The sequence below is a fragment of the Mercurialis annua genome, linkage group LG4, assembly GCF_937616625.2.
Source record: "Mercurialis annua linkage group LG4, ddMerAnnu1.2, whole genome shotgun sequence".
In the NCBI taxonomy this organism is placed as follows: Eukaryota; Viridiplantae; Streptophyta; class Magnoliopsida; order Malpighiales; family Euphorbiaceae; genus Mercurialis; species Mercurialis annua.
In genome coordinates this window covers 13645192-13717280 of record NC_065573.1, presented here as the reverse complement: position 1 = coordinate 13717280, position 72089 = coordinate 13645192, and the positions used below count along the sequence as shown (strand labels likewise).

The 72089-nt window shown below is 36.3% G+C and overlaps 4 protein-coding genes across 4 annotated transcripts; 3 read left to right on the top strand and 1 right to left on the bottom strand.

Annotated features, from left to right (window-relative positions):
* Positions 1-40819: 40819 nt before the first annotated feature.
* On the top strand, positions 40820-47263 carry LOC126678144 (eukaryotic translation initiation factor 2 subunit gamma-like). Its single transcript, XM_050373033.2, has 7 exons — positions 40820-41025; positions 41100-41274; positions 41350-41452; positions 41532-41759; positions 42483-42701; positions 45482-45742; positions 46783-47263. Exons 1-7 carry the CDS (start codon positions 40920-40922, stop codon positions 47083-47085), a joined length of 1395 nt encoding a protein of 464 aa, XP_050228990.1. The 5' UTR covers positions 40820-40919; the 3' UTR covers positions 47086-47263.
* A 1157-nt stretch (positions 47264-48420) lies between these two features.
* On the top strand, positions 48421-50562 carry LOC126678146 (ACT domain-containing protein ACR11). The gene is made up of 9 exons (XM_050373035.2): positions 48421-48583; positions 48659-48821; positions 48902-48996; positions 49067-49151; positions 49232-49291; positions 49379-49434; positions 49903-50008; positions 50096-50164; positions 50248-50562. The coding sequence occupies exons 1-9, from the start codon at positions 48450-48452 to the stop codon at positions 50308-50310; spliced, it is 831 nt and encodes a 276-aa protein (XP_050228992.1). The 5' UTR covers positions 48421-48449; the 3' UTR covers positions 50311-50562.
* A 149-nt stretch (positions 50563-50711) lies between these two features.
* On the top strand, positions 50712-53494 carry LOC126678143 ((R)-mandelonitrile lyase-like). Its single transcript, XM_050373032.2, has 3 exons — positions 50712-51511; positions 51733-53245; positions 53321-53494. The coding sequence occupies exons 1-3, from the start codon at positions 51397-51399 to the stop codon at positions 53364-53366; spliced, it is 1674 nt and encodes a 557-aa protein (XP_050228989.1). The 5' UTR covers positions 50712-51396; the 3' UTR covers positions 53367-53494.
* A 112-nt stretch (positions 53495-53606) lies between these two features.
* On the bottom strand, positions 53607-55055 carry LOC126678145 (probable pectinesterase 67). Its single transcript, XM_050373034.2, has 3 exons — positions 54650-55055; positions 53966-54580; positions 53607-53882 (listed from the first exon to the last, which is right to left on the bottom strand). The coding sequence occupies exons 1-3, from the start codon at positions 54940-54942 to the stop codon at positions 53729-53731; spliced, it is 1062 nt and encodes a 353-aa protein (XP_050228991.1). The 5' UTR covers positions 54943-55055; the 3' UTR covers positions 53607-53728.
* Between the last annotated feature and the right edge of the window lie 17034 nt (positions 55056-72089).

Here is a 72089-nt window from a genome sequence, read left to right as displayed (position 1 = left end):
ATATAAATTAAAATAAATTTAAAACTCTCAAGTTCAGGGGTTAAGAATGATAATTTAATAAGTTTAGAGGTGTGATAGATTAAGCAAAAAATTTAGAGGTCAAATAGGTAAATTAGTATAAATTCAGGGGTCAAAACGAAGTATTAAGCGTTATATATTTTGTGATGAGGCAGATGAGTTGGCAGCCCGGTCAAAGGTCTTTTGCCACATCAGTGCGTTTGAGACTCAATCTCCGTTTCAGAGGTTAAGAAGAATTATTTAACAAGTTCAGAGATTCAATGGGTCACACGTTAAATTTAAAGGTTAGATGGATAAAAGGATACAAGTTCAGGTGTTAAACTATGTATTAAGCCCAAAATTGACTTCCAAATTAACCAAATAGTATAGAAGTCAAAATATAACATGTAACACCATAAACACTAGGCGTGGGCATGGACTGGTTAACTGGTCCATGGGGGTAATTTGTAAATCCGTTAATAGTAGTACAGTTTTTAAAATTAAAAAACTAAACCTAAAATTTTAAACGGTAAACCATTAAATCGGTTAACCATTTAAAACGGTTTGATTTTTTAGTTTTACGGTTTTTAACCATATAACCATTAGAAATATTAAATATAAAAAGATAAAATTTATAGGTAAAATTTTAAATATAGCCTAATAATTATACTTGAATATAGAATTTTTTTTGTGTTTATAATTTATATATGTATAGATTATAAAATATATTCTATCTTAATTATTAAAATATGTATATATATATATATATATATATATATATATATATTATTTATAAACCGGTTAACCAGTTAATCGCGGTTTTTAAAACTCCAAAACCTAAACCTAAACCATTAATCATAAAAATTAAAAATTAAAACCAAAATCTAGACTCTTGGATCGCGATTAACCTTCCGGTTCGGTTTTGATTATTGATTAACTTGAGACGTTAATCTAATGGGGTTAAACGAGAATCGATATAGAAATGATATCTGATTCGTAAACGAGTTAGAAACCGTTTATCGGAATATACGCGTGTGAAGCACGACGATTAATAAGAGTAATGTGTCGTGTCTCGTCTCTAGAGTCAATCTTAGAATAGGATTCTAATATGAGTCAAATGTTTTGAAATCATTTTAGATCCGGCGAGGCAAGAAGCAGCTGGACCAGGAGCTCGAGAAGCTTGACGTTTCTGAACCCTGACGTGTTTCTAGATAAGCGTTTTCTGTGAGTTTATGCAACTTACTTTTAAAGTATTTACATAAGCAAATATTTTATATTGCTTTACATTTGAATCGAATGCTTTCAATGCAATATTTTGACATGAAATACATATATGATTGGTTTGAAACCAGTATTGATCCGATGGAACGTGCTACCTATTGGGCGATAATAGGATTGAGTGATCACCAGTTTTAATCTGATACAGCTGTAATTTTGATTATGAATATGAATTTTGAGTTGGATATATAAATGCGATACGAGCGAGAACTCGGTTAAAGTAACCTGAGCCCCGTATCTAGTGGGTTGGACCCACAACTTTGGGATTAAAAAAATTGGTCGCGATCGACGTGGTAGAGTGTGAACACTCCCGGGTCGGACCATTTGGATCAGTATTATTTGATGAGATATTTTTGGCATGTTCGAGGATTAGGGTTTCAATCGGATCTTGTACTTGGCTGCATATGATTTGAATACTATTGCATTGTTTTATGTTTTACTGGAATACTTATTAGTAAATGTATGAACTCACTCAGTATATTCCCATATACTGACCCCTCACAGTTTTACTCTCAGGTGAAAGACGTTTTTGAAGCAACGGACTTCTATCCTAATTCCAGAAGTCTGTATTTTTGAAAGTATGTAAAGAAACAGTACTTTACTCTTAGAGCTGCAGTAGATAGATGTTTATATGTTAGTTTATATTAAACGGTTTTCTGTAAATATAACTTTAATGTTTTAACGTTTTAAAGTTATCAATGTTTTATACTTGCTGCGTTACTAATGTTTGTGCTACCAGAGGATAAGTATACCTGGCATGTTCTTGGCATGACACGTGTATGAGTATCGCCGGTCTCGGCCCATGAGATTGGGTCGTGACAACAGTGCTGCAAACTTGGAGGATTAAAACGTAATAAGGCGTAAATAGCATATAAAAATCCAAAGAGATTGTAGTCTAGTCCAGAAATTGGACTAATTGCAATGTCTTAGAAGTTTATGGGCCAATTTGCAAGTTTTATGGATTGAAATAAACAATACCCAAACTCATAGGGTCTCAGGAGTCGTTTTTAATACTTTCGGCACCAAATAACACTTTTAGACATAGTTATACCCTAATTAATAATTTAATACGAAATTAACATAGTAAATATCTAATTAAGAGTTTTAACCTTACCCATCTTATCACTTTAACAATCCTAACTCTATCATTCCATACACTTTCACACTCCTGACATAACCAAACCTCTAGGTAACCCTAGGTCCCTAACCACGAAATTTACTGTCACGGCCCAATTTCATGAATCGTGACCGGCGCTAGGGTATGGGTATGGTCGTACCAAAACCCGTAGCAAGCCTTGCGGAAAACAATTAAATATTTAAACCTGCAGAAAACTGCTCTGGGGCAACCGAGACTCCAACCTAAGTCTAGCAATTTATATTACAGTTTTAATATAAATAACTTAATTATCCAAAAATGCTCAACAACATGCCTTAAATATAATATTAAAGTAATCCAGAGTAAACATGCTAATAATAAATAATCGATCAAATCGATAATCGCAGAGTGTAATATCAATGTAATATATAAACTAGTTCTACTGCGGTCTAAGAGTTCGAAAACAGTAACTAGTTTAAATAACATAAAAATCTCCGAAGAATCAAAAGAATCAGAGTGGACCAGCTTTCAAATCATAAACCTGGAAAATTTGGGAAAACAACGGGGTCAGATATACTGAGATGAGTTCGCAATACTGTTTACATTTATTAAGTTTAAAACCCTTAAATCAAAACAGTTTATACTAATATAGTATGATTATGGAAAACAGTATTGAAAAGATCCCAGCGTAAGTATGACATAGCATACTGATAAACCCAGAGTGGACGGGAACAAATCCTCGTCATAAATATATACCAGTGTAAGCAAGACTTTAGTCTTCCGTTTCCCAGAGTACTCACCGGTGCACACAGTCTCGATACAAGCCTATCGAGTAGCTCGTTTCAATCCAGATCCATAATCCGTAAAAACAGTTCAAAAGCATTTATAATATCAAAATACGATGTGTTATTTAATAAAGCGGTAAATAGCACTACAAACTCACGGCTTGCTTATCCACGTGATCTTGGCAAACAGCTAACCCTGCGTAGACTCCGAAGCACGAGCAGTCGACGGGTCTAAAATAATAAATAGGTTAATATCCGTACGACCCCTAACTCTAAGATCACTAGACACCACGTAGGACTAGCACAATTAAATAACCAGATAAATCATAGAGAACACAATTCTCAAATAAATTGTAATGCCGTAATTAATTCAAGACTATCGAATGAGACCTGCTAACATGAACAGGTCTCGGACGAGACCTGTGGGTCTCGAACGAGACCTGCTTCAAAAACGCAGGTCTCGTACGAGACCAGATCTTGGTTCAACGAGACCTGGTCCAACCAATTCTGGTTGGACCAAAACCCAACCCATACCTTTTTTTTTATATATATATTTTCGAAACCCGGACTTCAATTAACCCTTTTCAAAACCCGGACTAGAATTAACCCATTTTTGAATTCAATCACAAAACAAGTTTAAATTGCGTAAACTACTAAAATGTTGTCGGAACTCGCAACTTGAACTTTAAAATTTTACGGGATATTACATTTACACCACACACACACACAAATTTCCGGTCCTAAAACACTAATACGTGTTAATTCTCCAAGAACGCAACACTCGTATCGTATACGAAGCTGGATTCTGCATCCATTTTGCAAGCAAACGACCCAAGGACTCAAACCGGTAATTCTGAGGACCCTCTTAATTCTTTTTTTTTTGATTTTCCATTAGATTGTATGCCATAATCATCATATTTGCTAGAATTGCATGATTTAGGGTGTATGATAGTATTACTTACCAATTTGCCATAAACTTGGCATTCTAGGATTAATTATTCAATTGCTAAATTGCCACAAAATCGATAAATAAGTATGTTAATGACTGATTTAATATGTTCAAATCTCAAAACCCGGTTAAGTAGAGCCCTTAGGATGCATGTTTGGTGTGTTTTTGATTCTATTTTACCATGAAAATGCTATTTTCGAAGTTGCTGAAACTCCATATTTTTTTGTTTAAATCAGCTTTAAACACTCTATAAATACCATATTTGAATTCCTTGTTCGATTTTTTGCGATTTTGACTACTTTTGCATGAGAAACGGAGTTGAAACGAGTGAGAACGAAGCAAAACAAAACAACCCCTGAACCTGCCATCGCGCCGCCGCCGCCCCTAAAACCGGCGGCGCCGCCAGAACAAAGTAGTGGCTCCATGTTCGTCGTTCGTCAGCCTTCCCAAAACACCTCTCAAATCTTCCAGACTTCGATCTGAACTTCCAAACGCGTTTCTGAGCTCATCCAAACTCCGAATCAGGCCCGGTTTGAACCCAGACGTAGCTAATTTAGTGTAGCTCAATATTCTGCAAAGTAACGGGCAAGACCCAATGTAAAACGGACTCAGAAGTCCAGTAATGTAACATGGTGTATAAATCGGGCCCACGAGCCCAAGGCCCAGCAAACCAGCAACTTCCAGAGCCGATTTTGGGCTAACCTAAACTCGTAATCGATACCGGATCAAACCAGTATAATCGTATCGACGAGACGCACAACTCTCGTGATCTGACCGAGAGCCCATTCTGACCAGATCGATGGTCCAAACCTGCGCGAATGCTAGACACTCAAAAAATCAACGAGGTTTAAAGGTATCTTTAACCTTGAATGTATACCAACTGTAAATGGGCCAGTTTGCAATGTTTCTTGTTTTCCAAAAGCCCATTAAATTAACCGGTTAAAGGATTAATCACATAAATTAGCCAAATAATGTAATTCCAGCCAATCAATTAGACATCTTAGGACTAATACCAAAAAGTAGAAACAGTTGTATAGGTTTTTCAAGATCACCTAATAAAATCAATCAATCAAACTTTTACATCCGATTTAGGCTTTGTGCATGTAAAATATCCAGACCAGCCAGACTTATGCTATTTGCTAGAAAACTCTAAGGTTAGATGTATGTTTAGGAGGAGCTGCTACTTGCCTCAAATGCCAGTCCAGATGGAGTCATGAGCGGGTCAAACGTGTTTACTGCTTTCATCCCTGTTTATTTTCAACTTTCATATCCAATGAACTGCATATACTCTTGAGATGAGAATAAAACAAATATATACAGTAAACAAATCTGGTAACAGATAAGCCAAGCACAAGAGTCTCAGGGAGGTCCACGAACCGTAGTCTTTGGTCTGATGCACGATAATCTTACCGGAGGCGAGTACGTTTATCTAGTCGATTTATAGGGATTTCCTAGTTGAACTAGGTGGCGACTCCATTTTTTAAATCATTTCCAGATCGAGAAGTCGGCCATAAGCCTTAAGCGAGGGGCCCCCGAACCCTGCTCCGCTCACACTGGGGGCAGGTCATAGATTTATCAGTCATATTAGTGCCGGTAATTCTGAGAACCCTCTTAATTAATCTCTTTGATTTGCCATGAATTTGTATGTCATAATTGTCATAATTGCTGTAATAATGTGAATTAGGATGTATGTTTAGCTTATTGTTGATTTTTGCCATAAAGTTGTCATGCTAGACTTAATATTTTGATTGCCAAATTGCCATGATTCATTGATAGACATGTTAATTTACTGTAATTAATCATTTTTATGCTCAAATCCAGAAACTCAATTGATTTAAAGCCCTTAGAATGCATGTCTCTAGGTGTTTTCACCGTTTTTGCCATGAAAAATACATAAAAGTAGATACTGCCAGTCAATAACTTTTTGTTCAAATTAGCTTCAAAAACTCTATAAATGCTATATTTGAATTACTTGTTCGATTTTATGCGGTTTTGATTACTTTTGCATTCAAACGGAGCTGAAACGAGCGAGAACCAAGCAAAACAAAAATCTCGGAACTGATGTCTCGAACCGCCATTGCCCCTGCAACCGGCGGCGCCGCGACTATGACCTTCCGGCGCCGGCAGTCACACCGGCGCCATGTTCGTCGTTCGTCAGCCTTCCCAAAACACCTCCCAGTTCTTGCAAACTTTGATCCGAACTTCCAAACGCGTTTTCGGGCTCATCTGGACTCCGAATCATGCCTCGTTTGAACCCAGACGTAGTTAATTTAGTGCACATCAATATTACACAATGTAACGGTCCAGACAGTAAAACGGACTCAGAAGTCTAGTAATGTAACATAGTGTATAAACCGGACCAACGAGCCCGAGGCCCAGCAAACCAACAACTTCCAGAGCTAATTTCGAGCTAACCCAAACTCAAAATCGACTTCGGATCAAACCAATAGAACCATATCAACGAGACACACAACTCTCATGATCTGATCAGACCGATGGTCAAAACCTGCGTGAGTGTCAGACACGACAATGTCACGAGGTTTAAAAGTATCTTTAATCTTGCATGTATACCAACGTTTGTATAGGTTTTTCAAGAATGTAGTCACGGTTGTAGGACTAAGCCAAAAATCTAGTAACGGTTGTATAGGTTTTTCAAGTCTCGCCTAATAAAATCAATCAACCAAAGGTTTACGTCCGGTTTAGGCTTTTTGCATGTAAAATATCCAGATCAACCAGACTTTTGAATATTTGCTAGAAACCTCTAAGGTTAGATGTATGCTTAGGCGTATAATCTACTTGCCTCAAATGCCAGTTCGGATCGAGTCATATGCGGGTTAAACCTGTTTACACGCTTTCATACATGTTTATTTACAGCTTTCATATCCCATGAACTGCATATACTATTGAGATGAGATAAATGTGAATATGTCAAGTAAATAAAGCATTAACAGATAAGTCAAGCACAAGAATTTCGGGGAGGTCCACGAAATCTAGTCTTTGGTCTGATGCACGATAATCTTACCGGAGGGAGTTAGGTTATCTAGTCTGTTAAAAGGCATTTTCTAGTTGAACTAGGTGGCGACTCCATTTTTCAAACCATTTCCAGATCGAGAAGTCAGCCATAAGCCTTGGGCGAGCGGCTCCCAAACTGTAATACCCCGTGTTTTTAATGGACAGAATAGGCCACATACAAAGATTTTATAAGGCCAGGAGTACGTAAATTAGATTTAAGAATAAATTTAATTTAGAAGAGTTCCTAAAAATGTATTGAGGTTATAGGAGTTTAAAAGTTAAATTGGAAATTTAAATATTAATAATCAGATTAAAATGGGACTAATAAAGATCAGAAAACTGAAATAAAATAATTTATAAGTCACGAGCGAATATTTTTAATGTTAATTTTTGCGAAATAATTTCAAGAAGGAATCGTCAAATTTTCATGAAGTTTGGACGTAGTTTTTAAGTCAAGCGAGACTAAGCGGGACCTCAGTTATCGTTTTTGATTTTTAGAGAATAAAATATAAGTCGGATACGAATAAAAATATATTTTTATTCGTTTTATATGTTATTAAATTTTTGGGTAAAATTTCGTGAAATTTGGAATTAGTCTCTGTTTGGACTACGGACAACTAATTAGGAAGTTGGATTAAAATGCATGATTGAGCTAGTACTAAAGCGTACTTTGGCCATTAAGTTTATAAATGTTAGCTTATGAATGAAATGAATAGAGAGATCCATTTCTTCCTTATGCAAAAGGACTTAGAGCTGCTTAGCTCTCTCAGTACGAGGAAAAATTAGGGTTAAGAAGAATCAATCCGATTTCTCAATTCCGACTCCGATTTCTTCGATAATTCACTAGTAATCGAGGTAATAACCGTTAATTTGAATTTGATTATTTATAAATTGGAATATAATTAAGTTCTAAACGATTACTGTATCGAATCGAATGTATGCATATTGATTTTACGTTTTTGACCCGTATTCATGTCCAGCACTCAAGGTTTATTTGAATGGTTTTGTAATTGAACGAGAAGTTCAATATCGGGATATAGATAGAGTGATTTATAATCGGAAATAGTCTAAAGTCTATATATCTATATGTGATGAGTAAAGATAAGAGTTCAATGTCTAATAATGTTTGACGTGTGAATTCCAATTAGATGCAACGAGTAGTTGATCTGTAAGAGTCAGAACACCAGGGTGTTTAACTAGTGGGCTATCAGGACCATACGCTTTTAGGGCACGTCGGTTTTGTGAGTTTTACTTTATGGTTTTTACTTCTGAATATTTGTATTTAAATTGTTTTTAAATAACAAATCGCACTAGTATGTTTCAACCATGAAAGATCCATTGGAACAAACTTCCTATTGGTTGTCAATAGGACTGAGTGATCACCAGTAGTGCACTAGATACGAGACTGTGTCCAACATAGAGGTCAGTTTAATCATTGGGCGTTGTAAGTGCTAGCGACCCTGACTTAACAGTGTGAGACGGCTGAACGGTTATGGTCACATGTAACACTGTGATGGCAGTTGCACGGTTACGGTCCAGACACCTTGATTAGACGGCAGTAATTCAGTTCACAGTCTAAGGCCCGAGTTATATAGGATGAGACCTATACAATAGTCTACCTTGTAGGGTTTCTTGTGGATCGATTGATTGGTAATATTTTACATATACAAATGTTTTATGTATTTGCGATTTGAATATTCAACTGTAAATGTGTAGATTCACTTAGAAATATTTACATTTCTAACCCTCCCCAATGTTTTCCTTTTTAGGTTATCAAGTACGAGGTTGGACTTCCACAATTATTCTGGAAGTCTTCTTCTGTATTTGTAGAGATGCAAGTAGTTAAGTATCGGGAAGTTTGTCTTTTTTATTTCAATAGTACAACCTATTTTGATATACTCTGATTTGAACTACTGCATAAGATATATGTTTCGAAAAGTTGCGTGTTTTCTAAAATGCTTGGACCGGTTGTTTGAGAGATACACTGGTTTTATGTTAACAACATTTTAGTATTGTATTGGAAACTTAACAACTACATCATAAGAGATTGATGTTTGCGCTCTGGTTTCTTGAAATACAACAATGGTTTTGCGACCGCATTTTCAATAAAGGTTTTAAAGTGTTTGAGTAACGAGGTTGCAAACCTTCTTATGTTTTAAACGCAAAAAATTTGTAAAGGTTTTTTTAGGCTTGCTACGGGTTTCAGAGCAACAACTTCCATTCCCTAGCGCCGGTCTCGGCTCGACTTTCAGGTGGAAACCGGGTCGTGACAAAGTTGGTATCATAGCAATGGTTCTCGGAATCGAGAATTTAAAAACATTTCTCATACATGAATGAAGTATGGGGTAGATGTCATAGGTACTTATAGGAACTACTGCAGCACATAGGATTCGAGTCATGTCTTCTACACATATTCTTATGTTTCGTAGGTTCTCAGCCTTCCCTTTTGGGATATAAGAATGCGATATATGCGTGCATGTGGTTTAGATTATTCGATATCGATGCTTGAATATCAAGCATGTAAATAACGTGAAGACATTGTCGAAGTCATTCGACTGTATTACAGGGGACGATTGATAGAAGAAGTACAAATTCAAGGAAGTGGAGTAGTTGAGAAGGAAATCTTACTGGTTACAGAGTTTAGGGTCCAGAAAAAACTTACAAAACCAAATGATACAACTTGTTATGGTTATTATTTAAATGGTTTTAAAGGCATAATTATGCTCAGACTTAGCATCAACGCATGTTGAAAGAATCACTGTAGAAAAGCATATCCAAATTATATATGTATACATACAATGATTTGTATATGAAATGCATCATATATATTGATATATCAAGAGAAAGGTGATTTACAAAGGCAACTCGTTGGGGATGAGAGATGTCATCACCCTGATGCACAATTACACAAATTTTTTAAAAGTGAGTCTTTGAACAAATTGTTTTGAAAGGGCCCAAAGATGATTGAATTGTTTCAAAATAGATTTGTTTTTCTTGTAAGTATACGTAGACAAGAACTCTGTAACAAAAGTAAATACTCGAGGTCAAGTTATAAGTGATCCTCGAGGGAGCAACGGAAGTATACGAGAATGGAAATGGGAGAGTACAGTTATGATTAGGAAAGTATGAAGTGAGTTGTAGATAATGTTTAGAAACTGGTAGGGTATAGTAAAACCTTGATATTTTTTTTATTAAACCGTTGGATCAGTTTAATATTGGAGTATGGTATTCATGAGACGGTTACCTAAGGTTTAATCGTTGTGATCGTTGAACGGAGATATCGATAAGATTATTTTGTGAAATTTATGATTAGAGATATGTGTGAATTTTGAAGATAAGCCAAAAATGTAAGTAAAGAAAAAGCGAGTAAAGAGTCATGGAGTTATTTGAGTCAAGTGGTTTATTTTTGAAACTCGAGGACGAATTTTTATAAGGTGGGGAGAATGTAATACCCTATGATTTTAATAGTCAGAATATGCCACGTATAAAGATTTTATAAGGCAAGGAGTATGTAAATTAGATTGAAGAATAAATGTAATTTATAAGAGTTCCTAAAAGTGTATTGAGGTTATAAGAGTTTAAAATTTAAATTGGGAATTTAAATTTTAATAATCGGATTAAAATGGGACTAATAAAGATTAGAAAACTGAAATAAACTAATTTATAAGTTCCGAGCAAATATTTTTGATGTCAATATTCGCAAAATAATTTTAAGAAGGAATCGTCAAATTTTCATGAAATTTGGACATAGTTTTTAAGTCAAGCGAGACTAAGCGGGACCTCAATTATAGTTTTTGATTTTTAGAGAATAAAAATAAGTCGGATACGAATAAAAATTATATTTTTTTTTGTTTTATATTTTATTAAATTTTTGGGTAAAGTTTCGTGAAATTTGGAATTAGTCTCCATTTGGACTACGGACGACTAATTAGGAAGTTGGATTAAAGTGCATGATTAAGCTAGTACTAAAACGTACTTTAGCCATTAAGTATATATATGTTAGCTTATGAATGAAATAAATACAGAGATTCATTTCTTCCTTATTGTCACGACCCAAATTACTGAGCCGCGATTGGCGCTAAGGAATGGGAGTGGTAGCTCGAAATCCCGTAGCAAGCCTAGAATCACTATAAATTTTTTGCAAATAAAATACATTATATATAAACGTTTTTAGAAAACTTCTTTTTGATAGTATAATTAAAGAAATTAAAATATCAAACTACTTCCCTGAAAATACTTACAAAACGATTCGTAGAAACCTGGGTCTTACCAAGCGATATCTCATCCAGCACCGCCCTGTTTCTAGTCATAATCACGACCAATTCCATGCATGGAAATTGGTATCGAAATCAAACGGATAAAACAATTTTTATATATTATCCATTAACCGTATCAGAGTTTACAGTTAAAACTCCGTTTGAATTCAAAATATTACTCTTATACTTACACCTACTAACTACTGCAGCTCTATAGGAACTCGTACTTTGTGCAAGCCAAGTGACTTCTGACACAAAGGAGATGGTATGTCTGATCCGACTCCGGTCACCTGAAAGATAACAGTGAGGGGTTAGTATTTGGGAAAATACTGAGCGAGCTTGCAAATTACTAACGGTATTATCAAAATATAGCATCACATATTTAAAACGTATGTAAATCAATACATGATACAAGAAAATAACATTACGTACTCAGGCATTAGATCCGATCGAAACCCTAATCTTAAGTTCCTAACTCATCTTACTGTATTGTGTTCATATCAACTCGTTTTGTATAGAGTCGATATAATCCAACAGGTCCGGTCCCGAGATAATTCAACCGAGTTCAATCGTGACTAATCACTTAATCCCAAGTCGTGGGTTCCGAGATAGTTCAACCGAGTTCAACCCACTAGATATGGGTCCCAGGATAGTTCCACCGAGTTCAACCTCGTATCTCTCATTCATATTCCATCTTTCATAATCGTATCATGCGCGTTCATAACCTCAATAACAATCTAGACACGCTAGACTAACTCAAGTACTGGTTATCACACGTGTGATTCGCTTATCATCCGTCATTTTTCATATTTTTGGAGTCCGTGATTCACTTTTAATGTCTGACATACGTGAAGTTAGAAAACGGGGTCATAACGGGGTAAAAATGCTCGATAGGTTCCTTGAGCCAGCTGTGCGGTCGCACGGGGGTACTGTGCGTCCGCGCAGCTGGCTGTGCGCCTGCACAGCTCCGGAACTCGGTTTCGGGCCATTTTGACGTGCTCCAACGCTCTACAAATGATCTAATCACCATTTTTATCAATACCCATATCACCAACTACCAAAAACATCAAAAACGAGCTAGTTTCGACGAATACGATATGCATACAACCTATAACTTCAAAACAGCCCATTAATCACCAATTTGACACCAAATTTTGAAAGCTTACCTTGTTATAAAGCTTTTGATTGATAGAGAATGGAATCCTTAATCCAACGGCGCGAGAATTACTCAATTTGGACGAGAAACGGCGAAACGGCGGCGGATCAAAGTTGGTCGCCGTTTTTGTTTCCTTCTTTCCCTCACCTTCTGGATTCATCTTCTGATGAATAAAGTTTCATATGAATTATGTATATATACTTTGGCTAATATATCCTTTTAATCCTTCATTTTTTTAACTTAAACCAATTGACTTTCAAACTTATTCTTTTAACCAAATGGTTAATTATTCACTTTAACTCAATTACGTATGTATTATTTATATCCAAAAAAATAATACTAATCCATCATTATTCCATCGATACTCTTTCAATTATAATTCCCGATAATTAATTTATTATTTACTAATTTAGGACTTTCACTTTATTTTAATAACTTCCTTACTACTTTCCTTAGTCCCAATTTCTTTGTCTTTACTTTACACAAATTTCCATATTAAAATTTTATAATCGACCTTCTCAGGTCTTAATTATTTTAATAATTTCTCCCTTTATTGCCACTCCAGCTATCAAAAACTCGACATGTGGCCCAATCTGATAACTTGAACTTATGGGGTATCACATTCTTCCCGCCTTATAAAAATTTGTCCTCGAATTTTCATATGCACTGCTTACTCATCTTAATCCTTTGACATTTTTAACTTGATTCTTAATGAGTACTCCGTATTCATTTTATGATGCTTGTCGGCGCGTGGAATTATCATTCCAGTTCTGTACATTAACGTTAACTGTTATTGACGATCTTCATATCACTATCTTCTTATATGGCGACTTCAGTGGTATTCTTATGTACTATGACTCGTTACGTCTGATCTCTTCTCTTTTATCTTGTATACACAACTCTTTTGTCTGTCCTTTGTCTGATATTCAATGCTATGAACTTTTGTCCTTGTAATTGAACTTTTAGTTTATTACTGATATCCAATGGTAGTTCGTTCTAGTGATGTCTTATCAGTAGAGATGATAATCCTCGCCCTTAGGCTTTTCTCAATTGTCGTCAAATGATGTAGACAATTCATTAGTTTGTACTCTTTAATCTTCTTTGCTTGGTCGTTATCACGACTTGATCTTAATCTCAGACATCTTCTCTTATGACAACATTAACTACATCCACATACACTAACAATTTTTCACTCTTGATCCTTTTCGTTTGTACAATACATTTAGTCCAATCATCGTTTCTTGTTGAGTAGGGTGGATACTCGATTAACTCTTACTTCCCTATTTACGTAGTCTCTTTCGTATGGCTATTGTCGTTGCCCGAATTCTATTCGTCATGATGTTGGGAACTTAATTCCATTATCCACTATCCTCTTATGTCTCGTCATTTCACTTATCATACTGAAGTTCCTTCTTTTACTATTGCCATTCATTGATGGTCATTCATGAGGTGAACTTTCATGACGTATCCTTATAAAGTCTTTGCTTTCTTTATAGGGGCTTACTTGGTTTATCTCTTACGTTTTTGCACCTCGTATACTCTTTCAGTTATTGTATATTTGTTGATTTACTTCCTTCTTCTTAAGTGTGACGCACTAATCTTTATATTTTCGTCTCTTCATACTTCATATCCATCTATTTCACCTATCATTCTCTATAATCTTGGATAACTGTGTTTGTCATTTCGTCCTTTTCTTTTCCTTACGGTCATTGCTAATATCTTTCAAAGATTGTTAATCCTACATTGTGTTTTTTTATACCTCAGTTGCTCGTACATCAATGCTTGATCCTAAAGGAAAGAGATGCTTAATCTCCTTGTGAACCTTCTTGGTTCACGCGTAGCTGTTCCATATACGATCTTCGTACTAGTGGGACAACAATTGTTGCCGCGTTGGGATTTTACTCCCGATTCAATCGATGTACCTCGTTTACTCATTTCCAATGAGGATTCTTGGTCCTTTCAACTTTTGTCGTCATGTTTTGCCTCTGGCAATGTCGTCACTGTTACCATCTCCATTTATCGCGTATATCTTCCATTAATCTTCTAATTTGTTAATCCATTTTCTTACCTATCCAAATTTATCTCCGCACCCTTACGAAGTTCTTTGCTTATACTTATCACGAGCGTAAACATTCTCTACAATTTTCATGACATACTAATCCTTATAATCATTACGATATTCGAATCCTTATTGCCACATTTGGCACTTTACAACCTCTTCACATCAATCTCCCTTCTTTCTTTCTCCTTCTAGTGAGTTTTTCACTATTTGCCTTGTCGTGGTCTATCTTTTGGAGTTTTAATATTAACTTATGTATTAACCCTTAAGTAATACTTATCCTTAACTTCTTATTCATCTTCTTATATCATCTCAACTACGCTCTTCTCTCCTTTATCGCCTTCTTGACATTGTTCATCTTTCGATCTTCAAAGATACTTTTAGCATTCATCGTCATAACTTAATTATTCTCCATCTATTTCCTTTCTCCAATACTCAATCCTAGTTTGGTTACTAATTTCCATACTATTTCTCTTTTCCATCTCGTGGTTTGAGGTTTACCTTTCCTTCCTATCCATAATCGTATTGTTCTCATTTGTTACTTCTTTCTTTGATCCATATCGTAGATATATTTCTTCACAAATTCTTAATCAATACTTAGGATTAGTAGCTTTGGTGCTATAATCCTACGAAGCTCTCTTTTTGTATTCCATATCTTTACTCTTATCATATTTCTCCATCATCTTTTATTGCATTCTTCGCATTCCTCTTCCTTGCATTTTGTACATCGTGTACTTCTTCTTCTCACATTCACAACATCGATCATTAATAGAGGGTTGTAACCTACTTCGTCTGAATTTCTTGACGTGTTGTATTCTCGATCACGTGCATATCGTCTTATCATACTTTCACTGACATCTTAACTGTCAGTTAAGCAAACCCTGTGTTTACATCATTTTATCCCTTTTTGTTTCTATGTTTCCGCAACCACATAGAGCTTGATTCATCTGATCTTCTTGTTAACTTTCCACGTGACTTTCTCTTTTTCTCTCCTCGATTACTCTTGTCGAGTTCTATGCGATATACGCGGGTTATCCGTACTTTTGTGTTATAATCATTTTAACCGATCTCTCGGTATCCTTAACCTACCTTCCAACCCTTATACCTTATTATCTATGTCTTTATAGGTATCTTACTCTCATCTCTCATCTTCTCTTTCGATCTATTTGATATTACTTTCTTTAGTATGGCTCAATTCCGATATTGAGTCTCTTCTTTACATTCTTTCACATATCTAGATGCACGAAGCTCCAATCATATGTTCGACAAGTTTGATGCTATGTAATATATCTTAACCATTCGCATATCGTATCTACTTCTTCATTCAAGGATTACTATTGATATTACTATGCTAATACTCTTTGTTGGTCTAACCTGAAATTTAAGATTCAACATTCCACAAACATCCATCATATCTATACTTTATGTGGTCTACTGATCAACTCCGTCATCACAAACTTGGTGTTCAAGATTCCACCATTTCAATTCACTATACTTGTCGTTTATCTCTTACTACTTCTTATCGTATACTTCAAATCATTTAATTCTGTGCGTGGTTGGTGTTAGCTATTCTTAGCTGGTCAAATTCTAGACTTTAAACTACTCAATTTCATGTGGAACTGATATTAACTATACTTAGTTAATCCTATTCTATACTTTGTATTTCATATTCTCATCGCACATCTCCTTGGCTCGCCGCTTTTATCCATATATATCCATCATTGATACTCTTATAAAAACTACTTCAAGATCTCGGTTTGACGATCATAACGGTTAACAATCAGGTAACCATGTTCCAATATAGACTTGATCCAACGGTTCAATCAGAAGTTATCAAGGTTTTACTAACCTTCACGATTCGTCAATCATATTTAAAACTGATCACGTCGATGCATAGCAAACTATGCATGTTCCATGTACTATGGTATACACCCGTGACTCCTTCGTTTATGTCTTCTTACATATTTCTCCTCTTATCTCGTAGTTTGATGTCCTCGACATCTTGACCAAGAAGGGAGTTTACGTTCTAACTTGTCGCTAATCGGATATGCACTACTATCCGAACACATGTGCTATTCTAGCTCACTCAATCAAGATTAACAACATATGCTAGAAGCATAAATTCTATGTTCTCGCGATTATACGTATTCATTCTTCTTGTGGCCTTGATTGAAATTTGATCTCGAGCGTTTTACTTGCGTTACAGAGTCCTGGTTTAGGTATACTTACATTAAAAACAAAACTTTTGAAAACTTTTTCAAATAAAACGATTCATTTTGAAATTTATATCAAAATTTCGTTGAAATCTTAGCAAAATTGTGCACTAGGGTGATGACGCCTCTCATCCCCAAAGAGTTGCCACATCTCACCTTTTCGTCTGAGCATAATGCATATGATGCATGTCCTATTAATGCATGTATTGAGGTATGTAGTGATGCATTTCTATCAATGTCGCGGCAATTATCAATGTCTATCGCGGTTCTAGGCTCAATTATGCTTTTAAAATCGTTTACACAAATAACTTTAACAAGTTATAAACTTTGAGTTTTTGTAAATTCTCTAGACCTTTATCCTCTATAACCGGCAAGTTCATTCACTTTTGTAGCTTCATACCTTTTCCTTCATTCGTTTCTTGACATCTCGATCAATCACTTTTGACAACATCTTACACGTCATTCAATGCTAAACACGTACACTCTACTACCAAATCATAGTACTATTAATTATGATATATAGGAGATATTGATGCCTCGTTTATTTCAGCATGTGGCAAAACTTCACTTGGTATGGACATGCTAAAATATGAGCAATCTCATCGTAGAATTTCATGTCCTCGAAGTTCCATCTGGATATGCATGTCATACATGCACATCTTATCGAAAATGAAATACGCGTATGTATTTCGTATACGCGTGTCACAAAGAAACAAAGAAACATTTCACAATCCAATCTATCATACTTATCATAAAGCAAACGATGTAAACGACTTGGATCAGACAGAACTCAACTCTATAGTGAAATATTTTATAAATCAACAACAGCTAAACACAATGTTAACATAAAATCAACAACCGAAATCAAAAGATAAAATGTCTAAAACTAAAACAATCAGGACAAAGTACAAAAATTATAATCAAAAAAATTTTATAATCAATAAAAAGAAAACTGTTTGATAATATTAACTTAAAAAAGTGAAACATTAAATTAACAATCAAAAATAAAAAAAATACCTTAAGGGAAGCATCATCCAATACTTCTTCAGCATCAAAAACTTCAACGTAAGTTTTTTTCTTTAATGCACCAGAACTTGCCCTAGTCTTTACAGACTGGTATAATCAGCAACAAAATTATACAAATTTCAACAACACATCAACAACCAAAATGCAAACATTACTAAATAATCTACCCAAAAATAAATATATCAAACACACAAAGATACAACAATACATCACAAAATATCAATAAATAAAAAAACATAATTAAGAAGGCAAGTAAAATATAAAAAATATCATACCTCAAGGGGATCACCATCCAAAACTTCTTCAGCATCAGATACTTCATTGGAAGTTTTTTTTTTTAAGGCACCAGAACTTGCCCTAGTCTTTACAAACTGATAAAATCAACAACAAAATAACACAAAATCAACAACACATCAACAACAAAAAATGCAAGCATTACTAAATTATACCACCCACAATTAAGTATATCAAACACACAAAGATACAACAATAAATCACAAAAGATCAATCAATAAAAAAAACATAATTAAGAAAGCAAAAAAAAAATATCATACCTTTGTAGATTTCTCAACTGCCATATTTTCAACATCAAACAATTCAGTGGAAGGTTTTTTTTTCGATCCAGAAACAGACTTGCTAATTTTCTTATTGATTGGCGATTGCGACAGAAGAAATATATACACATTTTTATGATACAAAAAACAAAAAATAAACAAAAAATAAATAAAAAATTACCATGAAACTAGTTTAATACCTTGGTAGTTTTATCCACACCGCTATCATCATCAGTTGATTTAAATGTCACTTTCCTCTTCGCATTACCACCAGGCTTCTTCTGTATATCTACCTCCGGTACACCAACTTCATCAACACCACTGTCTTTATATTAGTTTCATCGGAAACTTGCTTGAATTGTTTTTCGGCAGTTATGATGCCTTTAGTTTAGCCATATCTGAAACAAACGAAGGAGTTCCAGTATTTTTTAAACACTTCGATGATCGAGAAGCCGATTTGGATAATTCTTGATCAGACTGTTGTGATTCGGTTACAACAGTTTCTGGTGCCATTATGTCCTGATCAACAGCGGGAGAGCCATTTTTTAACAGACTTTCAATAATCATCGATTTTGTATATTTTGCTCGTGGCGGTTTAGCAGCAATGTCCAATGCTTCGTCCGACTTTTTTGGAATAATGGGCTGCAAGACGGAGTCCTCTTTTTCAACAGAAATCGTTTATTGTGCAACGTCCTTTTCCTTATTTAAAGCAGTTTCGAGTAACTCGGACGACTTAACTACTCCAGTCGTCTCAACAGCAGGCAAGTCATCAATTTGCCTAAATGTATAGTCATCACCGACATTATCAAGGTTTGAGATATCGGAGCGTGTATCAACCAAAGATTGATTTCTATCCGGTTTATAACCAACATATTTCTTCCTCATTAACAGATAAAGTAAACAGAACATGTGAATGCAAAATACAGCAACAAACAATTACATAACAGAAATAAATCGACAAAGAAAAATATCAACAAACAAACATAACAGATCAACAAGTAAATGTAAATTACAAAAAAATCAACAAATAAAAAGATCAACAAACAAACATGATAAATCACAAATAAATATAAATTACAAAAAAAGAAATCTAACTAGATTAAAAACCTAACAACAAAACAGATTATAGAGATAAAACAACATAAAAACATGTATAAACAAACAAAAATAAAGTAGTAAGATCTAATAATTTAAAACTGAAACTAATAAACTTCAAAAATAAAGAACAGTTACTGAAATAATAAACAAATAAAACTTAAACATGGAACCTAAATCAAGATCTAAATCAGAAAAATAGCAATGAATAACATTATACATAACAATTTGAAAAGGAATCAAGAACAATACCTAAATAAAATTACAATTAGATAAATTACAAAACTTAAAAAATAAATTAACCTAAAAAAAAAACAACAATTAAAATTGATACAAATTCATATAGAGAATCAAAATTCAGATAATAAAATTCAAATGCATGTACCGATAACTAAGAAAAACGATGATAATTTTTTTTAAACAACTTACAGATTGATGAACTGCGCATCTCAGTATAAATAGGGAGCAGTCGTGGATATAAATCTGAAAGAAAACGAGAAGAAAAGGGAATAATGGAGAAACCGCAAGAACGTGGAGCAAAAATCGCGAGAAAGAAGAAAAAGAAACCGCCAAATACAGAGAAATAGAAGAAAACGGTAAAAAAGAAAAGAATTTAAAAAATAGGTTATAATTCTAAATAAATTCGGTGGCCAAAGTAAAGATATGGACTGGATGGTGTAAAAGTAATTGGGCCTCCAAAAACCGTATTTGGCTAAAAAGCTCTTTTTTCTACAATATTTATTTTTGTACTACCTTTTCTAAATTTTTACATGAAATTTTTTCTTTTTTATACTACCTTATTTAGAACTTTACTTTTTATCTTAATTCTCATTTTTTAATATTTTCTTTCATTATTTTTAATTTTTTTTCCCATTATATTTCTGCACTTAATATTTATCATGTATTTAATTTTTATTTTTATTTTATTTTTTTGAATTTTGAATTTTTTTTAACTGTTGACTTTTTCATTTATTCTAACATCAATACAATATCAACAACATTTAATAAACTGAGTAATATTAATTTGTAAATCTTGTATATACAATTTTTTTATTTTTTACATTTTTCTGTTCATAATTAATCAACATTTATTATTTATCATATATTTAATTTTATTTTTTTTCATATATCAACATAAAACCAACACATAATCAACCAAATATCAACAATATATAAACTAACTAATTTACATTTTAACTCCTTTTTAAACTAATTTTTGTGCTTCCAACATTGTTTCAATTTAATTTTAATTTTTTTATTTTATTTCACGTATAATATGGTCTTTTTCGCTAATGCTAAAATCAACCAAATATCAACATAAAATCAATTGATTATCAACACATCACCATAAAATCAATATTAAATTAATAACACTGTAATATTATAATAAATCAGTAATCAATCATCATCAATAAATCGTGCTACAGAATAAAAAAATGCAGAAATACAACCAAACACAGAAAAAATGCAGAAATAACAAAATTTTATTACATAAAATCATGAATGTAACATAAAAAGTAGTATTATTATTCTTTAAAAATAATATTTATACATGTTTCATGAAAAAATTACTGTTGTATAAAAATAATAACAAAAAAGAAAAAATATTATAGATCTGAAAACGAAGAAGAAGAAGAAGAAGAAGATGAATGAGGAACTTCGGATCTGAAATTAAAATAGAAAAATGACGACAATGGCTTCAACGGTAACAAACGGAGAAAAGGACCTCGCCGGCGAAAACCATGGTGAAAGTGAAAGAACGGTAGCAGCGGTATAATAGTGAAGGCAGAACGATGGCTGTAACAGAGCAATAGTTAAGACAAAATGATAATATTATATTCAAATCTGAAGGTGAAAAAAAATGGGACGACGGCGGTGGAACGACAACAACGTCAACCTAATGATGAAATAGCGGTGTTTGTCGTTTGTAGATCTGGAGATAAAAAAGGAGGAAAAGGAAGATAAAAAGAGGAAGAAAATGAGGAAGACAAAGATTAAGAAGAAGGATAAAGATGGAGAAGACGGATAATTACTGTATAAATGATATATTAGCAAGCGGGTACCGAATTGAAATTTTTTTCTCTCCTCCTCTGAACGCATGTTAAAAAAACGGTTACCACCGTCCAAAAACTCACGTTTCTAACTTTAATGGCGAGGAAGAGAATAGCGAAGAAGATAAGTTCTCAGCCTGTTGTTGCCTCGAAAGATGTGTAAGTGGTAGCGAATAACCTTGATTTTGATCTGGATCCCAAAGCTGCGGAATCTCTTGAGCAATTAGGGTTTGTTCAGGACAATAATCAGGAACTCAATCCAATCCCTAATCTGGTTAATCATAATCTGGTAGAAAAGGATTCGACTGATTGTATTCCTCAAAATGAAGAAGAAGATCCAATTACAGTGAAGGAAGATATTGGTGGTTCGAAGAATTGAAGAGCTCTTTTCCAAGATAATAGGTCAAGAGCGGCTAGTTCAAAGCTGAAATTCATTCCCCCATCTGTTAAGGATGGTGACAGATTTGTAAGTTTTCACTCAAAGGAAACAGTTAATGAAGAAAAAAGGAGGAAGAATGCTCTGGTTGGATGCGTTTTGGGTATGTTTTCTAAGTATGAAATAATTTCCTCCTTTGTGAAGAATAGATGGAGAAACTCTGGCCTCATTAATGTTATTCGAACCAATGATGCTATGTTTCTATTTGAATTCAATACTGAGGAGGATTGTATGAAGGTTTTAAGTTCGGGTCCTTTCTCTTTTGATCAAAAACCTCTTTTGCTCAAGAAATGGCACCCTAGAATGGTGATGGATCCTTCAGAAATCAAGACTGTGCCTATCTGGATTCAACTTCCTGGTTTACCATGGGAATTTTGGTCCCCAGAGATACTCAGCAGGATTGGTAGATTTTGTGGCACTCCTTTGTTTTGTGATCAATGTACAAGCAGCAGGGCAAGACTGTGATATGCAAGAATTCTGGTGGAAATGGATGTCCTAGGTCTTTATCCAGATTTTGTGGACATGAAGGATGAAAATGGAGTGTGTTTTAAATAGAGGATAGTGTATGAATGGAAGCCTACTTTCTGTGAAAAATGTAAGAGAATGGGACATACTAAGAAGTTCTACAGAGTGATTCAAAAGAATAATGAGAATGTTAATAAGGAAATAGAAAAAGCGAGTAGTACAAAAACAGAGGAAGTTAAGAATAAGGAGGTTCAAGAGGAGATTCAATATGTTGCTCTAATGAAAGAGATAGAGAACAAGGAGTCTTAAGAGAAGTTACATTCAGATGCCTTAGTGGCTGAGATCCAAAGCAAGGAAACTCTCTCAAAGGTGTCTCATAACATAGAGGTTTCTCCTAATCCCTATAGTTTCCTTGTTATTGGTAGTGAGAAAGTTATAATGCCTGGTTACACTATGAATAAGAATGTGAGTTTAGGTGCTATTGGTGAGGGTAGGTTGAGGCCTGCTAAGCCACCAAAAAAGGTTTGATGATAGGTTGTTGGAACATTAGAGGGATCAATATGACCCTCAAGCAATCAGAGGTCTGCAATCTGATTAATAACAATAAGCTGAGTATAATTGGCCTAGTGGAAACTAGGGTTAATAGCAATAATTTTGAGAAAATTTGGGTAGTTATGGAAAAAAGATTACCTAATTTGAGTATCATTCATAACTACGGTAGTTCCAGTATGGGCAGAATCTTGATCTTGTTTAATTCAGAGAAGGTTTCTGTTTGCCCTTTGATTACTCATAATCAGTTTATTCACTATAAAATGACTATGGGAGAAGAGGTCTTATTATGTACTGTAGTTTATGGTTCTTATATTGCTGATCAGAGAATTGAGTTGTGGAATCAATTAGGAAACATAAGTGAAAATGTTTGTGATAAGTGGACCATCCTAGGGGATTTTAATGCAGTTATGATTAATGAGAATAGAATTGGGGGTAACTGTATAGATATTCAGGCTGGTTTGGATTTCAAGAATTGGTCAGTGCAGGCTAATGTCACTGAGCTAAGGCATCAAGGTAGCTCTTTTTCTTGGTGTAACAATCAAAGAGGCAACAATAGGATTTGGAGGAAGCTAGATTGGGTTTTTGTGAATGAATTGTGGTTGAATCAATGGATGGATTCCTACTATGATGTGCTTAACCCAGGTATCTCTGATCATTCTCCTTTAGTTATCAGATTTGGCAACAGACTAGAGGATAGGAGAAGTACCTTCAGATTCTTCAACGTTTGGCGCAGTCACCCTAGATTCCAGGATATTGTGAATCAAAGTTGGGGAAAATGTGTGGAAGGGTCCAAGATGTATAAGGTCTACCAGAAAATGAAAATCCTCAGAAAAGAGCTCAGAGGGCTTAATAATAGAGAGTTTAGTGATATTTCTTCCAGGTTAAATCAAGCTAAAAGCTTATTGGAAAGGCTTCAAGCGGATTTAATTGGGGATCCTTTCAATGAGATTTTGCATGATGAAGAAAGGGTAGTCAACAACCATGTTTATAAGTTGATGTCCTGGGAAGAGAGAATTCTCAAGCAAAAGTCCAGAGTCCTTTGGATAAAGCTGGGAGATCATAACTCCAAGTTTTTCCACAGGAGTTTAATCCAAAACCAAGCTAGGAAGATAATTTTATCTCTAACACTCACTGATGGCAGTGTCACTACAGATCTGGATAGTATCAAAGGTGCAATTAATAAGCATTTTGAAGACTTACTGAGGACTAAAATGCCTAACAGAAGCCATGCTGGTGCTTCCTTACATATGGAGGGAGTAGTGCTAGATGATAATGACAGATTTGAGCTGGGTAAGGAAATTACTTATGAAGAGATTAAGAGTGCCATTTTCTCAATTAATGAGGACAAGGCCCCTGGCCCTGATGGATTTACCAGTGCCTTCTTCAAAAAGACCTGGAACATAGTGGGTGAGGATATTATAGAAGCTATAAAAAGAGTTCTTCAATACTGGCAACATGTTAAGACAGGCTAATGCAACAGTTATCTCCATAATCCCAAAGGTTGAGAGCCATGAATCTGTAGGGGATTATAGACCAATTGCCTGTTGCAATGTAATATATAAGGGGATTTCTAAAGTGTTAACAAGCAGGATCAGCAAAGTGTTGAGTAAAATTATCAACCCTTGCCAATCTGGTTTTGTGCCAGGAAGAAGCATAGCAGACAACATCTTAGTTGCTCATGAGGTGGTCAGAAACTACCATAGGGGTAAGGGGAATAGTTGTGCTCTAAAAGTTGATATTCATAAGGCATATGATTATCTGGACTGGGATTTCATTGAAGAAGTTTTGATAGGGTTCAGATTTCCTGCCAGAGTCACTAGGAATATCATGGCTTGTATCAGATCTCATATGTTCACTATATTGGTGAATGGTGAGAGTACTTCCCAGGTGGTAAGAGCCTTAGACAAGGGGACCCAATGTCCCCTTTAATCTTTGTCATGTGCATGGAATACTTTTCCAGATTAATGATGAGAAGAACCAGTGAGGGATCTGGTTTCATTTACCATAAAGGTTGCAAAGATATCACGCTTAACTATCTCTGCTTCGCAGATAATATGTTCATTTTCAGAAATGGGGATTCTTAGTCTATCCAGATTGTCAGTGATACCCTTAAAGCTTTTGCTGAAGTCTCAGGCTTGTCCCCTAATCACCTTAAAAGCACAATCTTCTTCAATGGAGTTTTTAGAGCTCAGAAGAATGACATTTTGAGAATCACTGGGTTTCAAGAAGGTATCTTGCATGTCAAGTATTAGGGGCTCCCCCTGATTTCTTCCAGGCTGTCAAAGGAGCACTGTAATGGCCTCATTCAAAGAATAACTTGCAGAGTGAATAGCTGGTCCTCTAAAAGCCTGTCATATGCAGGAAGGTTACAGCTCATAAACTCAGTGTTGCTTAGCATGCAAGTTTATTGGTGTTCTGTCTTTCTGTTGCCTAAAGCAGTCATCAAGGGGGTTGAAAGCATTTGGAGGGACTTCCTGTGGAGTAATAACAGTACTAGCAGGAGAAATGGTTTAGTGAATTGGAAAAAAATTTGTTGTGATAAGAAATCAGGTGGTGTGGGTATCAAATATGTGTTGCTTTGGAACAAAGCTGCTCTAGTGAAGCACATCTGGGGTCTGATCACTCTCAAGCCTTCCTTGTGGGCTTCTTGGGTCTCAGCTAATAAGCTGAAAAGGCTCAGCTTCTGGGGCATTGAGAAACCCTTTGACAGCTCATGGGTTTGAAGGCAGATTATTGGGATTAAGAACTCAGTCAAGCATCTTTTTGAGTATGTGTTAGGGGATGGAAAAACCTTCTCATTCTGGTATGATCCCTGGATGCAGGGCAAGTCTTTGAAGGATTAGTATCCTGAAATTAATATGCAAGATGCAGATATCCCAAAGAATGCTAAAGTGGCAGACTTATGGAGAGACAATAATTGGGCCCTTCTAGACCCAATTGATGATATAACTGAGAGAGCCTGGTCCTCCTTAAAGAACAAATTTAAAGTTGCTTTCTTCAACCACTGATTCAGTTAAGTGGAAAGACAGGAGAAAAGGTACTTTCTCAGTGAATAATGTTTGGAGGAACTTAGCTATTGAGACTACTGTAGTTTCTTGGCACAGGGTGGTCTGGTTTTCTGGTATGATTCTCAGGCATTCTTTCCTTACTTGGCTTGTTATCATGGGAAGAATTAACACTAAAGACAAGCTCTTGAGATGGAGAGTGGTTCAGACTAACACTTGCTCCTTGTGCAATGAGCAACCTGAGAATATTGTTCACCTGTTTTTTAGTTGCAAATTCTCTTCAGAAGTTTGGAGAAATATTTTAAGAGTCTCTAATGACATTAGACCTGTGAGCAGCTTGAGAAGAGAAGTAAGTTTCCTGACAAGAAGAGCAAATGGGAGATCAGTTAAAGTTAGAGCCAGAAGACTCTGGCTTAATTCCTTTATCTACCATATCTGGTTTGCTAAAAATGACATGATCTTCAACCAGAAGAAGCATAGTATTATGCAAGTTTGCAACAAAATCATTAGTGATGTTAGAAATAGATTGAGCTAGCCTTGGTAGTTGTTGTTACCTTGCTAGTTTAGTGCTGATTATGTTAGTTGTTGTTGTGTTTTGCCTCTTGTCTAGCCTAGCCAGGTAGTGTAGCTTGTCTTCCATCTTGGGCTTGTATCCTGAGCCTTTTTCATAGCAATAATACTGCTCTTTTGGTTGATTGACCAAAACAAACAAGCATGTACCGTATTTTAACAAATGAAAAGTTGGGTCTGTATACAAGTAAACCAAGAGAGAATTTTGGTTTTGTCAAAAGGCTAAAATTTCATTGAATCAAATGTGAGAAATATAGAGATGAACGACTCCTCAATAATTTTGAGTGAGCCATTCCGTAAGAGAATGATGAGTACTACAAAGGCAATCATCGACAAGGGCTTTTTAGTTACCAAATGGGCCACCCAATTACATTTGAGATCTAATTTTTCGAGAATTGGAAAACTAGATTTATATAACTACTTTGACATTTCTGTCATTGGTAGAGGAAGTATTAGCAACATCAATATTATTCAGAATTAAATCATCATATCTTGTGAGTAACACCTCCTCTATAGATATACGAAGCGGTAATGAGTATCACAATCGCTACCACTACGCCAACATAGAGCCCCAACCAAGATAATATTACCTACAAAATCAGTAACTATAAAAAATCCACTAAATAAAACAAAGCCATGAAAAAACTATTATAAAATGATAATGGAACAAAAACAACGACACATAAAATAAAGTAATACAGAAAAAAAAAAAGATTAATCTAACTTTAATCGATATATGATTTCACATACTTGTATTCAGAGTTGAATTTTTTTCATATTCCATCCAAAATTCAAGATATAGCCAAGTATATAAACTTTACTTTTTAGAGTATCTATTATGAACTGTTTAAAAATTGCATAAAAAATTTAAGGGTTAATGTCAAAAAAAATCACGAACTTTACACATTTTCTCATTTTAATCACGAAGTTTAAATTTTCTCATTTTCATACACGAACTAACACTTTTTCCCAAATTCATACACGGTGCTGAGGTGGCACTCATTCGTTGGTGTAAAATGACCTCCACCTCAGCGAATTACACCAATGGAGCCGTGACACCTCAGTACCGTGCATGAATTTGAGAAAAAATGGTAGTTCGTGCATGAAAATGAGAAAATTTAAAGTGCATGATTAAAATGAGAAAACGTGTAAAGTTCGTGATTTTTTTATGACATTATCCCAAAATTTAAAAGTAAAACAATGCTTTAATGGACTTTTTATATTCAAAAATAAAATAAAAACCTGTTTAACTCTCCAAATTTAATGATTCAAAACAAATTTATATTTTAGAAAACACACGTGTATACTATACTTTGTTACTTCTTTCGCAATTAATTAACTTTTGCATTTTAAACTCTATAATCTCTAAAATTAAAATTTCACTTAATTTAGATTAATTTTCTATGTTATTATTAAAAATACTTTTTATTTATTCAAATACGCTCTTTAATAGAAAAAAATATCATTAAGATGCTTTTAAAGTGAAAATGTGATATAAAATCACGCCAAATAAAAGATCATAGTTAACGATACAATCTAATAGTTTCCTTAATCAAAACATTCTAGTGATAAAGTAAAATTTTACAGTATTAGATTATTGAAATTGATGTACACTCTAATAATAATTTGAAATACTATTTGTTCAATAAAATGATTCTTCATGGAGTCTGCCTTCTGATCCGGTTATATGACCTGCAAAACAGGGTAGAAGCAAACCGGACGGTGGTTGTCCGATTGACTCTCCGATGCTAAAGTCGGTATTGAGCTTAAGCAGAGTTTTGTACATATATTGTAATTGTGTGTTTAAGCATACCTCAAACTCCTTTTATAGTAGATGATAGTATACCTTGTATAGTTATAATAGGAAGGTGAATCCTATTTTGTAGGGTTTGACCCTGATTAGGAGTGATATTCCTTTTCTAGACATGAGTCCTATTTAGGAACGTCTTCCTAAATAGTCTCGTCTTCCTAAAATGGAGGTTATCTTCTTACGTTGGAGTTTGTATCCAAATAGGAAAGATACTCGAGGATATTTAGCAGATCTGATAATCTGTCAGAATCCCAGGGTCGACGCGCTTTGTCCGAGTCCTCAGGGATTCGGTATTCTTCCTATCGGATGATGTGGTATTCCAGTCGAGGCGGATCCTGTGGATTCGGCCGCCTGTTTTGTCTGGTTTGGCCCTTTGGGCGGGAGTCCGTTATCGTCTGAGAATGGATCACCTGTGACTCGGTTCCATTGTACTTAAGATAGGATTTGGTATCCATCATTAGCTTCCCCCCCCCCCCCCCCGCGCAAGCGAGCTGAAGTCTTGGTATTTATGCCTTGGTAGATTGTAGCTCTTTTGGAGGTGAGTCGTTTTATATTCTGTCGAGTCGTTTTTCTTTTCAAGCAAGATTTTTATTTTTCTTCTCTCTTCCACGTGTCGTTTGCTGATTCTTTGTTGTAACTTAATTTTAAGACAAGTGTCTGTTCATGTCCTGCTTAACTTGTATATAAACTGTTCATGACTCCTATTTCCATTCTCACTTTTTTCAAATCATTTTCGCATTCTGAATTCGCACTTGCTTCTCTAAAATCATTCTTGTTTCTCTGAACATTTGATTTTGCTTTCATATTTTTGAAGCTTTAATTTCCAGGTACTCCTTGTGGTTGGTTTAGAGATTTAGATTTACTTCTTTATTCTGAGTAGCTTTCGCATCTTTTAACTTCTCGGTTTCATTAATTTCTAGGTAGAATTCTCTTGTTGTTCTTGGTGTTCTTCGTTATTTACCTTGTTTGATCTTCTTGTTTTCCAATCTCGTGTAATTCATGTTCCTGTTTAGAATGGCGGCTAGGAGGACGAAGACGGAATATGCCTCAATGGCTGTTACCGATTCTTGCCTTAGCAAAGATGAGGTCCGGGATATATATTATAAATATAACTTCCCTTCTGAGTATAGAGTTAAGCTTCCTGGTTTCGGGAAACCTGTTTTTGGGTCTTCTGGTTTGCCTTACAGAGCTATCATCTTTGAGGAGCATCTTGCTGCTGGTCTTTGGTTTCCTTTAGATCCTTTCTTAGTAGAGTTATGTAGAGATTTAAGGATCTCACTAGGGGAGCTTCATCCTGGGACTATTAGAGTCCTTCTCGCTTTTGTCGAAGCGTGTAGGTTTTGGGGTCAATCCTCTTCTCTTAATGTTTTTTATTACTTTGTAGAGTTAAAGAAATGCGATAGTTGTTTCGTTTTCGCTATAGGTCGTAAGGGTCGTTCTTCTATCTATATTCCCTGCGTGGAAAATGGTTGGCGAAGACGCTTTATCATAGTTACTCATAACTTTGCTTTGTTTTATTTTCCGGATGGTTTTTCTATTTATCGTCTTTCAAATTATCCTTCTCCTTTGAACTTATCCGAGTTGATCCTTGCTTTTGATTTGTTATTTCATAGTATATTTCAGGGTCCTGTTTTAGAAGTTTTGGTGAACAGTCACGTTCGGTGTCGATGGCTTCCTTCGAAAGATCATTCGCGTGGTTTGGTGGATCTTCACTATGCATTTCTTGAAGGTATTTATTTCTAATTTTGTTCTTTTTTTTTGTAGGATGTCTTCTTCATCTAACAATCTGCTTTCCGGTTTCAAAATAGATCAGGACGTTCCGATGGGCGAGCCTGAAGTAGATGCTGCTGCCAAACCGATTCCTCAGGCCATAGCTCATGAATTGCTCGAGAAGATGGCGAAGGATCGTTCATTAGGAAAGTAGATTTTTGATTTTTCGGCCTTCGCCTTTTTTGTATTACTTTAGTGATTTTGTAACTTGTACTTTCTTTGAATATATGGTTCTTTCTCTGTTGCTGAATTTTATTCGAATGCTTGGTTTATTTTACTTTCGCTTTGAATTTTGCTTGATTGGTTCGCATGTGCTTTACTTTATAATTGTCGATGTTTTTGTATTTCCGAGATATAGTCTAAACTCTCTTTTGAAACGTTCCTTGTGTTCTCCGAGTTGATTTAGACTTTGCTTGTTTCATATTATTTTAGAGTTAATTTGAACTCTGTCTTTTTTTGGCGTTTCGCCTTATTTAAGAGTTAATCTAAACTCTGATTTTGGCGTTTCACCTTATGTGAGAGTTAATCTAAACTCTGATTTTTATCATTTCGCCTTGCTCGAGTTATTCTAAACTCTGCTTTTGGCGTTTCGCTTATTTTCCCATTCCTTTTTCCGCGTTTGATGGATCATATATTACTTGAAAACTGAATTTTTATTAATATAATAACTGCTTACAAAAATTTAAAGATAATTGTAACGCCATCGGGTATGACACAATGTCTTTACTAGCGATGGGTTATTTGACTCCTATACTCTCCTTTCTTCTCTGGTTTGTTTTTTTGAAGATCCACGACGGATTCATCGTAGCATTTCTTGGCAATATTCTGATCTCCTCTCAACATTAATACTCCCTTCTCAGTCGGTACTTTCATTGCATGGGCTCTTATACTGGTTACTGCAGCTGAATCATGGAGGAATGGTCTTCCAAGGATTGCATTACATGTCAGTTCCATGTCCACTATGTTGAATAGGCACATGACCTTCTTGTTGATCCCCCTTTCCGGGCCGATTATGACCTCTAGAGAGACAGCACCTAGCGGGTTGATTGAGGGGCATCCGAGTCCAAATAGCGGGATCGGTACTCGACGCAACCTTGCTGCGGTCGCTCCTAGCATCTTATACGCATCATTCATCATTAGATTTACAACACTTCCTTCATCAATGAGGATTCGCTCCATGTTCCAATTTTCGATGATGGTTGTTACCACCAGAGCGTCATTATGAGGTGCTTTCACATGCTCGTAGTCCTCTACGTCAAAGATCATCGGTGGCATTTGTGTCTCTTTGATATTCATTACTTCTCTGCTCTGTTTTCTTCTGATGGTCGAACTGCTATGCCCTCCTCCATTGATCATGTGTATAGTTCCCAGAATCTTAGATGGCCTCTCTTCTTCCTTTCTTTTCCCTTGTCATCTCTACTTCTCTTTTCTCCCTTATCACTGCTCTTTGTTTTGTGAGCTATGAACTTTCTCAGCTTGCCTGCATCTATCATTAATTCTATTTCTACTTTTAGGTGTCGGCACTCGTCCGTTTTGTGCCCGTAATCTTCATTAAATTTGCAGAACTTCCTAGTGTCTCTAATTTCAGCTTTCATCTTAGGTGGCCATACCACGTTCTTCACATTCTCCTTGATCCACATGAGGACGTTGGTTCGGCTGGTACTCAGCGGTGTGTAATTGCGTTCATCGAAGGTACGACCCCTGGGGCGAAACGCCTGCTCTCTTCAGGTCTTCCCCTCCTATCTTCTGATCTTGATTTTGACTTCTCTTTGGGTTTTTTCTTTGATTCCTTCCCTTTCACCTCTTTTCCACGAATAGCCCTGCGGCCTTCATCCAGCTCGAAGTATTTTTGGGCTATGCCCATCAGGTTTGAGAAAGTGGTGGGTTTGTTGACCAGTAGTTTATCCACTAATTTGCCGAATTGCGTTCCTTCTCGTAGTGCTTCAGTTGCCATGTCGACATTCAAGTTGTCTATCTTCATAGTTTACTTGTTAAATCGCTCGATGTAGCTTCTTAGCGTTTCTCCTTCCTCCTGAATGCACGACCTCAGGATGCTGGTGGTCGTTTTGGTTGGTATAATAGTGAGGTACCTGTTGAGAAATTTTGTTGATAGTGAGGCGAAGCTCCTGATCGACCATGGCTTGAGTTTATTATACCATCTCTGGGCGGATCCTGTGAGGGTGGTTGGGAACACGCGACACAAGATCGCGTCTGATACGCTTAAAAGTCCCATGGTGGCGGTAAATATGGACGTATGGTCCCTCAGATCTCCTTCTCCATTAAAAGTTGGCAAGGTGGGCAACTTCATGTTGTAGGGGATCGTTTCTTCCATTATCTCGGCTGAGAGGGGCGAACCCTTCACCTTAGGTCGTCTATGTCCAGCTCTTCAGATTTCAGCTTTTTAGTGCTTTGGCGTTCTTTTCTTCCAGATCTTCCTCAGCGACATGTGCAGCTTTGCTTTTTTAGGCATCGTCTTGATTTTCCCCGTTTTTGGGCGTCTCTCTCGGATTTTCTTCTTCGGAATCATCTTTTCTGTGCTCCTGATTTTTTGGGATCTCTTCCCCTTCGTTTCTCCTCTCGTTTCATCCTTTGTTTCCTCGTTCGTTCCTTTTCATTTCTTCCTTTGACTGGTCCTTGGTGGCCTGGATTTGCATTTTCTGTCATGCACCTTCGTCTAGTAGAAGATGGGCTGAAATTTTCCCTTAGGGTCTTCATGGTCTCATCATGGTTATCATTTGTTCTCTTGGCCTCGTTAGCCAATCTGTCCAAATTTGTCTGGACAGCTTCCAATACTTCCTTCAGGATCTCGTTGTACATCTCTTGTGCCGCCATGCCTGGCGTTTGTTCTCCAATAGTTTCTAGATTGGGGAAAGCAATTGGGTTGCTTCCTCTGATTGGGTTGGTCTGGTACTGGGGAGTAGAAAATAGGTTCCTCCAGTGTTACTCTTTCCAGCAGAGCCATGAATTCCATCTTCGGCAACGTTGATTACCTCCGACATATGTTGACAGATTTTGGGATCCATCGGCTGTTTGTCTTTCAGGTTCATTCTGTCAGAAGTCATCTTTTTCAATAGTATTTATTTGAGTTCAGAAAAGCTCTTTCGAATTGAAGTTAAGCTTTTTCCACAGACGGTGCCAATCGATGGAGTCCGCCTTCTGATCCGGTTGTATGACCTGCAAAACAGGGTAGAAGCTAACCGGACGGTGGTTGTCCGATTAACTCTCCGATGCTAAAGTCAATATTGAGCTTAAGCAGAGTTTTGTGTATATATTGTAATTGTGTGTTTAGGCATACCTCAAACTCCTTTTATAGTAGATGATAGTATACCTTATAGAGTTATAATAGGAAGGTGAATCCTATTTTGTAGGGTTTGACCCTGATTAGGAGTGATATTCCTTATCCAGACATGAGTCCTGTTTATGAACGTCTTCATAAATAGTCTCGTCTTACTAAGTTGGAGGTTATCTTCCTAGGTTGGAGTTTGTATCCAAATAGGAAAGATACCCGAGGATATTTAGCAGATATGATAATCAATCCGAATCCCAGGGTCGACACGCTTTGTCCGAGTCCTCAGGGATTCGGTATTCTTCCTATCGGATGATGTGGTATTCCAGTCGAGGAGGATCTTGTGGATTCAGCCGTCTGTTTCGTCTGGTTTGGCCCTTTGGACGGGAGTCCGTTATCGTCTGGGAATGGATAGGATAGGATTCGGTATCCATCAATTCTTATTGTAAACATTATTTTTAATAATTAAATTAAACTAAAAAGTAGTCAGTTTTTGAAAATAAATAAAATATTTCAACAGTCTGACTGATTTTGATAAATTATGAGTTAATTTGACTTGTTGAATTAAATAAATAAGAAATTAATTAAATATACGATTATCAAAAGGAAACAAGAGATGATAATAGATATAAAGAAGTATCGGTTACCTTTTTCTGAATATAGCAAAAATTTACTAGTGATGCATCAAAAGTGTTGTTGAAATTTGATTGACGATTTATAAAAGATGTTATTTATTTAACCAAATCCACAATTGACACAAGATAGAAAATATCTCATAGGAATTTCATCAAACATTTCATCTACATTCTTAGGCAAGCCGCATTTGAAATAAAAAAGTATTTATACGTATCCAGATATTAGAACAAAATGTTATGTGATACTGTCATATTGGATTAAACATATACAATTCAACCAATCATAAAAGCAATGGATAAAACATTTCTCTCTATCTTTAAATTTAAGATTAATGCGATTTATGATTTCCTCTAGTTTCAAAGTTAATAAGGCACTTTAAAATATATTACAGTTTGAGTTTTTTTTAAAACTGTTGGATCAAGTCCCATTTGAACCCTAATTTTGAGTTTGACAATCAATTTAAATAGCCTAATCATGTTTATTAGTGTTTAGGAACATGTAGAAACAATCCCAGGTCGAATCGGAGCTTTCTAGCGAGAATCAAAAAACCAAGTTTTCGACAAGTTCCAGTAGCATTTCGCGTCCGAGATGCCTTTGACATCGCGGGCATGATACTAAAATCTCGGGCGTGATACACCTCATCAGGGGCACGACAAATGGTTAGCCAAAACTCTTAGAGTTTTGACTTATATCTCGGGCGCTACACAATGGATCTCGGGCGCGATGTATGTGACCGTTGGAGGTCCAGCGACTCTTTCTGAGCACTCCTACCAAAGGATGACACCTGGCTTGTCCCCATTAAAAGAATCCCTAACGTTTGAATATCATGGGCGTGACAAGAGGGATCACGGGCACGATAGGGTGCTTTTCAACACAAAATTGAGTTTTCCTCTAAAAGACTTAAGGGCTTGTTGTGGGGGTTATAAATATCCCTTGTCTACCACATTTATGTGGTTAGACACTTTATCAAAAATCAAGATTACAAAGCATTTAATTTTTTTATTTCTAAACATTTATTGTGCATCAAATTATATTGATTGTTTTTTTTATTATCAATTTTTTGATTAATCATTTAGTGTTTGTGGATTTGTGATTAGCCTTGAGAAATCACTTTGTGAGTTTAAGATGAACTCTAGAAAATCTCTTTGTATTAGTTAGTGTTAAGCTTTAAAATACATATTTAGTGGATTATCAAAATCTCAATCTTTAATTGAGTAGTGGCGTACGATCGAGTTGTGATGCGAACCACTCTAAATTCCTTGTGTCTATTTTCTTTCTCTTAAACTCCTTTAGATTTTTAAAATATCTTATTCACCCCCCTCTAAGGTAGCATTTGGAATTTCAATTGGCATCAGAGCTAGATTACTCATCTTATTGCTTAATTGCGAGTTCTTCGATCCAAATGGCTATCGAAAACTTCACTTATACTCTTAGTCACACTACTAGAAAACAGTCGACACTAATATATAATTTAGCGACGGATTTAGCGCCGGATTTGAAATCCGTTGCTAAATCCTAAAAAATATTTGAATCCCGCCACTTTTAGCGACGGAAATTCTGTCGCAAAAAGTCCCCGCCAATTTTTTTTCACTTTTAGCGACGGATTATAAAATCCGTCGCTAAAAGTATTTTTTATAAAAAATTATTAATTAGAAATAATTATTTATTAAAAAAATAATTATAAATTAAAATAATTATAAATTAAAAAATAATTATTTATTAAAAAATAATTATTTATTAAAAATAAATTATTTATTAAAAAATAAATTTTATTAACAAAAAAATTATTTATTAACAAAAAAATTATTTATTAACAAAATAAAATATAAATAATTTATTAAATTAGAATGCGGGAGTAAATTGTAAAAGTAATAATTTATTTTTTTAATTAATTATTATACAATATTTATTTAAAAATAATTATTTTATAATACGGGAGTAAATTGTGAGAGTAACATTTCGTTACTTTGAGTTATATTTAAATTTAATATACATAAATATATAATAATAATCGGAGTTGGTTAACATGGAACTACGCGCGCGAGAACTACAGGGTTAAAGAGGAATGGCTTGGAGCAATGTGAAGGAATGGTGACCTACTAGGAAGTTGAGAAATTCCCGAAAATTGCAGGTGTGTGACAGTGTGCGGTGTATAGCGGGTGGGGTGACGGTGGGCGACCGATTAAATAATATTTCATTTTACTATTAAAATTAAAAAAATTATTATTTTTTATTTTTTTTTATTTTTAAAAATTAGTGACAGATTTAAATTCGTCGCTAAATCCGTCGCTAATATTTTAAAAATCCGTCGCAATTTTTTTTGTTCCGTCGCTGTTTAGTTTTGCGACCAGAAATTCCGTCGCTAAACTTGTTTAGCGACGAAATTTAGCCATTTAACGACGGAAAAATCCGTCGCTAAATGGCTGTTTTCTAGTAGTGTCCCTTCTTTGATGAAACGGATTATCCTAATTTAAAATTCCGTATGGAAAATTATCTTTGATATGGATGGCGTTTACTTGTGGCATAATGATTCTTAATGGTTATGTTGCTCCTACTCAAGTAAAGGATGATATTATCATATATCTTGGCCAAGAAAAGAATGAACTAAGGATCGCATCCAAGCTAATGCTCTTAAACGGAAGGCTATTTGCGTGATTTTTTCTTCTTTGTGTAGAGAAGAGTAAGGAAGAGTTCAACATTGCACAACGACTAAAGACATGTGGAAAAATCCGTCGCTAAATGGCTGTTTTCTAGTAATGTCCCTTCTTTGATGGAACGGATTATCCTAATTTAAAATTCCGTATGGAAAATTATCTTTGATATGGATGACGTTTACTTGTGGCATATGATTATTAATGGTTATGTTGCTCCTACTCAAGTGAAGGATGATATTATCATATACCTTGGCCAAGAAAAGAATGAACTAAGGATCGCATCCAAGCTAATGCTCTCAACCGGAAGGCTATTTGTGTGATTTTTTCTTCTTTGTGTATAGAAGAGTAAGGAAGAGTTCAACATTGCACAACGGCTAAAGACATGTGGAAGATTCTTGAGAACTATCATGAAGGAACGGTTCAAGTCAAGAAAAAGAAGGTTGAACTTCTCATTGGAGAATATGAAGCTTTTAAGAACAAGCCAAATGAGAATATCACACGATACCACCAATAGACTTCTTTCCATTGCTACCAATCTCAAGAAGCTTGGTAAGCATTAAATAATATTTCATTTTACTTTTTAAATTAAAAAATTAATTTTTTTTATTTTTAAAAATTAGTGACAGATTTAAATTCGTCGCTAAATCAGTCGCTAATATTTTAAAAATCCGTCGCAATTTTTTTTGTTCCGTCGCTGTTTAGTTTTGCGACCAGAAATGTTGCGACGAACCTTCTCCGTCGCTAAACTTGTGTAGCGACAAAATTTAGCCATTTAACGACGGAAAAATTCGTCGCTAAATGGCTATTTTCTAGTAGTGTCCCTTCTTTGATGGAACAGATTATCCTAATTTAAAATTCCGTATGGAAAATTATCTTTGATATGGATGGCGTTTACTTGTTGCATATGATTCTTAGTGGTTATGTTGCTCCTACCCAAGTGAAGGATGATATTATCTTATACCTTGGCCAAGAAAAGAATGAACTAAGGATCGCATCCAAGCTAATGCTCTTAACCGGAAGACTATGTGATTTTTTCTTCTTTGTGTAGAGAAGAGTAAGGAAGAGTTCAACATTGCACAACGACTAAAGACATGTGGAAAAATCCGTCGCTAAATGGCTGTTTTCTAGTAATGTCCTTTTTTTGATGGAACGGATTATCCTAATTTAAAATTCCGTATGGAAAATTATCTTTGATATGGATGGCGTTTACTTGTGGCATATGATTATTAATGGTTATGTTGCTCCTACTCAAGGGAAGGATGATATTATCATATACCTTGGCCAAGAAAAGAATGAACTAAGGATCGCATCCAAGCTAATGCTCTCAACCGGAAGGCTATTTGTGTGATTTTTTCTTCTTTGTGTATAGAAGAGTAAGGAAGAGTTCAACATTGCACAACGGCTAAAGACATGTGGAAGATTCTTGAGAACTACCATGAAGGAACGGTTCAAGTCAAGAAAAAGAAGGTTGAACTTCTCATTGGAGAATATGAAGCTTTTAAGAACAAGCCAAATGAGAATATCACACGATACCACCAATAGACTTCTTTCCATTGCTACCAATCTCAAGAAGCTTGGTAAGCATTAAATAATATTTCATTTTACTTTTTAAATTAAAAAATTAATTTTTTTTATTTTTAAAAATTAGTGACGGATTTAAATGATCCGTCGCTGAATCAGTCGCTAATATTTTAAAAATCCGTCGCAAATTTTTTGTTCCGTCGCTGTTTAGTTTTGCGACCAGAAATGTTGCGACGGACCTTGTCCGTCGCTAAACTTGTGTAGCGATAAAATTTAGCCATTTAACGACGGAAAAATTCGTCGCTAAATGGCTATTTTCTAGTAGTGTCCCTTCTTTGATGGAACGGATTATCCTAATTTAAAATTCCGTATGGAAAATTATCTTTGATATGGATGGCGTTTACTTGTGGCTTATGATTCTTAGTGGTTATGTTGCTCCTACCCAAGTGAAGGATGATATTATCTTATACCTTGGCCAAGAAAAGAATGAACTAAGGATCGCATCCAAGCTAATGCTCTTAACCGGAAGGCTATGTGATTTTTTCTTCTTTGTGTAGAGAAGAGTAAGGAAGAGTTCAACATTGCACAATGGCTAAAGACATGTGGAAAAATCCGTCGCTAAATGGATGTTTTCTAGTAGTGTCCCTTCTTTGATGGAACAGATTATCCTAATTTAAAATTCCGTATGGAAAATTATCTTTGATATGAATGGCGTTTACTTGTGGCATATGATTATTAATGGTTATGTTGCTCCTACTCAAGTGAAGGATGATATTATCATATACCTTGACCAAGAAAAGAATGAACTTAGTATCGCATCCAAGCTAATGCTCTCAACCGGAAGACTATTTGTGTGATTTTTTCTTCTTTGTGTAGAGAAGAGTAAGGAAGAGTTCAACATTGCACAACGGCTAAAGACATGTGGAAGATTCTTGAGAACTACCATGAAGGAACGATTCAAGTCAAGAAAAAGAAGGTTGAACTTCTCATTGGAGAATATGAAACTTTTAAGAACAAGCAAATGAGAATGTCACACGATACCACCAATAGACTTCTTTCCATTGCTACCAATCTCAAGAAGTTTGGTAAGCATTATACTATTGGTGAAATCAATGGTAAAATTCTTCGTTCATTGCCTCTCTTAGATCGGCAACCGAAGATAACTGCTATTGAAGAGTCTCATAATTTGAGCAAGTTGAGAACCGATGAACTTATTGGAAATTTACTTCTCCATGAGATGACCTACATAAAGAATATCCAAGAGTTGAAGAACTCTTAAGAAAAGTAAACAAAGGAACCTGCTTTAAAGGCTAAAGCACAGTTAGAGGCATTTAAATGTCGAATTAAATATAAAAAATTAATTTAATTAATTTATAAATAAAAAGATTATTATTATTTTTTAAATTTTTAGAGAAGAAGAGTTTTTTGTTCTATTTATAAAATTAAAGACTGTTTAAAATATATGCAAAAATAAATGATTTATTTAAATTTTATCCGAGTAAAAAAGAGACCAATTTAATACTTCAAGATATAATTGAAAGTTAAAAAGGCGTAATAGAGTAGAATTGACGATTTTACAAGATTAGAGTGCTATTGAAAAAAAAAACTAAAAATTCGATGGTTTTTGAGACAATTTGATTTTCATGAATACATATATTACTTTTTTTCGGTTACTCTAGTAAATTTGTAAAAAGGTCCAAATATAAATACATTAGATTCCACGAGTATTTATTGTAATTTTTGGTTTGCGTTAACAAATAATTCGAATCTCCTTGTAATTGGGTTATGTATTCGGTTCAAATTTAATAAGATTGAATCAAAATAAATTTTTTCTTTTATTTTTTAAATCAAATCGAACTAAAATTTATAAAATTAAATCCAGATGATTTAATAGACTCTGTTTACATTAAAATTAAACTAACTTTTTTATATTCAAGATAAATCGTACGAAATGACTAATTTTTTGTAATATCAAATCAAACCAGCTAAATATATTTATAATATTAAACCATAGCAATTAAAATTTTCATTTCTGTCTGATTTAGTTGTTGCATGTCCCTTACCCATTAACATTAATTAACAACAAAAATATATGAGAAGAATTATGAACCAGTTTAATACATTTTTATGAACCAGTTTAATAAATTTTTAAAAAATTTAAAAAATTATGGTCCTCCGGTTTTTTACCGGTTCAACATCTGATTCACTGGTTCAACTCCCGGTTCGATTTGGTTCGACCATAAATTCCGTTTTTTCACAGTTTTAGACCGGATCACTGGCCGGTTCCTGATGTAACCGGTTCGACCGGACGGTCCGGTTTATAAAACACTGCTACAAACTCTTGTTTGATGTTTTTCCCATCTGCTGATATAGTTCAATTCATTTCATGATAGCAAAAGAGCGGCTCTTCAAAATCAGTCGGGTCGAACCCCCATTTAATTTGCACAAAGTTGGGGTATAAATAGAAAGTAAAAAAGAAATAGGATGAAAGATAAACGATGGTTATAGTTTAGGGGTGAATATACAACTTTTGCCTTGTAATTTGTGAGATGCTAATTTATGGTTTGGTATAAACATCAAAATGAGAAAGAAGAGGTGCTTAATTATTTTAGGGTTTTGGTTATCAGCTTCTTTTTGCCTCTACTGAACTGCAAATTGCCGGCCTGTCCATTGCAAAAGAAAACAAGATGTCGAAGAAAGGTTTAATGGAGCAGGACTTGAGTAAATTGGATGTGACAAAGTTGCATCCACTTTCTCCCGAAGTTATATCCCGTCAGGCCACTATCAACATAGGTAACTCAATCGTCCCCCCCTTTTTTTTTTTTATGTTTGAATGGTTTGAATAACCAGAGATCCACCCATTTCAGGCACAATTGGCCATGTGGCTCACGGCAAGTCCACTGTTGTCAAAGCTATTTCGGGTGTGCAGACTGTTCGGTTTAAGAACGAGTTGGAACGTAATATTACTATTAAGCTTGGCTATGCAAATGCCAAGATATACAAGTGTGAAGATGATAGATGTCCCCGCCCTATGTGCTACAAGTAACTTTCTATTACTTCTTTTTTTTGAATCCCTTGGTTTAGTTTAGTTTTGTTATTTCATGCTTCTTTTTGTAGGGCTTATGGAAGTGGAAAGGAAGATAGTCCCATGTGTGATGTGCCCGCCTTCGAGAACTGCCGTATGAAGTTGTTGAGACACGTCTCCTTTGTCGATTGCCCGGTATGCTCATGCTTTGCTTACTGCTTAGGCTGCTCTTCCTACATTTGTTTTACCAGTTTATGTTATTTCTTTCCCCTAGGGCCATGACATCCTCATGGCTACAATGCTTAATGGAGCTGCCATTATGGATGGAGCATTGCTTCTAATCGCCGCAAATGAAAGCTGCCCCCAACCGCAGACTTCTGAGCATCTTGCTGCTGTTGAAATTATGCGTCTCCAGCATATCATCATTCTTCAGAATAAAGTTGATCTCATTCAAGAAAATGTAGCAATCAACCAACATGAGGCCATTCAGAAATTTATTCAGGTTCCTTTTTCCATTTATCTTTATTTTAAAATAGCACTTCCTAGGTTCACTCTTCTTATTTCCAATTGTTTTACTTCCCACTTTCCTTTCGTTATAACAGTATTTCTCAATGTCTTCTTTCTTTTCGAATTAGACTACCAAGAGTACAATTGCTGTATATGCATAGGTTAATATACACCGATTCACATCTCAGTTTTATTTTAAATATCCATTATTGCATTTCAAAACTTTGTCCTTGAAGAAAAAGCATGTTTTTTGGGCTATGGACCTATGGTAGAAACATAGATAGTATCAATGGTGGAATAAAAGAGAAAAAACTTTACAACGGCTCTTTCATTCCTCGTTTTCCTTTGTCCAATCTCACTTCACTTTCGACAAATGTTGCTCCTTATTTTCCCTATTAGTGGAGCCTCGGAATCTATTTCTAATTTTTTTCTCTATCTATATTTAGCATATTTAAATCCTACAAGAAAAAAGTTTCAATAAATGGAAGTAAAAAAGAAGTATATTGATACACTGATAGTCAATCATCATAAGAATAACATTAATTGTTTAGAAAAATCCAGATGAAAAGTTACAAAGGAACTCTATCTTATAAAGTTTATGATATCTATGGAGTGCATTTTGTTTTTCCTATTCTATTATGATGTTGCTTTGTATAACGTCTGAGGGTAAATGTGTAGGATATGCATCAAACTAATTCATGTAGAATTTCCTTTGCAGGGAACTGTTGCTGATGGTGCTCCAGTGGTGCCAATTTCCGCACAGCTGAAGTACAATATTGATGTCGTTTGCGAATACATTGTGAAAAAAATCCCCATTCCAGAGAGGAACTTCATCTCACCACCTAATATGATTGTTATTCGCTCTTTTGACGTCAACAAGCCTGGGTTTGAGGTTGATGAGATAAGAGGTGGTGTAGCTGGTGGAAGCATCTTCAGGGTATGTTTCCAAAATGCCTCCTTTTTATTTTTCTTCTCTTTTGTCTTAATTACTTTTGCTTTATGTTTGCATTTAATTGGTGAAATGGGGTTATATTTAAGTGTAGTAATATTGGAGAAAGATGAGCTACATTTGCCGGATGATTTTACGAATAGGATTGCAGAACCAAATGTGTAGTATCTTTCAATCAGATTGCTTAGTGATGTAATCTAGCTTTATATGGTGTCAGGCACTGGCTGCTTTGCTGATTTTCAAATTCTACTGTTTGTTCGATGACCGAATCTAATATTAACTACAAGAGAGTTTTAGTTGTAAGCAAGACAGGAGTGTAACTGTTATTTTAACTAAAAATAATTTAAGTTGGAAGCAATCTAGAATAATAGAGAGTTCATTGTTGATCCAATTTGACCAATCAATTTAGTGTGGGTAGTCAACATTGTTATTGTCTAGCACCTTGAGAAATAGCATCAATATGAAAGACTACATTAATGACTTAAAATTTATATATAAGCGACTGATTAATAACATAGAGTAGACTCTGTCACAAGACTTATTTGACAACTAAATTTACAAACGGAGGATTGCTTGATGAACATGTACTAGAGAGTGTCTATAGAGTAATTTCCTGACTTATTTAATAGACCTAAATCACAATTTAAACCTAATACTCCTCTCGTCCCGTAAAGGTATAAAAGTTGCGCTTTAACAAGAATTAAGAAGTTAGTTATAGTTAATTTGTTATAAAATTTCTAATTTATCCTTTTAAATTTTTAAAATATAAATCAGTATAAATTAATGTTATACAAAATCAAAAGCAACTACATAAATATTGTCCAATAGAATTTCATATGTATAAGGTTATACATTGGACCTATAATTCCATTGATGTTGATGTGATAAACTATAAGGGTATTTTAATCTTTTTTTATAATTAACTAATATTACTTTTTTCTATATTTGTGAGACCAAAAAAGTAGCTATTTTCTCTATTTTTACGAGACGGAGGGAGTATAAAATTTAATTGACCCTCAAGTCTATTAGAACATTACAACTTCATATCTTTAAGCTTCCTAGGACATTATCTCAAAGGTGAACATTTATTCAAATTCTAGAGTCAATTACTCTAGTATCTTTTCATATTATGTGCACCATTCTATCTCAGTTGGGAAGAAAGGAGAAGGAAAAGAAAAGACCCTTCATTTAATTTGTTGATAGCCAAATTAGCGAAGTAAGTCTATATATTTCTTAGAGCTAACTTAATATGATGAAAAGTATCTATGTCTTGCTTTTTTGGGGAATGTTTTGGAATATGCTATGCAATTATCAGAGTAACTGAATCAGTAGCAATAGGTGCTTCCACTTGTATAGTTTTCCTTGTCTCTTTTGTCAATATCCTTGAACCACTCATTTTGCTAATGTTTGTGTTTGCTGCAAGAATGAGAGAAATTGATGGATTTGGAAAGTACCTCATCCTTATAAATCCCACATAACAAACGGATTTTAGAAACTTCCCTCACAAAAGGGTTAATTGTTGTGTCTGTGACCACTGATTTTTTCGAGTCCAACACTACCAATAGATCTCATGGATTTGGAAGTAGATTAGCAAATGAGAGATTGAAAAAATCCATGAAATCTAAAACTCATGATTATTCTATTGATTTGCACAATCGGTAGATTATAAAGAAGTAACTCAAACATTGCCTCACTGTATTCAATGTTTAACATTATTCTAGCTTTCAGTATTCTCTTTATTCTCTGCTATTTTAATAATGAAGTTCGTTTCTCCTCAACTTTTTCTTTCCGTCTCTTTAATTCCCTAAATTTAATTTCATTCTGGTATGGTTGTGATGTTTTACAATCAAAAGCTTTAACCATGAGGTGAAGTGGAAGTTGCTGTTTGCACCACCTGAAAAACACCACCTATTCACCTCATGCAGTACTATTAAATTTTACAAGTTTGTTACCCTTCTGAGTTTTAAATGGGACGGCATTACATCTTCTATCTTTCATCAATTACTGAGTTTGTAGCTGGTTAATCTTGTGGCCATGTTTCGCTTTTGGACTTAGATATAGAGAGGTACCAAAGAATTGTATTAAAAATGAGTTTTTAATTACCGCGTTATGTGGTGAAAATGCGGTAAACAGAGGCGGTGTAGGTGCACTACTGAACACATTAGTTTGGACAGTAGATATCTCCGTTATCCCTTTCTGTTTTGTGTTTTGCATATTAGGTTTGGATTGGTTCAATTTTGCATGGAGGTGATGCATGCCTTTTTGATTTCTTAAGCAACTTGCTTCTGTGCAGTCGTAGAGATGCATAGCAGTCAGCAGTAATGGGGGGAATCTACTCTTTCCTTTTACAAATCATAAGGATATAGTGCCTAGTAATTCTGGATTAATTTGAGATTTAAAATTGAAGTTTTGCTTCCTCGTTTGAAAGAAGATAACCTCAAGCTTTTAGAGTAGACCAATCTTACAAGCTGGCATAAAACTATAAGGACTAAATGTTTAATTACTTCAAGAGAAAAAGTAGATGGCTTCTTGATAAACAGATTCTTATTACTCCTTATAGTACATTTATCTAAATCTCAAAACAGAAAAAAAAACTTCAATAAGAATGATTATGATTGCTCCAAAATCAACCTCCCAGGTATAAGTTTTAGAAATTCTGTTACCTTCCATGTATGTTGTATTTGCATCTTGCACCTCTCTAAGGATAACTTTATCCTTGCAGTACATTGCCGATGCTGAGTGCTTCTATTGAAATGTGTTGTATGTAGGGTGTTTTGAAGGTCAATCAATTTATTGAAGTTCGTCCAGGGATTGTTGTTAAAGATGAGACCGGAAGTATTAAGTGCACACCAATATACACAAGAATAGTTTCATTGTATGCTGAGCAGAATGAGCTACAATTTGCAGTGCCAGGAGGACTAATTGGTGTTGGTACAACCATGGACCCCACTTTGACACGTGCTGATCGGTTGGTGGGTCAAGTTCTCGGAGATGTTGGATCTCTTCCTGATGTTTTTGTTGAGCTTGAGGTAAGTAGCTGAACAAGCTACACTGTTTTTCTGGGTTCTTGATTTATGTCTCGTGCACTTATGCTTTTTGTACTAATTTAGTTTGTCAAGCCAGTAGTCTGCTTTTTCCAAGCAGGAGACATTCGTCTATGCAATGATTGGATAGGGTACATTTGTGCGAGCAAGCAATCATGTGCCACCCCTGCATAATTTGGCATTTAAATGGTCTTGTTATATCCAAAAAAATAATCCTCCATTATTTACAACGGGGAAGATTCCTGTTGTTGCTAATGGCAAGTTGGAGTGTGAATTTGCTGAAGTAGAAAATACTATTTGGCCTAAGTTCTCTATTGATTATCTATTATACACCCACTCGCACTCTATTTTACCCAAAAACTGAAAAAAAGGAAAAGAAAAACTAAACGTAAACTACAACTTTCAACCGATCATCATATAGAGCGAAAAGAAGGATGAAGACAACCTTTCATCTTCAACAAAAGAAGCCTAAACCTTACCTATATCTTTTATTCTTTTTATTTCTATCAATTTTTACTCCTTATATATTTTATTGTCACAATTTTTCTGATTTAATCATTTTTTTGTTGGGTTTGTGATTAATTTTTATTGGGTTTGTTTTTAATATGACTTAATTTTTTTTACTGTTATGTTTTCGTGATAAATTGTTGATCTTGATGATGATGAGTAATTCTCTAAATTAAAATTTAGAAATGTGATGATGGTTTTAGCTGAAGAGGTTTAATTTTGTTTTTAAAATTACTCAAGTAAATCAGGTTTGTGCCTGTTTTTTTTATTTAACATTTAAAAAATCTATTTATAACTTTTATACATTTTATTATGTTAATGTTTTTGCCTTTTCCCAAAATGCGGAGCACTAGTACCCATTTGTGCCTTAGAGCGCATTCTGCCTTTAATAACTATGCATTTGTCTTGCTGCTCTGCCTATATGGCTTATGTTTTAATTTGTTTTTGTAAGCAGTAGTTTTAGATTCACTGTCTTCAAATGCTAAATGATGCTGATAACTTGGAGTTGTACGATGCAGGTGAATTTCTTTCTTCTTCGACGACTTATTGGGGTTAGGACGAAGGGTTCGGAGAAGCAAGGAAAAGTTTCAAAGCTAGCAAAGGGAGAGATTCTGATGCTCAACATAGGATCCATGTCGACTGGGGCTAGAATTCTTGCTGTAAAGAATGATTTGGCGAAGCTGCAGTTGACATCTCCTGTGTGCACCAACAAGGGGGAGAAGATTGCACTGAGCCGACGAGTTGAGAAGCATTGGCGTCTAATTGGTTGGGGAATGATTCAAGCTGGAGCAACTCTTGACGTTCCACCGTGCCCTCTCTGAGTTGCTCTTCCAGATGTTTAGTATTGTTTGTGTTTCTTTTTTTTGTTTATAGTCCAAGTTTTGAACAAGAGTTGTTTCAACTGACGATATGTAACAGGCTGCTGCCCAATTTCATCACATTTTCTGGGATTCTTCTTATTTTTGTCTTTTAGAGAAAGAATATCCCTAGATTTCTGCTCGTGTTTCGCCAATAATTATTTTTAACTTCATTTCTGATAATGCATTTGTATAAGAATACATTTTTTACAATGTAATTAACCCCCGAGGTTTAACGTATTATACTAATTAGACTCTAACATTCAAAAATTTCACTGAACTCACCCCTTAATTTTCCTGTCATCTGCCCCGTTAGTCAACAAATATTATACTATATTTTCCTTGAAGTTTGATATTATATTAATTGGTCCTTTAATTTTATAATATCACACTTTACTGCCATAAATATTTTTAACGTATTTAATTCTTCAAATTTGATTAGATGAATGAAAATATAAATTATAGAAAAAAAGACTTCACTGTTTTGATTATAATTAGTTTGTCATGTTATAATTTATTTTAATATAATTATATATAGTAATATGTATACCTTATTGATATTACTATATTTCTATAACTAATGCAAAATGGATAAATTGACAAAATAAAAAAAATCTTAAAGTATTCTCTTTTATTTTCAGATTTAATATTAATTTTTTCTTCTACATTCTTTCACCTATAAAATACTGACTGGGGCGTCCGAGTGAACGTTCGAAACCTCCCTTTCGGCGTACTTTCTGACAATAGTTCATGGTTTTCAGGTGTCTTTTTCGGCACGGCTCTATCTTCATATTTGATGGTTTATCGCATATAATAAAAAAGAATAGAAAGTCCAGTTTTGGATGTAAAAGTACCTAAGAAAATTAAGTTTGTATAGTGGAATAATTTCACATTTAGTAAAATTAAGGATTAACTCATTTTAAAATTCTTTAATATTATGGTTTTGGTTTATCTGGTTTTTAAACTCTCATTTGGTCTTATTTGGTATTTGCATTTTTCGCTTTTCCAGTTCTTCAGACAGATGAATGCATATTAAAAAAGTGGGAAGTTGAAGAAGCAAATAAGATCAAATTAAAATTTATAAAGTTCAGAATTCAAATAAAACCAAATGGAAGTTTAAGAATTAAATAAACTAAAAACTTAACTTGTAAAATTGAAAGGATAGAGAGTTTAGGGGAAAAAGAGAGAAAGTTGGTTAGGATAGGAAGAGTGATTGGGACAGGAAATTGGAGATAGACCGAAGGTGTTGTTTTTGGAGAAATAAGAAATATCCAAAAGTGAGAGATAAATGGCCCATAACTCAAAGCTAGCTTCTACAATATCAAACAATGGCAGCGCCTGTGGCCTTCTCTAACCTATGTCTTCACTCCCACCCCAAACACACTCCTTCATCTTTCACTTTGCATACTGCTCGCTTCACCACTCTTCCTTTCAAACAAACCACTACTTGCAGCACCCCAAGGTACGTTTAAATCTTCCATGTTGCATAACACACTCCATGTATTGTTGCTAACTCCCTGTGTCCAAATGTTGCTAGCTTGTGGTCTTATAGGACCGCCATCATTCCCCAAGCATCATCCGCCGCAATCCTAGAGGACACCGTTCCAACTCCGAAAGTTATTATTGACCAAGACTCCGATCCTGATGCAACTGTCGTCGAGATAACATTTGGTGATCGTCTTGGTGCTCTTCTAGATACTGTATGCACCGCACCTTTCTCATCCTCATTCATTTTTGTCATTTCGTTACCTCATATACCATCATTTTTAATGTGCTGCAGATGAACGCGCTTAAAAACCTTGGCCTCAATGTTACCAAGGCTAATGTCTATTTGGATTCGTCTGGGAAGCACAACAAATTTTCCATCACTAGAGCGTACGTTATATGTTGTTTGTCTTCCATTTTCCAAACACTCTTCGTTGATGGATCCGATCCTCTTGTTCAGTGATACAGGTAGAAAAGTTGAAGATCCAGAGCTTCTTGAGGCTATTCGATTGACGATCATAAACAATCTGCTTGAGTATCACCCTGTAATTTTTCTTATGTTCCATGTCTCACTTTGAACACCACTTGTTGCTTGGCCTTATATGAATGTCACTTTGGGGTCCAGGAATCAAGTTCCCAGTTAGCAATGGGAGTTGCCTTCGGTGTGGAGCCACCCAAGCAACTCGTATGTCATCTATATATCTCATTTCTTTTTTGATTTCTTACATCTAAAAGCTATTAGTAGAAACTTAATTATGTTATGATCCCTCAGGTTGATGTGGATATAGCAACTCACATAACTGTCTATGATGACAGTCCTGCTCGCAGGTAAACACGCGTTGGTTATGATCCCTCAGGTTGACTTTTGCGAACCAATCTCTGCCTGTCACACAAAAATTGCATATTTGAGTTTTTATGTTAATATTATTTGTAGAAGCACAGCTTGTATTAGTCTTGTTGAGTGACAGAAGGTCATGGCACCACGAGTTTTACATCTTATGTTCACCCTCATCTCTTTTGTTCATTTCGGTCAATAACTAGTTATCATCCGGTTGAGAACAATGTTCATTGACACCGTCTTTTGCTGGCATACTCTATCATTCTTAAACACGTACGAAACTAGTACTGAACTTGGTTGTCTTTTCTTCTTGTACTTGTTTGAGTTTCTGTAATCTAGATTTGTCGAGACGAGTATTAGAATGTGGTTAGGAATTGAAAAGTAAATCTTTGTTATGTGATGCATCAATAGCTGAAGAAGTGAGGTACTTACTAGTAGAATGGTATTTGTTTTGGCAGCTTGCTTTATGTGGAGACAGTCGATTACCCTGGATTATTGGTTGATCTCGTAAAGAATATTACTGACATTAATGTAGATGTTGAGTCAGGAGAATTTGATACCGAGGTACTAATCTCTTGGGATGTATTTGAGTGTTCCTATATTGTTTGAAACTGAGGTAACGATGGTGTATGATATGAACTGTACACCCAGGGATTGTTGGCAAAGGCAAAGTTTCATGTTAGCTACAAGGGTAAAGCCACCATCAAGCCTCTTCAACAGGTAAGACTTTAATCAAATCATCCGTCCCATGCCACTTTTCGGTTACACCTCGAAAAATCTTTAATGTTCATGGGATTTGGCAGGTTCTTGCTAATAGTTTGCGGTATTTCCTAAGACGGCCAACCACCGAGGACGCAAGTTTTTGAGCCAAATGGTGGATACATTTTCTCATGTGCACCACAAATGATTCAAAGATGGAATGTATTTGACTTCAAGTATTACATATTTGTTAAGCTTCGACAAAAACATTACATTGCCAAGCAATTAGAGCAACGAATCTTGTTACCCCTGAATTCACTAGTCATCGCCTTTTCTAATCTACGTAAGCTAGATATGAACTACATTGTGAAACTCCTTCCTTATATGTTAAATGTATTTACCTGGAGTTTTAGTTTGAATCATGAAACATCAAGACAAGTGATAACTCAGGAACATTATAATTAGGCTTAACCCATCTAGAGGCCCTTGTACTTTACACTTTTTTTTTTCGTAGGTCCTCATACTTCATTTTTGTATTATCTGATCCTTCTACTTATCTATTTTCGATTTTCAGGTCCTTTTTGAGTTTTTTCCAGTTCCTCTACTTACAAATGTTTTTTCCTCCAGTCCCTATATTTACAATTTTTTTTTCCTCCAGTCACACAAAATGACTGGAAAAAACTCAAAAAGGACCTGAAAAATAAAAATAGATAAGTAGAGGGATCAAATAATACGAAAATGAAGTATAAGGATCTATGGAAAAAAAAGTGTAATGTACAGGGGCCTCTAGATAGGTTTGGCCTTATAATTACTTCAATACAATTATTGATCATCTAAATGAAACTCAGGAACATTATTTTATAAATTTTATACAATAAAATTTAAAAATATTTTATTTAAACATTTTGTATTTTTAATTCAAATAATTTATATTTATTAAAATGAAAAAATCTATACTAACTCGGTTAAACCTGCCGAACCATAAAACCCCCACGAAACCAGTCCGATCTCCCATCCGGTTTTTAAAATATAAAATCAACGGATCATAGTAAAAGATCCATAGTGAGGTAAAGTAGGGCTTAGCGTAGGAAATGATAACTAAAAAAACACAGTATAACTAACCAAACCATCTCTAACAAACTCGCTCTCCATTTCTTTCTCTCTCAAGAAAGACTCTCTCTTTCTCTCAGAGAAATATCTTTTCTCTTTCTCTCTCTACTTTCCAAGAAAATTTCGTACAAGTTTCCGAGAAAATGAAGAGAACCCAGTTCGTGTTCTTGTACTACAATTACAATGTTGCTGCATTCTTGGTGCTCATCTTCTTCTTTGCTTCTGTTTCTGAAGCTGCTAGACCACATCCTTCGACAGGTTTTTCTTTTATCTTCTTGTTAATTTGTTGCTTTATTCTACTTTTCTTGGAAACCAAACAGAATCTTGAATCTTGAATGTAAAGAATCAATTCAGGAAAGTAAGAGAATCTTTAACTAAACAATGTGAAACCCTTTATTTACTTGCTTCAGTTTTAGTGAATCTTATCTACTATTGAACTCAAACAGCATTAAATCATCAATGCTTTTTTGTATGTACAGACCCGACTTACCTAAACTTTGTTGTAAATGCGACGGACTTGGCATCGGAGGAGTATTATGATTACATAGTTGTTGGGGGTGGCACAGCCGGCTGCCCCTTAGCTGCTACTTTGTCTCAATCCTATAAAGTTCTGCTTCTCGAGCGCGGTGATGTTCCCTATGGTAAACGTAATTTGATGACCCAAGAAGGCTTCTTGCCCACCCTTACTGAAGTTGATACCTTTGATTCCCCTGCCCAGTCCTTCACTTCCGAGGACGGTGTCCCCAACGCTAGAGGCCGCGTTCTTGGTGGCAGCAGCGCCATCAATGCTGGCTTCTATAGTCGAGCGGACAGAGATTTCTTTGAGCAGTCAGGTGTGACGTGGGATATGAGAGTTGTGAATCAGTCTTATGACTGGGTTGAGAAGGCCATTGTGTTTAGGCCTGAGCTTAGGGACTGGCAATCCGCTGTTAGAGATGGTTTGTTGGAGGCTGGAGTTAGCCCTTACAATGGCTTTAGTTTGGATCATGTGGTGGGTACTAAGGTGAGTGGTTCTACTTTTGATGCTTCAGGGAGAAGACACAGTGCAGCTGATCTTCTTGATTATGCCAATGCTGCCAATATTAAGGTTGCTGTGCATGCCAGTGTCGAAAGACTACTGTTGGCATCTAATTCGCATTCAAGGTCTAGACTTGGTGCAGTCGGGGTGGTTTATCGCGACGAGAGAGGAGATTTTCACCATGCCTTGGTGCATGACAATGGTGAGGTGATTGTATCTGCTGGTGCCATTGGAAGTCCACAAATGCTGTTGTTGAGTGGCATTGGTCCCAGGCCTTACCTGTCATCCTGGGGTATTCCTGTGGCGTATCATTCGCCGTATGTGGGGCAGCACCTGTATGACAATCCTCGAAATGGTATCTCAATTGTGCCTTCGCTCCCACTCGAGCACTCTTTGTTACAGGTGGTTGGCATTACTCAGATGGGGGCTTACCTTGAAGCAGCTTCTAATGTCGTCCCGTTTGCATCCCCGGCTCGTTCTGTTTTTATCAGGCCACCTTCTGCACCTCTCTATCTCACAGTGGCTACCCTTATGGAGAAAATCACAGGCCCACTCTCTGCTGGCTCTCTAAGGCTTGCATCAACAGATGTAAGAGTGAATCCAATTGTTAGGTTCAATTACTTTTCTCATCCTTCCGATGTGGAGAAGTGTGTGAATGGCACCCGCAAAATCGGAGAGGTGCTGAGGAGCAGGGCTATGGAGGACTTTAGGTTCCAGGAATGGTTTGGAGCTCGAAGTTTCAGATTTGTAGGGCCTGCTTTACCAGTCGACCAATCTGACTTCGCGCAGATGGCTGATTTTTGTCGCCGAACTGTCAGCACAATATGGCATTACCATGGGGGCTGTGTTGTAGGGAAAGTGGTGGATCGTAATCACCGGGTTCTAGGCATTAATTCCCTACGAGTTGTTGATGGCTCGACATTTACTGTATCGCCTGGAACTAATCCCCAAGCTACTTTGATGATGCTGGGCAGGTATACACATGTTTTTACCTTACTTCACTCTGTGCTGTTCCCTGACTATATTCTGATACTCGTCTTCTTTGCCAGATACACAGGGCTGAAGATAATCAGCGAGCGCACGAAGTACAGATGATCTTTGGAGTTGTACCACAGGTGTAGGTAGCATACGAAGTGTATGATAATCAAATAGGAGTGTATTGTAATCAAAATTCTCATGTGCACAGTTTTTGATTTGAATGGTAAATTGGGATGTGAATTAAATCGTTTTGTTCAGTTGCGTTTTGCTGATGAAAATTTAGAGCAGGCAACATGTTATGACGGCAATATGAATCCGATATATACAAATTAGTTTTGTATTAATGAGAATAGGAGGTGGAGGTTAGAAGTTGAGATTACAGCAAAAACAAATGAAGCATTGAGTTGAAATATGGTGCGTAAAAAACATATATAAAAAAGTATTGGAATGATACAAAATTATACATAAAAGAAAAGAATTCAAATCCAAACAGGAAGCCACTGTTGGCCATCTATGAAATCAATGGACATGTATTGTTCAGCTTCTTCTTCAGTAAGTTGTTTTGACCACTCTGCACGGCCTGTGGTATCAGCTCCTGGTCCATGGCATTTGTACTCTGCTTGGAACATGTTTCTGTAGGAAACAAAACATTAATTAATAATGAAGACAAGCATCAGTCAGATGGAAATATATAAAATTGTGGATGGAACTCTTACTGAGTGGGGCCATTATAGCTCCAATTGGTCCAGCCTTTGGGATCAATAGTCCTAGAAAGGTAAGTCTTTGCAAAAATAGTCCTGGAGTGAGCACCTTTGGCTCTTCCCAAGTAAACATCGCCAATACCATAAACCTTTCCCTTGACAAAAACAAGGCCACTATCATCATCTGATTCCCTGTTGTGAGCAGTAATGGAGCCCAGAATGTTGACGCGCATGTCGGCGATGACAAAGATCTCACAGCTATGGAAGATGGATCTGGCGCGGCCAAAGATGAAGTCGATGGAGCCTTGAATGTAGCAATTGTCGTAGTAGTGTCTGCCCTTGTAATCAAAAAGAGTGTTGTGGGTGCTGTAGAATCCGCAATGGTAGAAGGCAACCATGTCGGCCCCCACAAATGCTGCGACGGACTGGTTTTGTGAGGTAAAAGCGACCCCTGTTGGAGCCTCGTTCTTGAAACTGATACCGAAAGCAATGAAGTGGGGGGCTTGAACAGTGAAGGTGGCGGATGCCTTGTTATCGACGGAGCTCATTGACCAGACGAGGGCTGTCCTGCCTTTCCCATTGCCCCTCAGGAAAATGTAAGGTTTGTTTTTGGGGATGTGAACCTTTTCTCTGCATGGTAAAGGGGTTGGTTATACATATAGGAAGATGGAAATGAAAGAAATGTAGGTGAAATGTTACCTGTAGACTCCTTTCCTGACATGGATGATGATCCATTTGGAATTGTTCTGAGGCACCGCATTGATGGCTTCTTGGATGGACGTGAAATCTCCCTTTCCATTGATATCAACCTTTATGGTTCGGTTGGTGCCAATCTTTTGTGTCAATAGAGGAGAGTCTATTACTGTCTGTGCAGACAAGGCATCCGCGTTCCCCGATAGCCATATCGCGATCCCTACAATGCTCCCCAGCCAAACCCAAGCATTCATTCTATTCATTCTTCTTATTCTCTGCTGCATTTTCCTCACCCTCATCAACAATTATACCTTTTTTTATGTGAGGTCCTTGTTTGTTTTGGAAGCTATGATTCACTGTCTCTCTTTTTTTAGAGGGTTTTAACAGAAACTTGTGTGGTTTGTTTCATTTCGTTAGTTGTTTTTACTTTTTTTTATTTAACAACTCATTCTATGTCCTTCTTCTTGTGCACCCATAAATGTAGGACTTCATTTTGCAATTCAATTCCCAATATATTACCTCTTTCAATCCATCCATATTTCCTGCCAACCAAAAATTATACAGCCTACTAATATCTCAACCGTTTTAAGTTTTTTTTTTTACTTCTCTTTTACATTTATATTCACCATTCATCCAATACTACAAAACTAATAAACATCAAATGTTTCATGATTTTATATATACTACGTCACTTGTTAGTTTATATTTTAATAATTTAATGTTTATTACAAAAATGGAAATATGATGAAAAATTTAAATCTTGTTATTCTTTTATCACTTCAAATCTGGAAAAGTTAGCAAAAATGGAGTCGCCACCTAACTCAGTTAGAAAATGCCTTTTATACCGATTAGGTAGATCTCTCACACTTATGGGTGAGTGTAGTCACCTATTAAAAAGTGATAAGGGACTGCAGCGTCCAATGATGATTTTCAGATAAAATTATCCAGGCGACGAGCTATCGATTTTCTTATTGGAATCTAAGCAGGCGTAATTGGTGCATAGTTGCAAATTTGGAGGATTAAAGCGTAATTAGCCATAAATACCCTATAAAAATCCAAAGGACGCTGAGAGACGAAAGCTAGGGGAGCGAATGTGATTAGACATCCCAATAGTCCTAGCAGTAAACGATGGATACTGAACGCTGTGCGTATCGACCCGTGCAGTGCTGTGACGTCATCCTCACCTTCCTCCGGCTTATCACCGGCAGTCTGCTCAGAGTTCCAAACTCAACAGTGGAAATTAAACACGATGGCTGAGCCGGAGGAAGGTGAGAATGATGACAAGTCATCATGCCCCTTATGCCCTGGGCAATACACGTGTTGCAATGGCCGGGACAAAGGGTCGCGATCATGCGAGGGTGAGCTAAGTCCAAAACCCCGTCCTCAGTTCGGATTGCAGGCTGCAACTCGCCTGCATGAAACCGAAATCGCTAGTAATCGCCGGTCATCCATACACAATTTTGCTAAGAAATAGCCCACTTCTTTCTCGATATGAGATGGGAAACATGCTCAATATCATTTGATTGAATAGTTGACCCAACTTCTTGTTGTTTGAAGAAACCCTCCACTTTAATTGATATATTTTCACGAAAAGCAAACATGAGATAAAAAATCCGATCTTTCATTAAGATTTCGAATAGCTGTCCCAAATTCAAGTTGATTCTGTTTCGAACGTATATGTGAATGGTTAAGAGGTGGTATATGGTATCGAACGTATCGGATATACGATTGAAGCTTCGTACGTCGAAATAAGTGGAAGAACGTGAAGAAGAGACTCAATACCAAGATTGAACCATACTAAAAAAAGTGATACCGGATAGACCGAAATAGAAGATAAGAGGTGAAAGTAAGATATATGATAAGGTATAGGACGAGGTATGATAAGGTGTAAGAATTCAAAGGTGAATTAAGGATAGCAAGAGATCAGTTAAGGTGACAAGTATCAAGAAAGCACAAGTAACCTGCGTAAGTCGCAAGGAATTTGATAAGAGTAATTGAGGGGAGAAAAAGAGTAGCTCACATGGAAGGATGACAAGAAGATCATATGGGTCAAACTCTATGTAATCGTGGACACATAGAGACAAGAAAGGATAAAGATGATACAAATGTACAACCGACCTTACTGACAGCCAAGGTGACAGTGAGGGTGCGATAAAACGATATGCAAGCATTTGAGAATGTACTGCATCAAGGAATTCCGACGAAGAAGGCTACCACCCTATATTAATGATCGATGTTGTGGATGCAAAAAGAAGAAACACACTATGTATAAGATGCGAGGAAGGGGAATGCATAGGATGCAATGAAAGATGATTGAAAAATACGATAAGAGCAAGAATACGAAATACAAGAGGAGTTCTGTAGGATTATAACATCGAAACTACTAATCCTAATGACTAGTTAAGAATAAGGATTCAAAGAAAGATTATGAAGGAATCCATCTACGGTATAGATTGAAGAAAGAAGTAACGAGTAGAAATAGCAAGATCACGGATAGTAATGAGAGATCGAAAGACGATCAATGTCGAGACGACGATAAAGGAGAGAAGAGCATAGTTGAGATGATATAAGAAAATGAATAAGAAGTTAAGGACAAGTATAACCTAAGGGTTAATGCTAAAGTTAATATTGAAACTCCAAGAAATAGAATACGACAAGGCAAATAGTAAAAACTCACTAGAAGGAAATTGATGTAAAGAGGTTGTAAAATGCCAAATATGGCAACAAGGATTCGAATATCGTAATGATCATAAGGATCAGTATGTCATGAAAATTGTAAAGAATGTTTACGTTCGCAATAAGGATAAGCAAAGATCTCCGCAAGGATACAAAGACAAATTTGGATAGATAAGAGAATGGAATAACGAATTTGAAGATCAATGAAAATATACGCGATGTGCGATGCGCGACTAAGGTGACAGTGACGACACTGCCAAAGGAAATACACGACGCAAAATTTGAAAGGACCAAGAGCCCTCATTGGATATGAGTAAACGGAATGCATCTAATAAATCAGAAGATATGTAGAGTACATACGAATAGAAGATCAAGCATATAACAGTGCCACTAAATAACATTTTAGTGTGCACGAACGGTTGGGAAAAAAGGGATTAAAGGCTCTCACCTAAGTAGGTGAGAAAGGTGATGTAAGCCTAAGAAGCTTATCAAAACATTGGCCACACGCTGTCTTATTAAGATAAGAACATAGCAACCCTATCTGATCGTAAACCAGATTGGTGAAACAGATCGATGTGAAGTGAAGAAGAGACGAGAAGTTTCAAGAACAGTGCATCACGCTTAAGGAAAAAGGAAGTAGGTCAATATATGTACAATTATTAAAGAAGTATACGATATGTATAGACGTAAGAAATAAGTCAAGTAAGTCCTACAAAAAAAGCAAAGACCTTATGAAGATACGCCATGGGAATCCAATTCATGAATAACTGTCGATGGACGACACTAGTAAAAGAAGGAAATTTCGTATGATAAATGAAATAACGAGACATAAGAGGATAGTGTTTAATGGAAACAAGTTCCCAACGTCATAATGAATTGAAGTTGGGTAACGACAATAACCATACGAAGGAGACTACGTAAGTAGTGAAATTAAGAATTAAACAAGTATCCACCCTACTCAACAAACAAAGAGAGAATTAAGGACGAAGAATCGTAAGTACACGTGGATGCGACTGATATTGTCATAAGAGAAGATGTTTGAGATCAAGATCAAGTCGTAATAACGACTAAACAAAGGAGATTGAATAGTACGAACTAATGAGTTGTCTATATCAGTCGGCGACAAATAAGAAAAGTCTAAGGACGATGATTATCATCTTTAGTGATAAGACATCACTAGGACGAACTACCCATTGGACTTCAGTAATAAACTGAAAGTTCAATTACAAGTACAAGAGTTCATAGTATTATATATCAAATAAAGAACAGATGAAAGAATTATGTATCCAAGATACAAGAGAAGAGATCAAACGTAACAAATCATAGTACATGAGAATACCACTAAAGTCACTATAGAAGAAGATAATGACATGAAGGTCGTCAATAACAGTTCATGCCACTGCATTGGAAGTGCAAGAGCTAGAGTAACAGTTTCCACGGGCCGACAAGCGTCATAAGATGAATACAGTATACCTATTATGAATGAAGTTTAAGAGGTTAAGGGTTTAAGATAAGTCAAGAAGTTATATGAAAATTCGAGGACGAATTTTTATAAGGGGGGAAGAGTGTAATACCCTAATTATTTAAAATAATTAAATCGTGCCACATGTCATAAATTCCGATAAATTAAATTAATATGGATTTAATTTAATATTATTGGGAATCTAGACTGATTTTCATTAAGCGTATTAGCGGGATTTGAAGAAAAGGTTAGAAAATTAATATTAAATAAAATGTAAATCCCGTGATGGAAATTATTTCGCCTAAGTTCGCGAAATATTTTATAGTATTTGTGGTTAAAGTTTCGGGTCGATCAGAGACTATTTAAAATTTGGACGCGGATGCGTTTTGGACTAAATTGCAACTTTTAAAAAGTTTCAAGGACCAAAGTGTAAATTAGCTAATTAAGCCTCGGGAATAGCAATTAAAAGGTTACTCACAGAGAATAATAATAATTTTGGGTTAGTATTATTTATTTGGGTATAAATAATACGTATGCAATTGAGTTAAAGCGGATAATTAACCGTTTGGTTAAAATGGAAAGTTCGAAAGAGAAATGGTTAAAACAAAAGAAGGATTAAAATATCAATTTAACCATTATATATATATATATATATATATACTCTTCATTCTTAAGGAAAGAAGAATGATCCAGAATGAGGAAAACTTATTTTCTTACCATCATCATCGTTTTTCGTCGTTCCGTCGCTCGATCTCCGTTTCTCGTCCGTTTCCGACGTTCTATAGCTCGAATCGATCGTATTTCAGTGGCAAATCACAGTAAGCTTGACGTTTTGCCTTTTTAATGGATGAATTTGAATATATATCGAGTTAAAGTTTTGGGCCACAGAATGGTTTTATCGTTTTAACGATCTAGGATCGATTTTTAGTGTTTTAGGTTTAGATTTCGTGTTATAAACGTTTCAGAACGTTGTTTGAATAATGAGTATTCAAAAATTTATCGAAAGCACGTCGGAATGGCCTGAGAGCGACTCCTGGAGATACGTTGCGCGGGCGCAAAGATGCGCTGTGCGGGCGCGCAGTGAGGCTATGCTGGCGCACAACTTATTCGAAGCACCTATAGGGTATTTTCGCCCAGATATGACCTCGTGTTCCGACTTTAAGAGCGTAGTACATTAAAAAGGAAACACGGACCCCGAAAACGAGAAATTTTGATATCGAACATAACGTGTTCGATTAGGGTTTCGAGGTATAAGGAACCTATGATTGAAAATCGATAAACAAGAGATATAACAAGTATCTCGACTAAGTATTAGAACATGATCAAAGTTAAAAGACGTACTTAGAATAAGATCATGTTAACCTAAGTCGATTACTTAGGGTTTTATCACTAAGTTTACGTTTATGAATTAAACATACAGGTAATTCGGATAAGTAACTGCCGTATCGACGAGCCACCAGGCCGACGAGCTGGAATAGCTACGAGATCAAATGATGCATGGAACTTACGTGATCAGATGATGATATTATTATTATTTAGATAGCGGTCACTGTGAGTTGCAATTTACTTTTGCGTATTATTTATAAAAGCTAATTTCTTATATTACGAATACTATTATCAAGTACATTGCATTTATATGACTTGCTCGTATAAGATACTGCTATGTTTAATTGAGTTGATTATATGAATGATGTTTTATTCATTGCTTTGAATACATGAATCTAGTATACGATCCGAGAAACTAACTACCTATTGGGTGTCAATAGGCTGTGTGATCACCAGTAATTGAGTCAGTCTATCGTGTCTAGATTGTCATTGTGATTATGAAATGCACATATGATATGAATGTGATACGAGAGTGAACTCGATTAAAGTAACCCGAGCCCCGTATCTAGTGGGTTGGACCCACCACTTGGGATTAAGAGGCTGGTCGCGGCTGACGTGGTTGAGTTACTGTTACTCCCGGGCCGGACCATTTGGATCAATTTGATTTGATTATATACGTTTAGCATGTCGAGGGTTAGAGTTTCGATCGGATCTATTACTAGAGAATGTTATGTTGTTTGCTTATGTTATGTATTGAATTATATATCTTTGAGTATGCGATGTTATATTTTTGTATATCATTAGTAATTCGCATACTCAGTATTTTCCCAAATACTGACCCCTCACTATTGATGTTTTCAGGTGACAAAGTCGAATCAGACAGACCATCTCCTTTGTGTCAAAAGTCACTTCGCTTACACAAAGTACGACTGCAGTAGTTAGTAGGTGTCAGTATAAGATTTGTGAAAACAGTTTATTTTGATTGTGAACTCTGATATAATATTTTAATATCTATATTTGTATTATCTAAAGAGTTTTCTAAAAAATGTTTTATATATGATATTATGTTTTAATCGCGAATTTTTTTTATTAGTCTTAGGCTTGCTACGGGTTTCAGAGCTATCACTCCCATTCCCTAGCGCCGGTCTCGGCTCAATAATTTCGGTCGTGACAGTAACACCGAATCTCTGTCAGACACGATTGATATTAGGACTCCGTGAAAGCCAACGATCTTATCGATATACCCTTTATTCTTGGTCCTTTCTCTTTATCTCATGCATATAATTCTATCATTCTTTCTTGTCCCATACTTAATGATATGGATTCTTTGGCTGCAGTTCGTTTAGTGATACCTTATCACTAGAGACAATAACTCGTCATTAGACTTTCTCATTTGTCGTCGAATGATGTAGACGATCCTTTAACCCGTACTTTGTAATCTTCTTCGTTTGACCATTGTCATGATTCGATTGTCATTATGTTGGAATCTCTATTCCAAAATCTACTATCTTCTTATGACTTATCATTATATTTATCTTACATATTACATCATTCTTTACTATCGTCGTTCATCGACAGTCATTCATGAGACGAATTCTCATGATGAATCCTTATAAGGTTCATACTTCCCTTATAGGGACTTTCACGATCTATTCATTATGTTCTTAACTTCGTATATTCCTTTTTTCATTGTGTGTTCGCTGATTTGCTCCCTACTTCTTAATGTGCGATGCACTTTCCTTTGAATTTCTCGTCTTTCTCACTTTACTTACACTTATTTCACCAATTTGGTTTACAACCAAATGAAATCGATCTACTTATTGCTGAATCTTTACCTTAATGTTAGTGTGTAACCAACACTTTGATAAGCCTTTCATGCTTATATTCTCTTGTTCACTTACTTACGTGAGGATCTTTAATCCTTTTCTAGTTGTCCACATACACCAGAATATCCTTTGGTGGTGGTATTAATTGTTTAATGCTTGATCTTCTCATCCATACTTTACATATTCTTTGGTATTTTCAACCAATCCTTTTACTTATTTCCAATGAGATTTCTCAATCTCTTCTGCTTTTCTCGCTGTAGACTGCCTTTGATAATGTCGTTATTTCCATAATAAGTACTTATCTTTTATCGATCTTTCAACTTTTGGCTCCTTACTCTTGCGAAGATCTTTATCAATCCTTATGGCCAGTGTAAACTTTCTTTCCAATCTTTAGATATGTTGATCTTTGTGATCATCACTACGTTTGAGTCCTTATTGCTATTGTACTTATATCTTACAATCTTTTGCCTTAATTTCCGCTCGATATTACTTTTCCTTTTTCTGAGTTTCTCATTATTCACTTAGTCGCGATTCGTTCTTTGGAACTTCAATATTAACTTTAGCACTAACTCTTAGGTTATACATAACACTTATCTCCTACCTTATCATTCTATTTCATCTTGCTCCTTTGTTGTCTTGTTGGCATCTTTTATCTTCTGATCCTCTATATGTTCTTAGCATCCTTTATCATAATGTAACGATTCTCCATCTAGTTCCGTTTTTCCAATACTCGATCTTAGTTTGGCTCTTGGTTTCCAAACTATTTCTCTTACTAAGATGTGGGTTTACGTTTACCTCTTGTAACTATCTATAATCTTACTATTTTCATTCAAAACTTCTTTCTTTTATCTATACCGTAGATTTATTCCTCACGATCTTCATCTCATATTGGTTGCTGATATATTCTTTACAATCTTCTCTCAATCCCTTATCCTTAGTTATCCACTAGGATTAGTAGCATCGGTGCTTTAATCCTATGAACTCGTCTCTTATCCTTTATTCTTGCTTTTATTATATTTCTCGATCATGTTCTACTATACTAGTATACTACTTATACTCGTTCTCATCGAATCTCGTACATGTTGTACTTCTTTGTTTTAGCATCCTCGATATCGATCATCGATGGGGGACCACAGTCTATTTCGTTCGAATCCTTCGATTTGCTGCATTCTCGATCACGTACGTATCCATTAATCGTATCTTTACTGATATCTTAACTACCAGTAAGGCTAAGCCTATGTCCATGTCAATTCAATTCTTTTTAGTTATATGTGTCCCTGACAACACATAACCCGATTCTGTCTCATCTCCTTGTCAATTGTTTTTCCATTTATTCTTCTCATTTCGTTCTTCGATTACCCTTATCGAGTATTATACGATATACGCAAGTTGTTCAAACTTTCTCAATACCAATTATCTTAACCGACCTCTTGATGTCTTTTATTTATCTTATTGGATTCTTATATCTTTTCATCCATGAATACGTTCTCGTAAGTATCTTACTGCTATCTCTCATTATATGCTTTAGACCATTCAATCCTATGTGAAGTCAGTGTTAATTACACTTAGCTGGTCTAATTCTATACTTCATACTCTTATTGCCAATCAATTTGGCTAGTTAATTTTATCCATAAATATCCATTATCGATATTCTTATGAAAATTATTTCTAGTTTTCAATTTGATCACAACGGTTAATCCTCAAAGAATTATTTTAGGAACATCAAATCCCGATCTTAACTCGATCTAACGGTTCGATCAAATGATATCTTAGTTTCACTAAACTTGACGATCTTTTGATTTTTCGTAAAAACGTGTACCATTCATTCGTAGAGACTATCCTCTATCTCTAATGTTCAAGCTAAGGGTCGATCACTATGTTCAGCCATCATCTTTCATACTTCTATTATTTCGCAGGATGGTGTTCTAGTCACCTCACTTAAAGTTAGAAATAACCTAACTTATAGTTTAACCGATTACGTCTCGATCTCTGATTACACGTTGTCGTTCTACTCGCATTATAGTTCGAAAAACTATGACTAACTTCGTACTTATGAAATATAAACCTTAAACCATCGATCATGCGTACATTCGATGTGCCTTCACGAGTTGTTTACAGCTTGACATCGAGCATATCACCTTTGTTACAAAGTCTCGGTCTAGGTATACTTACATAAAAACAAATTTCTTGAACACAATTTCAAATAAAACGACTCATTCTGAAATTTACTTCAAAATTCGGTTTAAATCTTAGCAAAATTGTGTACTAGGGTGATGACGTCTCTCATCCCCAAGGAGTTGCCACAACTCACCTTTTTTTCTGAGCATAATGCATATGATGCATGTCCTATTGATGCATGTATTGATGTATGTAGTGATGTGTTTCTATCAATGTCGCGGCAGTAATGCATACTATATTGGGTCTAGGCACAATTATGCTTTTGAAATCATTTAACAAATAACTTTAACAAGTTATAAACTTTTACTCTGTAAGTTCTCTAGACCTTTAAACTCTGTAACTTGGTAAGTTCTTCCATTCCTATGAATCCACGCTTGTCGATCTATCGTTGCTTGTCACTACTATCGATTTATTCTGATAGTATCTTCACGTTACATAATGCGTGATACATAAATTTCGATGTCGTGTTCTATAATTACTGTTCATAAATTTTACACGCAAAAGCACACAATGTAAAGCACGTACCACATACTCATATAATCATATTCAAGCGCATAAGAAAATCATGTATGCACGCGCATCTTATAATTTATTATCCAACAATCATCATAACATCACACGATCATCATATGTCTATACGATCACGTCTTAACTCAAAAACCATAACGCATATGTCGAATGCTATTAATCAAACATAAGTAAGACTCATATTTGAAGGGGAAAGGAAACTTTCAACTTTCCAAACCAAAGAAAGTTTATCAATAACATGACTCAAATCCTATGTCTGTAGTAGTTCCTAAGTACTCGATCACATAAGCAGTGGTATCCTGGACCAACTGCTTTGATACCAACTTTCTCACGACCCAATCTTATGGACCGAGACCGGTACTAGGGAAAAGGAGTGTTAGCTCCGGAACCCGTAGCAAGCCTAAAACGATCAAAAGATTTTTCTTATAAAATTTCACATTTAATTAAAACCCGATTATAAAAATTACATTTTTGTTTAAAACTTTATTTGATTAAAAGCACAAGACATAATCTGTCGTGCTCTAAACATATCCTTCTCGATAAGTATTACTATACCTTGTTCCTTTCTTATTAGTTCTCGATTACTCCTATGATTATAACAATATCCCATTTTACTTTATTCGAACACATTTCTTCAGCGTACCATACTCATTTCACGTCATCGGAAGCCATTTTTCGCTCGCGGGAACCCCCGAAAGTCATGGTCAAGGTAGGGCACGTCGTGCCGAGCTTGGCACCATGTGCCCATCAATTTTTATGAAGGGCACGTCGTGCCCTTCACCCTTGCAAGACGTGCGGCGCACGTCGTGCCCCTGGGTGCTGCACGTCGTGCCCCAGACACTTCCGGACCATTTCCGAGGCTCCGAAACATTCAAAACTCATTCTAACACATACCCAATTCATTTAAACATCCAATACGCCTTTTTCTTTTTATAAATCAACATAAACAACTCGTTTCATAATCACACGATTCAAGCGTAACTATTTCAAACCGAACAGCCACTAAAACAGTAAAATTCACCATGAAAACGAAACCCTTACCTTAATTTGAAGCTTTTAAAATTATAGAGGATCCTCTCTTCGTTCTTTGGCCGCAAGAATCGCTCAATTCGGATGAGAAACGAAGAAACGGTGTTGAATCAAAGTTTGAATCGATGGAGCGAACGAGACCTACGAATTTCATGTTTCTTCTTTCTCTCGTATTCTGGATAGTTCTTTTGGTAAGGAAAATGAATTCCTTAGCACTAAGGGAATAGCTTAATATATTGGCCAAAGTGCCCTTTAGTACTCAACTCTTTACAATTACAATTTTAACCCAAAAACACGTCTGTGTCCAAATTTTAAACGGTTTCTGATTGACATGAAACTTTAACCATAAATATAATAAAATATTTCGCGGACTTTGGAGAAATAAATATCATCGCGGAATTTATATTTATATTTTATATTAATTTTCTCGATTATCTTTTAATCTCGACAATTCCACTTGATAGAAATTATCCAAATTTCCCATATTAAATTAAATCCACTTTGATTTAATTTATCGAAAATCACGACACGTGGCACGATATAATTTATTTTAAATATTCGGGTAGTACAAGAACCGAGGGCATCAGGTCTCCACAGTAGAAGAACCCAGGGCATCGGGTCTCCACCAGTAGAATAACCCAGGGCATCAGGTCTCCGCCAGTAGAAGAACCGGGGGCATCAAGTCTCTACCAGCAAAAATATCGGGGGCATCATGCCTCCATCGCCCAGAAACCACGGGCGTCAGCCTCGCACCAGTCAAAGAATCGGGGGCATCAAGTCCCCACCAGTAGTAGAACCAGGGGCATCAGGTCTCCACCAGCGAGTGAACCTAGTGCATCAGGTCCTCGCCATTCAGAGAATTAGGGGCATCAGGTCTCCACCAGCAGTAAAACCAGGGGCATCTGGTCTCCACCAGTAAGAGAATCAAAGGCACCAGGTCCCCACCAGTCAGAAACCAGAAGCAAGAACAAGAGTGGCCAGAAAAGGCTAACACAAATATAGCAAACAAAACAAAGTTGTGAAAATAAAGCGTCCAGAACGCTGAATGTAAAAAATATTGTGACAACCTACACAGTCATCAATAAGAGCAGACGTTCAAAACGTGACAAACATACAGTACAAGCCTAACTATCAGAGTCCAAATCCTGCTCTAAGGTCTCTGAGTCTCCGTGATGGCTCCCAGAGGGCGTGTCACCAGAATAGCGCCCAGTCTGCACACCACCAGAAGACAAAGTGAAGTCTCCACGACTTCCCAGGATGTCAGATCCTCGACCACCATGGGCTCCACGTCCACGATCACCAGCATGAAATCCACCTCCACCGCCATGGAACCCAGGAAGGATGTCATTGTCAGCCGGACCCAGCCCTGTCAAACGCACTTGCTCCTCCAGATCGTCAATGCGCAACTACAGAAGAAACCAGAGAGCAGTCAGAGCTATCGTATTGCATACATGCCTACATATAGGATAGAAATATTGCATATTGTTTTTATCCTCATTTCTGCAGAAATAGTGCACAAATGATCACGCCAGTAGTAAACAGCATCAACCAACTGAACCACGTCAGACACCGGTACCTGAAAACCATAGGAAGACACTCAGTCAAACATGGAAAACAGTCCCTCAAAATAAAAGCATAGAAAAGGGAAACACTCACGTGAGTACAGTCAGTAGGCACAAAAGAATGCGTCATGTAACAAAGGGAACAAAGTCTTGCAAAGGCCCACGCACGCCATCGTAACGCGCAAATCTCTCTGGCATCTGACTCAAAGAACCAGAGACCATGTCACCAGCACCGGCTCGCCTACCAGACGGGACTCGACTAGGAGACCCGTGATCGTCCACCCTAGCACCGACAGAACGAGACCCACGTCGAGCACCTCCCTGAGAGAACATCAGAAAGGAACTCAAGAAGATGTCCAGAAAGAGAAAAAACCAGAATAGTGACACGTACTTGTGGCCCTGCAGTCGCCTGCCGAACCTGAACAATGGGCAATCTATTCAACGGAAGCCTTCCCAGAAGACGATGCCTCACAAAATCGTCTAGGTAGCTCAGCTGAGGGAGAGATACCAGAAGACTATGACTTGGCGCCGCCGCCACTTCCTTTCCCTCTTAAGAACAAATTTTTCGGGGACTGGGCCCACTTTTGACGAAGTTTTGAGAATATTTCGGACGTATTTCAAACATACAGACAATAAAAAGTCTATCTGCAAGCTAAAAACAATGAAAAAGCACCTCACGATGAGCCTTGGCACACAAGTGGCTCTTCAGATGCAACAAGAGCTGGACCTCATCGTCCGCCTCCATTAAAGTAGCATGCCGATCAAGGTCAATGCATGGCTCCCTAAAAGTCCAGGGTGGTGCCATAGCTCAAATGCTCAAATTCAGAGAATGAAGAAAGAAGAAAGAGAAATACAAATGAGAAATGAGGGGATGACTCTCTTAAAAAGGCACAAGCCACTAAAAGACAAAAAATTACATCCTTTGAGGATATGACAGAAAGATACCTATAAGGATGTGAAGTAAGAAAACGAAATCAGGAGGACAGCCGACCCTAAAACGGACAGAAAAATGAACAGCCGACAAATATAAACAATCCTGAAAACAAACAAATAAAATTCAGACAAGTCCTAGAGCCTTCAAACAAGTCCCAGAGCCTTTAGATAAGTCCCAGAGCCTTCAGACAAGTCCCAGAGCCTTCAGAACCTTCAGACAAGTCTTAGAGACTTCAGATAAGTCATAGAGCTTTCAGACAAGTCTCAGAGCCTTCAGAATAAACCCCAGCAAGCCCCACAGCCTTCAAAATAGACCTCGAAGGAACAGAGAATTACTCAGAAGACGGGATCCAGTAGAGCAAGACTCCTCAAATGGCATAGAAACGCCAAAACACGGTAGAAAAACACTGAAACATGGTATAGAGACACCATAAGTGGCAGAAAGCCGCCAAAGCTTGATTGAAAACATCAGCATACAGTAGAAAGACACCGAAGCCTGGTAGAAAGATACCAGCATCCCTTAAGCGTGGAATAATTAACGGAATCCAAACACCTATTCAATAGGGTGGCCTTTGGGATGGCCAAGGGATCCTGTCTTTTCTATAAAGAAGTATCAGAAAGAAAAATTACCAGGGTTCGAGCCATCAAACAACTCTCGGGACGGCCGAGAGTTTATAGCTGCATTCCACGGGGCACGCACTCAGGCAGCCCGGGTTCAACGGCAGTTGACAAAACTACTCCCAACCATATGCGGAGTAGACCAGAACCAGACATGCATGGGGCCAGAGTAATGCACCACGTCGGGTAATGCTCAGGCTAGGGCATTACCACACCACCAGGCAAGCGAGCGCCTCCGATGTTGGGCAGTATCCTTGTTGCTCATCTAACAACAAGTCTCTTCTTTAACAAAAATTGACCTATTTCGTCAATTCTCGTTAAAGAGGGGGCAAACTGTAGACACCTATTTTTCGGACAGGTAAAAAGTGATAAGGAACTGTAGTGTCCAATGATGGTTTCCAAAGAAATTCGTCCGGGTGACGAGCTTTCGATTTGCTTGCTGGAATCTAAGCAGGCATAGTCTGTTCACAATTGAGAACTTGGAGGATTAAAACGTAATTAGGCGTAAATAGCCTACAAAAATCTAAATAAATTGTAATCTAAGTTTAGAAATTAGACTAATTGCCATATCTTAGAAGTTTATGGGTCAATTTGCAAGTTTGACTGACTGAAATTGACCATGACCAAACCTATAGGGCCCAAGGAATCCTTATTAACACTTTCGGACACCAAAATACACTTTTAACACTCTTTTACCTAGCTAGCAAGTATAAATCCGAATTTAATTAAACAATTAGAGTTTAAAGCTAATCTTAACACTTAGTGGCTTATCACTTCACACACTTTCACCCTAGAATATTCTAGAATGTTCTAGAAGATTCTAGGAAACCCTAGGTCATACCATTCCCCTATAAATACCGATGTTAGTCACCTGAGTCAAAGGTCGGACCAGAAACACAAAAACCTAGGCATAGAAATTCGATCCCCTCCCCCCTAAAAAACCCTAATTTGGCCGAACACTAGAGCACACACCACACACGAATCCAGTCCTTCAAACACCTAAGATCGCTTTGATTCTCCAAGAACACAAGCCTACACAGACTCGAAGCTGGAGTCCGCATCCACTTCGCCAGTAAACGAGCCAAGGACTTTGACCGGTAATTCTGAGGACCCTCAATATTTTTCTTTTGATTTTGCCATAAATTTGCATGAATGATTGCCATAATTGCTGTGATTATGCTTAGGATGCATGTTTAGGCTCTTTATTGCCTGTTTTCCATTAAAATCACTATAATCAATCAATCCGATGTTTTCAATAAATCGCCATGAATTCAATGAAAAGCATGTTAATCACTAGAATTAGCTGTTTTTAATGTTCAAACCCAGAAAATAATCAATTAGGTGCCTTGGAATGCATGTTTCTATGTATATTTTAGCTGTTTTAGCCATGGAAAGACCCTAAAAACAGTTGATGTTCCGAAATTTTTTTTTGTCTAAATGAGCTTTAAATACTTTGACATTACTATTTTTGGATTCCTTGTTCAATTTGATGCGGCTTTGACTATTTTTGCATGAGAACCGGACTTGAAACGAGTGAGAACGAAGCGAAACAAAATCCCAGAACTGTTGTCAAAACCCTCCGCCGCCGCCACTGTAACCGGCGGCGCCACCAGAATAAACTGGCGGCACTGCCACATCATCCTTCTTGCACCGGCAGCTTAAGCCGGCGCCGTGCTTCTCCTTCGGTAGCTCTCCAGATTCGCTTCTAGATCATCCCAAACGCGATCCGAACTTCAAAACGTGTTTCTGGGCCTATTCGGACTCCAAATCAGGCCCAGTTCGAACCCAGGCGTAGCTAATCCAATGTAGTTTAATATTATGTATTATAACGGGCCAGACCCGATGTAAAACGGACTCAAAAGTCCAAATATATAACATAGTGTATAAATCGGGCCCACGGGCCCGAGGCCTAGCAAACCAGCAACTTCCAGAGCCGATACTGGGCTATCCCAAACTCAAAATCAACTCCGGAGCAAACCAGTGGAACCGGATCGACGAGACGCACAACTCCTGTGATCTGACCGAGATCCCATTCTAACCAGACCGATGGTCAAAACCCGCTCGAGTGCCATGCACTCAAAGTCAACGAGGTTTAAAAGTATCTCTAACCTTGTATGTATATACAACTGCCCCTGAGCATGCTAGAATTTTAAACTGCTTTTCAAAAGCATTCCAAATCAAATAGTAACTGGTTAAAGGACTAATCACCTAAATTGGCCCACTAATGCAATTCCAACTCATCACTTAGACATCGTAGGACTAATACGAAAATGTAGTAAATGGTTGTATAGGTTTTTCAAGATCACCTAATAAAATCAATCAATTACACTTATACATCCGGTTTTAGGCTTTGTGAATGTAATCAATCCAGACCAGCCAGACTTATGCTATTTGCTAGAAACCTCTAAGGTTAGATGTATGCTTAGGAGTACCTACTACTTGCCTCAAATGCCAGTCTTGATCGAGTCATATGCGCGCCAAACGTGTTTATTGCTTTCATACATGTTTATTTACAGCTTTCATATCCTGTGAACTGCATATACTGTTGAGATGAGATATAATACAAATATTTCCAGCAAACAAAGACGGTAACTGATAAGCCAAGCACAAGAGTCTCGGGGAGGTCCACGAACCCTAGTCTTTGGTCCGATGCACAATAGTCTTACCAGAGGCGAGTAAGGCTATCTAGTCGGTTAAAAGGCATTTCCTAGTTGAGCTAGTTGGCGACCCCATTTTTCAAACCATTTCCAAATCGAGAAGCCAGCCATAAGCCTTGGGCGAGCGGCCCCCGAACCCTGCTCCGCTCACAGACTCGATCTGAACTGACATGTGAGACATGTAGCATGTACTCCTAAACAATCATCTAATCCTGGTGGTTTCTATCATATAACGGACAGTGGTGAGTCTTTACTATTTTAAATGCACAAAGCCTAAACTGGATGTCTAACTGAGGTTGACTTTATTAAGTCATCTTGAATGCCTGTACAACCGGTAATTACATTTTCATGGCAGTCTTATGATTTATAATCATTCACACACATAGTTGATATACATACAGGGTTAGAGATACGTTTAAACCTTGTAGATCAGAGTATTTGGCACTCGATGTGGTTTGGTCGTCAAGGTTGTCGGAATCAGGACTCGGTCGGACCATAAAACTTCTTCATCTCGTCAATACGGAGCCACTGGTTTGAATTTGGGTTGCTTTCAAGTTCAGACAAACCCAGAATCATGTATGGAAATTGCTGGTTTCGTCGGATATGGGCTTCAGGGCCCGATTGGCATGGCAGATTACAAATATGGGCTTT

Coding starts and splice junctions, on each gene's coding strand:
- LOC126678143 (XM_050373032.2), top strand. CDS start 51,397: ATGAAGAGAACCCAGTTCGTGTTCTTGTACTACAATTACAATGTTGCT. Junction 51,512..51,732: donor TAGACCACATCCTTCGACAG/GTTTTTCTTTTA, acceptor TTGTATGTACAG/ACCCGACTTACCTAAACTTT. Junction 53,246..53,320: donor ACTTTGATGATGCTGGGCAG/GTATACACATGT, acceptor CTTCTTTGCCAG/ATACACAGGGCTGAAGATAA.
- LOC126678144 (XM_050373033.2), top strand. CDS start 40,920: ATGTCGAAGAAAGGTTTAATGGAGCAGGACTTGAGTAAATTGGATGTG. Junction 41,026..41,099: donor TCAGGCCACTATCAACATAG/GTAACTCAATCG, acceptor CACCCATTTCAG/GCACAATTGGCCATGTGGCT. Junction 41,760..42,482: donor CCATTCAGAAATTTATTCAG/GTTCCTTTTTCC, acceptor TTTCCTTTGCAG/GGAACTGTTGCTGATGGTGC.
- LOC126678146 (XM_050373035.2), top strand. CDS start 48,450: ATGGCAGCGCCTGTGGCCTTCTCTAACCTATGTCTTCACTCCCACCCC. Junction 48,584..48,658: donor ACTACTTGCAGCACCCCAAG/GTACGTTTAAAT, acceptor AAATGTTGCTAG/CTTGTGGTCTTATAGGACCG. Junction 49,292..49,378: donor TGGAGCCACCCAAGCAACTC/GTATGTCATCTA, acceptor ATGATCCCTCAG/GTTGATGTGGATATAGCAAC.
- LOC126678145 (XM_050373034.2), bottom strand. CDS start 54,942: ATGAGGGTGAGGAAAATGCAGCAGAGAATAAGAAGAATGAATAGAATG. Junction 54,581..54,649: donor GTCAGGAAAGGAGTCTACAG/GTAACATTTCAC, acceptor TTTACCATGCAG/AGAAAAGGTTCACATCCCCA. Junction 53,883..53,965: donor AGCTATAATGGCCCCACTCA/GTAAGAGTTCCA, acceptor TGTTTCCTACAG/AAACATGTTCCAAGCAGAGT.